This window comes from Xenopus laevis, chromosome 9_10L (genome assembly GCF_017654675.1).
Source record: "Xenopus laevis strain J_2021 chromosome 9_10L, Xenopus_laevis_v10.1, whole genome shotgun sequence".
Lineage (NCBI taxonomy): Eukaryota > Metazoa > Chordata > Amphibia > Anura > Pipidae > Xenopus > Xenopus laevis.
This window is the reverse complement of record NC_054387.1, coordinates 119,165,998-119,238,086: the sequence shown is the minus strand read 5'-3', so window position 1 is coordinate 119,238,086 and position 72,089 is coordinate 119,165,998. Positions and strand designations below refer to the sequence as shown.

At 41.2% G+C, this 72,089-nt stretch overlaps 1 protein-coding gene across 1 annotated transcript; it reads left to right on the top strand.

Annotated features, from left to right (window-relative positions):
- The first annotated feature begins 16,485 nt into the window (after nt 1–16,485).
- Nucleotides 16,486–63,765, top strand: LOC108701659 (phosphoribosyl pyrophosphate synthase-associated protein 2). Its single transcript, XM_018236587.2, has 11 exons — nt 16,486–16,704; nt 37,144–37,273; nt 42,804–42,856; nt 44,227–44,293; nt 46,984–47,156; nt 48,166–48,281; nt 50,332–50,387; nt 52,828–52,979; nt 60,002–60,072; nt 61,932–62,078; nt 63,171–63,765. Exons 2-11 carry the CDS (start codon nt 37,191–37,193, stop codon nt 63,327–63,329), a joined length of 1,077 nt encoding a protein of 358 aa, XP_018092076.1. The 5' UTR covers nt 16,486–16,704; nt 37,144–37,190; the 3' UTR covers nt 63,330–63,765.
- Nucleotides 63,766–72,089: the final 8,324 nt, after the last annotated feature.

Here is a 72,089-nt window from a genome sequence, read left to right as displayed (position 1 = left end):
AGTATAGGAGGAGGAGGGGGCCCGGGCAGTCACTGCATCGCATCCATGAGGCATCCATGTTGCTCCTTCACACGCTGTCAGTAGAATAGCCAGGAGGAGAAATCGAGCGCAGCAGGATGGATGGTCGCCCTGTCGCCTTTTCTGTAGAGGACAGGAAGTGGAGTTTCTGTAAGTTATTTCTTAATAAAGGCTTTGTGATTTTGAAGTATAATTTGTGTTGGTGTTTTTTTGTTTTGATGAAATTTTTTTTGATGTTACTGGTCCTTTAAGGGAGCTCTCTATCCTGGAAGTAAGAACCAGGATGTGGGGAACTAGCTTGTGCAGCTTTTAAGTAGCCGAGGAAGAGAAAAAAAACAGCAAGGAATTACTTTCCTTTATCTGGATTTAATATACATAAACGTGGAAGAGGCATGATACAAAGCAAGTTTCTTACTGTTTCAGACTGTCAGTAGACTGCGTTGGTATCAGAAGAATAAACTTTAATCTGTTGGCCACATTTGCTGTATAAAACTGGCAAATGAAAAAAAGCGTGGGGTGAATAAAACACAGACTAATACCTACTTAAAGATATACTGTCATGGGAAAACATGTTTTTTATTCAAAATGCATCAGTTAATAGTGCTGCTCTAGTCAACTTCTGCACTGAAATACATTTTTTCAAAAATCTAAACAGATTTTTTTATATTTAATTTTGAAATCTGACATGGGGCTAGACATATTGTCAATTTCCCAGCTGCCCCAGTCATGTGATGTGTGCTTTGATAAGCTTCAGAGTGATATAACCCCCTCCCTTCCCCCCCAGTAGCCTAACAACAGAACAATTGGAAGGTAACCAGATAACAGCACTCAGCACATAGTAGTAAAAATCAATGTCCCAATGCGACTCCTTCAGTTACATTGAGTTGGAGAAACAACAGCCTGCCAGAAAGCAGTTTCATACTGCAGCACTGGCTCTTTCTGAAAGCACATGACCAGGCAAAATGACCTGAGATGCACCTACACACCAATATTACAACTAAAAAAATACACTTATTGGTTGAGGAATGACATTTTAGATTGTAGCCTGAATTATATGCAGTGTAAACAGTGTAATTTAGAAATAAAAACGACATCATAAAAATAATGACAGAATCCATTACCCTGGGTGTCACTACTGGGCAGAGCCGGGCCAACCCAGCCAGTTGCCCTAGGCAACCTGGCTGGCCACGGCGCCGGCTGAGTGCGTGCTGTGGTGCGCATGCGCGTTATGGCGCACATGCGCCAAACTACGTGCGCATGCGCAAAAGCGCGATTAAGAAAAAATATCCACGGCAGTCGGGGAGAGACAGGGCCAGACAATGGGGTGGGCGACAGAGCAGGTACGTGACTGGCGCCCCCCCAGTTTTGCGCCCTAGGCACGTGCCTACTCTGCCTACCCCTAGTTCCGGCCCTGCTAGTGGGGGTCAGTTATCAACACTGGGCAGCTACCCACGACGACCAATCAGATTGTTGCATTCATTGTTCTACCTGCAGCTGCCTGAAAAAAAGCCAAGCACTGATTGGTTGATATGGGTTACTGCCCATGGGAAAATTTGCCCAGTGTTGATAAATGTCTTTCCTTTGGAAATTATAATATTATTCCCTGAGGAATGAAAGATCAGAGAGTCCAATTCAGTGGACACCAAGGGTGCCAGGGCTTGTGATGGGGTTGCAATGGTCGTGGGTGTGTTTTTGGTTAAATGGGGTGTCTGGGATGATTGGGAGGGAGGTGTGGTCAGTTGTATTAGTAATATAGTCCCCTGGCAATCAGGCCCGGATTTGTGGAGAGGCCACCAAGGCCCGGGCCTAGGGTGGCAGGATTTTAGGGGTGGCATGCTGCCCAACCACACCCACATTGGTTCAGAAACACTTGGGAGGCACACAGTGTCGGACTGGCCCGGCGGGATACCGGGAAAATACCCGGTGGGCCCCGACCCTAGTGGGCCCCCGCCGGGCCAGACCCCCTCTCCCAAACAGTTTTTTTTAAAAAAAATAAACAATATTTCGGCGGATCGCAGCGCCGTTTGCGCATGCGCGCCTTTTACGCATGCGCGTCTAGCGACATTTACGCATGCGTGCCTAGCTCCGTTTTCGCATGCGCGATGCGCCGCCTGGGCAATTATGCCGAGCGGCGATTCGCCTAGGTAGCGGGGGTCAGAGGGGGGCCCTGGACACCAGTCCCGGTGGGCCCCGGGCACCCCAGTCCGACCCTGGAGGCACAGGAGATAAGAAAAAAAAAATTCCTGTACATCAATCCTCATTGCTTTGGTCCCGATGATGAAAATTTGATTGAATAAAAGGGAAGGGACTGAGTGAGAATGACAGGGGGGCCTAGGAGCGACTGCTATGTAAATCCGGCCCTGCTGGCAATGTTGCAATTAGAGATTTTAAATTTAATTAACAACGAGTGGACAATTAGAAAGACATGTTTGCTTATACGACTGCCTATTAGCTTAAAGGATAAGTAAACCTTTAAAATAAGTGAATGTAGAGTTGAGGTGCTATTCTAAGCACTTTTGCAATGTACATTCATTATTTATTTTTTAATTTAAAATATTAAGTGATACATGTACTGTTAATATGAATGAATTTTGTCTCAACAGTGACACCTGCTGGTCATTTTCCCACCAGTCTGACCACCAAGTAGCTCTGAGGTTCTTCTGCTTAGGAAAGATTTGAAAAAGGTTTCACATTTTTAGAAAATGACCAGCAGGCGGCGCTGTTGTAACAAAGTTCATTCATATTAACTGTATATGTATCACTTAATATCCTGGAATTAAGAAAAGACAAATAATGAATGTACATTTGAAAAGTGCTTAGAATAGCTCCCTTATTCATTTTACATTCACATATTTTAAAGGTTTACCTATCCTATAACGGCAGCATTGCTTCCTTCACAGCGCTGGGGTGCTGGCAGTTATATTCCAGCAAGGGAACAATATGCATGGAGTTTGTGTGTCCTTCCTATGTCACACTCCAATAACATACTGACTCTAGTGTGTGCAAATGCAGGGCCGCCATCAGGGGGGGACAGGGGGGACAAGTGTCCCGGGCATGAAGGGGGGCCCGGCAGTGCTGCACTTTTGAAAGAGTCGGGCCTCCCTTACGAGTGCCGACGATTTGCTGCCATTTCTGAATCCCGAACAGCCGAATATGTGGAAGGGCCGAACAGCCGAACTTGACGTCCTGAAGTGGTGAAAAGACCCAAAGTGACGAAAACAGCTGAAATTGATGTGATGAAGTGGCAAAAAGGCCCGAAGCCACAAAAATAGCCGAAGTCCCGAAGCGGCAAAAAGACCTGAAGTCACTAAAACAGCCGAAATTGAAGTCCTGAAAAGTACTGAAGCAGCAAAAAGACCCGAAGTCCCGAAAATAGCCAAAGTCGAAGTCCCAAAGCAGCGAAAAGACCCAAAGTCATGAAAACACCCGAAATTGAAGTCCTGAAGTGGCGAAAAGACCCAAAGTCACGAAAACAGCTGAAATTGAAGTCCTGCAACGGCAAAAAGACCCGAAGTCACGAAAATAGCCAAAATTGAGGTCCTCAAGTGGTGAAAAGACCCAAAGTCATGAAAGGAGGCGAAGTTCAAGTCCTGAAGCCGTGAGTTCAATTCTACTGAACACCAATTTGTGTTTTTTTTTTTTTTATCCCCTGGCCACCAATGTATTATTTTAATATTCTATAGGCCCCTGCCACCAATCTTTTTTTTAAAAATATCTTTTGGGGCTCCATTTGTTTTTAACTTGCAAGGGGGGCCCTGGCACCAATGTTTTTTTTTTTAAAAAAAAAATTTGGGGCCCCAATCTTTTTTACTTTGTAAGGGGGGCCCTGGCACCAATGCTTTTTTTTTTTTTAACTTATACGGGGGCCCTGACCATCAATAGCTTTTTATAAATTGTTTTTATGGGGGGGTTACTTTTTTAGCTCTGATGTCTTTAACTGTGATATGGAGTGGGTGGGATCTGGGGCGCGGCTTGGGCGCCAGGGTGGGTGGGGCCCAAGGGGCCCCAAAAATGTTGTATGGGGCCCCATGATTTCTAATGCTGGCCCTGTGCAAATGTAAGAGGGACCATAGATTGTAAGCTCCACTGGGGCAGGGCCTGATGTCAATGATTGGCCAGGTCATGAGTGAAAGTGACTTTGGTTAAAAAGTCGGTCCTACATAAGAAATCTGAGAGAGCAGAGTATGTTGACAGTGTCTGTCTAATATGCCACCACATTCCCATCTTGATACCAGTAACACATCCAGCCGCTCTCCAGCTCTGCCTGAGCAATTGGAACAGCAGATGTGGAACATTCCAACAAAGCTTCAAAGCAAATCCGCTCCCCACTGTAACTGTTTCACTGCCGTGTGGAAAGGGGGTGCAATATGGTACCCACAAACTGGAATAAAGTGGAATTAAACATGGAAAGGCTGGTGTTGTACAAGACTCTTGACTTCATACAAAGAGCTTAGAATCTCTGCAGTGAATGGTTAAGGACACATTTCATCTCTGCAGGTACAGGTACAGGTGATTAAGAAGTGATGAATGACCCCTCCCTGAAAACAAACAGGTGCACATATTCCAGCTGGGGCCGTGGCTACTCATGATGCTTCCTATAATCATTTATAGCAGTAGTCAAAATGTTTCAGTTCAAGTCTCACTTGAAGGTCAAGCCTTTGGCCAGGGCCACCCCTGAAGGTCCAGCCTTCAGTTAGGGTTCCTCTTAGCTCATGAAATTGATGGAAATATAGGAGTTCCAGGAATATCTAGGACAGGGAATACACATTCCTCCCATATCTCATTCTTACTGAGCTTTAAGTTGGCCTTTCATGTGTATCTAGGACAACAAACGACCATTCTTCCCAAGTCTAACCCTAACTTTCCTTTAGGCAGAGCTTCTCTGATACTGTTCCCCAAGAGTAACACCCCTGCATTTTGGGAACCCCTGCTTTATAGCAAATAAAATTGCCCATGGAAATAGTTTTTATTTCTTCTCCTATGATCTCGTCAAAACTCCTTTGGGACATATTTACTAATAGTGAATAGTGATGGGCGAATGTATTCGTCAGGCATGGATTTGTGGAGAATTTCCACTTTTCGCCGCTAGCGAATAAATTCACAAAAATTTGTTGGTGAAAAATCTGCCATGACAAAAAAAAATTGTCGCACGTCAGAATTGTCGCAGGCATAAAATTGTCAAGCGTCAAAATTATTCGGACGCCCATTTACTGTAATGCTTTTGGACAAAATATTAAATATTAAAATTGTCGCCTGTCAAAATTATTTTGATGCCCATTGACTTCAAGGTGTTTCGTGAATTTTTCACTGTTTCGCAAATTTTAAAAAACACCCATTGACTTCGATGTGTTTCGTGAATTTTTCGCAGTTTCGCTAATTTTGCGGTAACAGATTACTGATTCGCCCATCACTAATAGTGAACCTCAGTCTTATATCTTATATCATCAGTATACAGAACCTTGCAGAATTGGTGAATTCAAGTATCAGGAATGTAAAAAGAAATGGTCGGCTCCCTCAAAAGATGTTATTGTGGTTCACTTACAACATGTTATAGAATAATATAATTCTAAACAACTTTTCAATTGTCCTTTTTTTTTTTTTTTTTTAAAGTTTTTGAATTATTTGCCTTCTTCTTCTGACTCTTTCCAGCTTTCAAATGGGGGTCACTGACCCAATCTAAGAACAAATGTTAGTATATTTATAATGGGTTGAGTGCAGAGGACTCTTGTATTTGTCTATATGTATTTTGTGGTCACAGCCTCATTGCACCCCCGCTTAATGGTTTTAAAAATTAGTGGTGAGCACAACTTTCCCTTGTTTCTTATAGTTTATTCAGGAGCAGTGACCAGCTCCATGTTGTAGCTCCCAACCTTCCCAACTATAGTCAGGTGATCCCACTGGTGGCCAATAAAAGGGCAGCCAAGTTTGGGAGTTTTACTTTGAAAGCAGCAAGTAAGTTGCAGGTAAAACCAAGTCCCTTTGTAAAATGTATAATGAAGCAATAGAATTCTTAATGAATCAAATGAAAGTTGAGTGTAGTACTGGCCAGACCCCAGTAAACAAGGAGATTTAAATGTGTCCATTTATTTTTTCTGCCATTAGTCTATATAACCTCTATATCATTTGGGATCTGTCTCATGGCAATGAGAGTGAGCCCTGGATGCTAGGTTCTCCTGTGAGAGCTATTCTGAGCCATTGTGAACCATCATTTGTTATAATAATATTGTGGGTCCTTCCAATACTGAATGGCAATGAATGCATTTTTTTATAGAAAAACCTTCCATGTACAAAAATCTACTGTACGCCCCTTTTCATTTGGTGCCAAGTTGTTCCTTCACAGGAGCATGGTGGGACAGGTCCCAGTGACCTCCAGTTATTCCTCCCAATTGAATTTGACGGCGTAACCCAAAACCACCTCTTCCTTCCTCCACAGTTTCCATGGCACACTGTGTTATTGTCCGCTCTCCCACGCTGTGCTGCACTTCACCAGAAAAACAGCTCACGAGCTTTAACCAATACCGTCTTTCATTTGCTCTGCATCTTGTGAGTCACAGATGTGAAGCCCGTGGCTGCCCAGTTGAACTGCATTTCTCAGTTCTCTCTACTTGTTGTTTTTGTTTGAACTGCCTGAATTTTAATATTCAGAACCTGGATGTTCCAGGGGTTCGAGAGGATGATTCCTGAATCATGCTGGGCTGGTTATTACTTGGGCAGAAGGCACTGGTGTTTCACTGGTAGGGTGGTACATTCCTGATGAAGACCTCGTTTTTAAATGCTACAGTAGTGATCCCCAACCAGTGGCTCAGGAGTAACATGCTCACCAACCCCTTGGATGTTGCTCCCAGTGGCCTCAAAGCATTTATGAATTCCAGGCTTGGAGGCAAGTTTTGGTTGTATAAAAACCAGATGTACTGCCAAACAGAGTCTCCTGTAGGCTGTCAGTCAACATAGGGGCTACCAAATAGCCAATCACAGCCATTATTTGGCACCCCTTTAGATGCTTTTGTCATCCTTGTGTTGCTACCCAATTCTTTTTTACATCTGAATGTGGCTCATGGTTAGGGTTGCCACCTTTTAATAAAATTTCCACCGGCCGGTGGTGGGGGCAGGAACAAAAGGGTGGGCCGTGATGTAAAAAGGGGTAGAGCCAAATCATGCGATGGCCAGAAGGTGGCAAAAAGGTACTTTTGAGCCGTACCAAGGACTTTTTTAGGGGAATTACAAATTTACCGGCAGCTACATTGCCAGTAAATTTGTAATACCAGCCAACGTACTTGGCAGGTGTTTTACTGGCTAGGCCGGTAAAATACCGGCCGGCTGGCAACCCTATCATGGGTAAAAAAGGTTGGAGACCCCTGGGAAGGCAGAGGTTTATAGCTGTGATAGGCAGGAGGCTATGTAATGGAATCTTAGTGTATGAGCGGGGGGGGGGGGGCATTCCTGATGCATGCTGGGATGGGACAGGTGCACAGCTGTGACAGGCAGGAGGCACTGTACCTGACCTCAGGTATTTGAGTGGGTAGGTGGTACATTCCTGATGCATGCTGGGATGGGAGAGATGCATGGCTGTAAAAAGACAGGGGGAACAATTTGTCCTGTACCTCACTGCCAATTCAGGAATTTAAGGGGGTGCCAGGTACATGTCATTTCAAAGGTGACAACACTCAGGAATGGAGGTACTGTATTGTCATCCTTTGCAAGCAGGGGGCATCCCCCCCATAAATATATCACTGTTAGCATTCAGCAATACTGTATGCAAGAGGCTTGGACATGGGGAGGCATATAGGTTTGTCCCTTACCCTACTAATTCCCAGCCTTCAGGTTATGAATAGTTAAGGAGCACTGGCAGATGCAGACCATAATGGAGCTCCCAGAACAACCCTATGGAGGCTGGTAAGGTCAGTGCTGCCTTATGCCCACTAGGTGTAGAGGAATTAATTAATGCCATGCTGGGACAATTTTTTTTATATAATGCTTCATCCTCCAGAACAGTAGAACTTTAATCATCCTATCTGTACATAAACATACATAGGAGATATAATAGTATCCACCCAAATCACTATTCTGCACCCAAACAGCACATGTCCAAGGAGCAGGGCAAGTAAAATTTATTAGGGGCTTTAAAAGGGTTGGTTTACCTTTAAATTAACTTTTAGTATGTTACAGAACGGCTAATTCTAAGCAACTTTTCAATTATCCTTTTTTATAGTGTTTGAATTATTTGCTGTCTTCTGACTCTTTCCAGCTCTCAAATGGGGGGTCACTGATAGGATTGGCTGCCATGGATTTGTGGCGAAATTCTGCATTTCACCATCGGAGAATTTTTTCGCGAAACTATGGCAAAAATTTGCCGCCGGAAAAATTTGCCACAACAAGAAAGTCTCAGAGAAAACAACAGCCATAACAAAAAATGCCCATTGACGTTAATGCATTTGGACAATAATAAAGAAAAAACAAATTTTGGAGCGAGAAAAATTGTTGCACATAAAAAAAATGTTGCCGTCCATTGACTTCAATGTGTTTAGTGAAGTTTTTGCTGTTTCTCAAATTTTTGTGCAGTTTGACAAATTTTTGGCAAAGCAAAAACGGGACAGATTCGCTCATCACTAGTCACTGACCCCATCCAAGAACAAAATGCTCTGTAAGGCTACAAATGTATTGTTATTGCTACTTATTATTACTCCTCCTTCTATTCAAGCCCTTTCCTATTCCAGTCTCTTATTGTAATGAATGCATGGTTGTTAGGGTAAATTGGACCCTAGCAACTGGATTGATGAATTTGCAAACTGGAGAGCTGCTGAATAAAAATCGAAATAACTCAAAAACCGCAAATAATAAAAAAAAATGAAGACGAATTGCAAATTGTCTCAGACTCTATTTAATGTTGATGTAAAGGTGCACAAGCCCTTTAATTAGACACAACGTTCAGTTATACTAATACTGCCTTTATCATACACACACCTAGGATTTCTTTCTATTTATTAGAAATATAGCGCAATTAGCAGGGCTCCTCTTCTTCCCACATGATTATTTTAGGAACGCTTGTTTAATTGTTTTCTCTTGGCTTCCACCTCCCTGGGAACTGTGTTTGCTCCCACAGTCAGTTCCCTGAGGTCCCTTCCCCAGCAGCACCTGCGGTTGTTGACAGATAGTAGAGTGAGTGGAGGTGTCCCATTAAAATGCTATTAAGAGCTTGGTCACAGCCTCCTAGATTAAACAGGCTCCTGATTGGTGGAAACACACCCAGCACATGATAATCAGTAGATGTAGTATATAGGCCCCCTATTTCCAGCTTGTGTAACCTCCATGGGCCCCTATATGGCACCCTGTCTCTGCATGGCTTGTGGAACGATTTCTTTCAAGAGTTAAAATTTAGGAAAAGAGATGTAAAAAGAAAAAAAGGACCAAAAGTTTTCCATCATGTGATTTGGAAACGCCTCCCTTCTGTGTATTTAGCACAGCGTGGGCTTGTGTCCTGTGGCTACGCCAACATATCAGGCAGTTGTTGGTTCATAGCGCACCCTAGTGGTAACCAAGGGACACAGCAGATAGTTATTATAAATAGAACGTATTACAACCAGTAGAAAGTATAGGCGGAGGGTCACACGGTTCATTATAGCACACTCATTTTTTATTAAAGGAGAACTATCATTTTTATTTAAAGGGGAAGTAAAGTCTAAAATAGAATAAGGCTAGAAATGCCGTATGTTGTATACTAAACATAAACATGAACTTACTACACCAAAAGCCTAATCAAACAAATGATTTATGCTTTCAAAGTTGGCCACAGGGGGTCACCATCTTGTAACTTTGCTAAACATCTTTCCAATAGTAAGAACGCTCAAAAGCTGCAATCTACAGACCCAGTCTCAAGGGTCAAAGTCTCTTTTAGAATATAGCCCCAGTCCACAAGGGCCCAAATATCAAGTTTCAAAAATATACTCCAAAGAGTACAATCTATCAGAAAATATCAAAACAGCACAAGTCAAATATCTGCCAGAAGCGGATACAGCAAGACTGATTAATAATCAGAATATACAGACTGTACTGGGTCCTGTGTTGTCATGTAATCTAATGTGGATTTTATACTTTTGTATTGTTTAATACAAACTTTCTCCAACTCTGCAGAACCAGTGCGATGCTATCACACTCCGCATTGAAACACATTTTTGAAGATTTCTCACAGTCCTGTGTGCCGTTGGAATTCCTTTGCTGTACTCTGTTGTGGGGCTGCCGAACCTCTGCCAGTGAGCACCAGGCATATTGCTGTTATCTGTTGGGTGTGCGGGATCCTGCTTTGTTCCTAGCTTAGTGCATAGTTAGGTCACAGGTCGGACCAGGTTAAGAACAACAGGGTCAGAGGTCAGATGCAAGGAGCATGCACTGAGACCGAAACAGATAATGCAGTAATGGCTCAGTACACCAATTGCCCCTATAGATTGATAAAGAGCATTTCTCAGCTGAAGCAAGACACTTCAGGGCTTTCCAGATGACACATCTAATATCCTTATAATTTACAGTAGGGGGTACATTATCCCTTATAATATATGAGTAATACTCAGAGTTCCCTGTATAACTCAGCCTGCAGCCTTGTGCCTTTATATGGTCACAAAACTCCTCAGTGACTTCTCATATCCTTATCATTTACACTAGGGGGTACATTGTACCTTATAATACATGAGTGATACTCAGAGTTCCCTGTATAACTCAGCCTGCAGTCTTGTGTCTTTATATGGTCACAGAACCCCTCTGTGACTTTTAATACCCTTATCATTTACAGTAGGGGGTACATTATCCTTTATAATACATGAGTGATACTCAGAGTTCCCTGTATAACTCAGCCTGCAGCCTTGTGCCTTTATATGGTCACAGAACCCCTCAGTGACTTCTAATATCCTTATCATTTACAGTAGGGGGTAAATTATCCCTTATAATACATGAGTGATACTCAGAGTTCCCTGTATAACTCAGCCTGCAGCCTTGTGCCTTTATATGGTCACAGAACCCCTCAGTGACTGTTACTTGAGAAATCTATTGAACCATAGGTGTAATATTATGCAATGAATTATAACACTTTTCCATTGGTAATTCCATGAATGGAAAAAATACGTCAAGGTTCTAGGAGAGAACTTTATGATATATCATATTGCAAGTGCAGTTTTTAGCCAGCAAATTAGAGAATCGCTTTTTCTTTGCTGCAGTAACTTCCTGGTAAGGAGGCATCAGTTTACAGTGAACGAGGTCCCATCTGTTCTTTACTGCAGACAGGTCATAGAATGCAAAGAAGAATTCTCTCCCTTTCTGTGCCTATCAATGACTGTCCTATGCAAACAGGATTCATTTCACACACTGGCTGCTACTCACATTCCCAGCTGGGCTCTGGCATGTAGCAGCACTTCTCCTGAGCCAGCAGCTGAGATCTATCAAGAAGTCAAATAAGTTACATTCAGCACCAGGTTCATTTGTAGTTTTACCTCATTACTAAGCAGATCTCAAGTGGTGACAGGTCAAGGAGTAAGGGTAGAACTACACAGGCGATTTTACCTGCGATACCTTCTGTTCCAACACGGTGAGACTAATCTCAGGAGTCACGTCAGATGAGCCGAATCTAATGTAAGTGATACAAATGTCGCACGTAGAAGCTGATTGCATCCAACACGACTGTCAGATGAAGATGCAACATGCAGCATTCACATCCGACACTCATGTTGTGTGGATGCAATCAGCTTCTACGTGCGACATTTGTATCACTTACATTATATTCAGTGCATCTGAGGTGACACCTGCGATTAGTCTCACTGTGTCGGAACGGAAGGTATCGCAGGTATAAATCGCCTGTGTAGTTCTACCCTAGGAGATGCTTTTCCTGGCCTGCAGTGATAAACACATCTGTCCCATTTCACTTCGAGGCAATTTTTTATGGCATAATCCATACCTGGTGAAAAATTTCACTGGTGGCCTCTTATTTACTATAGGCACCATCTCTCCCTACTATACCTGCTATCCCTCAGTCACTGTCCCTTCCCAGAGACTATTATCCCACTGTTACTATAGGCACCATCTCTCCCTACCAGGGCCGCCATTAGAAATCACGGGGCCCCGTACAACAAAATTTTTGGGGCCCCGCCCACACTGACGACCAAGCTCCACCCCATATCCCGCCCACTCCACATCGCAGTTAAAAGACCACACAGACATCAGCGCTAAAAAAGTAACCCCCCCCACACAAGTTGTAAAAAGCTATTGATGGTCAGGACCCCCTTATAAAAATTGGGGCCCCAGAAAAAAAAAATTAAAAATTTTAAAAAAAACCAAAAAAAAAACATTGGTGGCAGGGGCCCCCCCCTTATAAGTTAAAAAAAACTTGGGGCCCCAGCAAAAAAAAATGTAAAAAAAACCTAAAAGAAAACCAAACATTGGTGTCAGGGGCCCCCTTATAAGTTAAAAACAAATTGGGGCCCCAAAAAAAAATTTGAAAAAAAAAAAACATTGGCGGCAGGGGCCCCCTTATAAGTTAAAAACAAATTGGGATCCCAAAAAAAAATGTAAAAAAAATTTTTTTGAAAAAAAAAACTGGTGGCAGGGGCCCCCTTATAAGTTAAAAACAAATTGAGGCCCCAAAAGAAATTTGAAAAAAAAATAATTTTTTTTTGAAAAAAAAAACATTGGCGGCAGGGGCCCCCTTATAAGTTAAAAACAAATTAGGACCCCAAAAAAAATTTTTTTTGAAAAAAAAAAACTGGTGGCAGGGGCCCCCTTACAAGTTAAAAAAAATTGGGGCCGCCAAAAAAAAATTACATTTTTAAAAAAAAACAAAAAAAAGAAAGACTTCGGGTCTTTGCGCTGCTTCAGGACTTCGGCTGTTTTCGTGACTTCGAGTCTTTTCGGCGCTTCGTGACTTCGGGTCTTTTCGGCGCTTCGGGACTTCGGCTTTTTCCGTGACTTCGGGTCTTTTCGGCGCATCGGCTTCGGCTTTTCGCCACTTCCGCAAGAGGCAACGCAAGAGGCAAGACGTACGGCTCGGGCGCTCGTAAGGGGGGCCCGGATCTTAAAAAAATGCAGCGCTGCCGGGCCCCCCTTCATGCCCGGGCCCGGTACGCTTGTCCCCCCTGTCCCCCCCTGATGGCGGCCCTGCTCCCTACTATACCTGCTATCCCTCAGTCACTGTCCCTTCCCAGAGACTATTATCCCACTGTTACTATAGGCACCATCTCTCCCTACTATACCTGCTATCCTACAGTCACACTCCCTTCCCAGAGACTATTATCCACTGTTACTATAGGCACCATCTCTCCCTACTATACCTGCTATCCCACAGTCACACTCCCTTCCCAGAGACTATTATCCCACTGTTACTATAGGCACCATCTCTCCCTACTATACCTGCTATCCCTCAGTCACTGTCCCTTCCCAGAGGCTATTATCCCACTGTTACTATAGACACCATCTCTCCCTACTATACCTGCTATCCCTCAGTCACTGTCCCTTCCCAGAGGCTATTATCCCACTGTTACTATAGACACCATCTCTCCCTACTATACCTGCTATCCCACAGTCACACTCCCTTCCCAGGGACTATTATCCACTGTTACTATAGGCAACATCTCTCCCTACTATACCTGCTATCCCACAGTCACACTCCATTCCCAGAGACTATTATCCCACTGTTACTATAGACACCATCTCTCCCTACTATACCTGCTATCCCACAGTCACACTCCCTTCCCAGAGACTATTATCCCACTGTTACTATAGGCACCACCTCTCCCTACTATACCTGCTATCCCACAGTTACACTCCCTTCCCAGAGACTATTATCCCACTGTTACTATAGGCACCATCTCTCCCTACTATACCTGCTATCCCACAGTCACACTCCCTTCCCAGAGACTATTATCCACTGCTACTATAGGCACCATCTCTCCTACTATACCTGCTATCCCACAGTCACACTCCCTTCCCAGAGACTATTATCCACTGTTACTATAGGCACCATCTCTCCCTACTATACCTGCTATCCCACCGTCACACTCCCTTCCCAGAGACTATTATCCACTGTTACTATAGGCACCATCTCTCCCTACTATACCTGCTATCCCACAGTCACACTCCATTCCCAGAGACTATTATTCCACTGTTACTATAGACACCATCTCTCCCTACTATACCTGCTATCCCACAGTCACACTCCCTTCCCAGAGACTATTATCCCACTGTTACTATAGGCAACATCTCTCCCTACTATACCTGCTATCCCACAGTCACACTCCCTTCCCAGAGACTATTATCCACTGCTACTATAGGCACCATCTCTCCTACTATACCTGCTATCCCACAGTCACACTCCCTTCCCAGAGACTATTATCCACTGTTACTATAGGCACCATCTCTCCCTACTATACCTGCTATCCCACAGTTACACTCCCTTCCCAGAGACTATTATCCCACTGTTACTATAGGCAACATCTCTCCCTACTATACCTGCTATCCCACAGTCACACTCCCTTCCCAGAGACTATTATCCACTGCTACTATAGGCACCATCTCTCCTACTATACCTGCTATCCCACAGTCACACTCCCTTCCCAGAGACTATTATCCACTGTTACTATAGGCACCATCTCTCCCTACTATACCTGCTATCCCACAGTCACACTCCCTTCCCAGAGGCTATTATCCACTGTTACTATAGGCACCATCTCTCCCTACTATACCTGCTATCCCACCGTCACACTCCCTTCCCAGAGACTATTATCGCCACCACTACAGGCAAAACCGTGGCCTTCAACACATGCAAATGATCCTTGTTAAAGGAGACATATAGTATAAATGGAAAAACCCTAATTTTGTAGTCAATTATGAGTAATATATGGTGCTAAAAATTAATATTATCTTTAACAATAACTCCTTTATTGGAGTTCCCTATAGATGTTCTCTGGTCCCTGTCCCTAATGAGGGGTGGGTGTGTCCTAACGGTCCCTGCCAGAAGCACAGTAGGAGGGGACAGCCAATCAGAGCCCTGCAGTCACACAAGCACAGACAGGCTTTAGTTCCCTATCAGGTCCTGCTAGCTGCTGATTGGTTCCTGTCCTACAGTGCAGTGAGCTGAGAGCTGCAGGCTCCCCTGCACAGCCTGGGAATTCAGGGGGAAGGAAGTGGAAGTGAAGGGAGGGATTATTAGGGTTTTTGCAGAAATATTTAATAAAGCAGCCTGAAACACTACTTTTTAAAGCACAATTATTCTATATTCAAATGAGTATAACTGGTACAGTTGTATTTTGTACACCGAATGTCTCCTTTAAATTGCTAAGTGTGTAGGGTTGCCACCTTTTCTGGTAAAAAACTCTGGCCGTTCTATATATTAATCTTTTTTCCCTATAAGTGAGCCATAAGGCTTGAGGTGGCCATACACTGGCTGATCTTCGTGTCATTCAGCTGATCAGCCCTTTATAACATAAGCTTATAAAGAACAATTTCCATTCATATATCACAGGCCAATGATGTCTATGATCTCTTACAAATATTGATTTGTATGTTTTTGATTGAAAAAGGTTTTCATCCCACTAGTACTAAGAGCCCTAAGGTGGCCATACACGGGCCGACAAAAGGTGCCGACAGACTGAGTCGGCAGTTTATTGGCCCGTGTATGGGGCCCCCCGACGGGCTTCCGATATCGGCCAGATCTCGATCGGATGGGACTAAAAAGCCAGTCGGATCGCGGCCGCATCTGTTCGTTGATGTGGTCCCGTGATCCGACCGCTCGTAAAGCCACCGTAGGATCCGATCGCTGGGCCCTAGGGCCCACGATCGGATTAGCCCGATATTTCCCACCTCAAGGTGGGCATATCGGGGTGAGATTGCGACATCGCCAAACGAGCGGATCTCTCCGTGTATAGCCACCTCTACACAAGAGTTTTACTAATTAAGTTGTAGTGCTAATTAAGAGCCACCTCTACACAAGAGTTTTGCTAATTAAGTTGTAGTGCTAATTAAGTACCAACCCTTTGTCCCAATGGGGGAGACAGTAGTGGGTGATTGAGGTGACAGACCCCAGGGGCCCAGTGCAAACAGCAGCCAATCATATTCTTGCTTTTAAACATCAAGCGAGAGCTTCCTGCTGTTACTTAGGTTGCTATTGGTTACTAGAACAGGCACAACCCTATTTGCACTTATTAACACTTTCTATTACAATTCAAGTTTTCTTAGGGGAATATGGGATTTTAGCGAAGTGGATTATTTCCACCTGACTTTCCTTCTTTGGTGAACTGAAATATAATAAAGGAAACAGTGTCATGCTAATTGCTGATTTTTATTTGTAGCTTTTTATATTGCTCGTCACTTTGTGCCTGTCACAGTCAGGGCGCGGCTGGTCACTCCTCTTTGTCTCAGACGGGCCGCCCCAGCCCTGCCTCCCCTCTCTCTATCCACCAAATCAATGTACATCGATGCGCTCGACGCTCGCTCCTTCTTCCCTTCCCTGTCATTGACAGGCCCGGGGAGTCTCATGAAGCCGTGAGCCGTGGAGTCAGGCGGGGAGCAAGTCTGGGTTCCCATCGATGCCATCGGCGCTCGCCAGGCACTTGCTGCGCCGCCATTTTCAGTGCCCGAGAGAGGGAGCGAGTGAGCCCTAGAGAAAGAAGAAGCAGGAGGTTGCCTGGAGCAGCTGGACTGGCTGGCGGGGAGCGGGTGAGTGAGGGGATGGAGGGCTGCCTGTTACGCATGGAGCTTATGTGAGAGGTGTGGGACTTCTTTCCTTCAGGCATGGGATTCCTCTGTCTGACACACTGGCACATGCCCACCTTATTAGACCCAGTGTCTTTCTGCCTTCTTCTCACACATACTTGCACCCTCACATGCTTCCTTCTGCAATATCTACATTCTATATATTATCTATCTATCTATGTCTATCTATCTTATCTCTCTCTCTTTTTATATCTATCTATCTATCTATCTATCTATCTATCTATCTTATCTATCTTATCTATCTATCTATCTTATCTATCTTATCTATCTTATCTATCTTATCTATCTTATCTATCTTATCTATCTTATCTATCTTATCTATCTTATCTATCTTATCTATCTTATCTATCTTATCTATCTTATCTATCTTATCTATCTTATCTATCTTATCTATCTATCTATCTACACACATACACACACATATACGTACATGGATCCCCAAGCTTCCTGAGGTTGTCATGTATTACTGTATTACCAATACTGATATATAGAAGTTGTCCTTGAATTAGCCCCCTTACTATCATCTATCTATCTATTATCTATATATGTATCTTATCTATCTATTATCTATATATGTATCTCTATCTCTTCACCCATAACTCAATATCTCTCTCTCAATATATATATATATATATATATATATATATATATATATATATATATATATATATATATATATATATATATATATATATATATATGATTAAAGTACCCCTTATTGTAAAATATAAGGATACCATAAGTTACTGTGGAGTTCCATGACAAAAATGACATCACTACTCACCGTTTATAACTGATGACCTCACTAGTCACCGTTTATAAGGATATCATTTACAAGATATTCATGGCTTTTGTGTATTATATACACACACACACACACACACACACACACACACACACACAGATCCCCAAGCTTCCAAAGGTCGTCATGTATTACCAATACTAATATATAGAGGTTATCCTTTAATTAGGCCCCCTACACTCTATCTATCATCTATATATATATATGTACCTCTCTCTCTCTCTCTCTCTCTCTCTCTCTCTCTCTCTCTCTCTCTCTCTCTCTCTCTCTCTCTCTCTCTCTCTCTCTCTCTCTCTCTCTCTCTATATGTCGTCATGTATTACCCATCTAATATATAGAAATTGTCTTTTAATTAGGCCCCCTACACTGTTGAGGCCCCTCTCTGTCTGTCTGTCTATCCCTTTGTGTCCAGTGTCAGGGCTGGGTCCAGTTCTTACTGGATTACTGCTTGTTGTATAGAGGGTGTCCAGTCTGTGTCCCTCTAGTTACAGCTATTCTTTCATATAGGGCAGACAGGGTATATGCAGTGATGCCCCAGTGTCTCAGGATACAATATTTTCACTATATGCATGAAGGCTTTGCTAAGCTTGTGCTGATGTTAACTCCATGCAATCCTTCAGCAGCTGAAGCTACAGTTAAGTCCTGGAAGAGCTTCCCTGCTTTATCCAAAGCCTTCCTGCATAGAAAGATGCCCCTTCTCCTCTGTATAAGCCTCGGCCTTCAGTTCATATTCCATGTGCTCCAGTGCCTGCTTGTCTTTTCTTACACACGTTCACATTATGAATAGATTTTTATGCTGTTAGGACATTGTAAATGATATTTTGCTCCCATGACTTCTGAGAATCTAGAGGTCTCTGGTTGCCACTGAACTACAGTTCCCAGCATTCCTTCACAAGTGGAAGGTTTTGGGGTGGGGGTGCTTGGAGTTTTGAATCCCGTCCCTGAGACTCGTATCTTTTGAAAGACGTCTTTTTAGGAAAAATGGAAAAGCTGTAGCAAAGAGGTGAGGCGTTAATGTTTTATAGATGGTAGAAATAGCTGTGTTGTGATCTGGTGTCCGGTTGCATGAGTGCTTTTTGGGCACTTCTATGTTAACATGTTTTACGGCAGCAGCAGGGTAATGGGTTGCAGGCCTCTCTGGCTCGTAACAATGTTAATATGGAGGTACAAATATCCAAAATGCTGAGTTCCATGCTCCTGCACTAGTGGTTATATGATAAAATCATTCCTGGCACAACATACCCCTCGGCTTCTGCTTAAAAAGACTTGTGGCTGTGTATTTCAGCATTGCTAGCCTGTATCTGTGCTGGTTACACGTGGAAGTGCAGCTCCTTTTGTTGTGAGCGTGGCTTATAAACTGACAGAGTGTTGGGAATGCGGGGTCTGCTCTCTGATATATCACTTTATTTCAGCCGTTCACTTGACTCCTGGACATTGTGTGGCTTGTTGTGGCTCTTGAGTGTCCCACTAATGTATTTATTTGCCAATATAAGAACAAGTCCTGCCTTTGCTCCTTTTGGTTAATTTTTAAAGGAGAACTAAACCCTTAAAATGAATAAGGCTAAAAATGCCATATTTTATATAGTGAACTTATTGCTCCAGCCTCAAGTTTCAGCTTGTCAATAGCAGCAATGATCCAGGACTTCAAACTTGTCACAGGGGGTCACCATCTTGCGACATGTACATGCTCAGTGGGCTCTGAACAGCTGTTGAGAAGCTAAGCTTAGGGCTCGTCGCAAATTATCAAGCAGAATATGAGGTTGGCCTGTAGTGATGTGCGGTCTGGGTAAAACCTGACCCGATCCCGACTTCCGGTCTCTTTTTATAGACCATTGCCAACCCGCCCCGCCGATGATGTCACAAAAGGGGTGAGCAGGTGTGCGACTATAAAAGCGGAAGTAGGAAGCCGGCAGTGTAAGGTGGCGGGAGGGTAAAGCAGGAAGAAGAGCTTGACCCGGACCCGCCTGCCACCCGCAAATGGGGGTGTGAGGTCAGCCCGAACCCGACCGATTTGCTGGTATCAGACCGGCCGGCACATCACTATTGGCCTGTAATAAAGCTGATGCTACACGTCTGATAATTAAATTCTGATACTAGTTGTACTGGTTTCTGTGCTGCCATGTAGTAATTATCTGTATTAATTACTAATCAGCATTATACTGTGACATTTCTATTCTATGTGTACTGTATATTGTGAGTGGGTCCCTAAGCTCAGTAAGTGACAGCAGCACAGAGCATGTGCAGTGAATCAGCAGAAAAGAAGATGGGGAGCTACTGGGGCATCTTTGGAGACACAGATCTTTACTGCTAAAGGGCTGTGGTTGCCTTGGGCTGGTCGAGAAGCACAAAACATAATGTACAACATTTCTATCCTACTGCTTTAGTTCTCCTTTAAACTTGATTTAACCTGCTGGCACAGGAACTGTCAGATTTTCCATTATCAGGCCATGAGATCTTGCGCTGTCACCAGGTTTTTCCCTGCTATATTTGGAATATGTCTGTGCAGAATTTGGCATGTGGGTACATTGACCTCCGCGTGCTTTATGCATTATTGCTTGCATGCATGCTATGTTCTATACAGCATACCCAAACACAGCCGTTCTCACTATCAACATTACTCATTTTAACCCTTGAGTATAGTAATACGTTGTGTGGTTTTAGAAGCATTATTTTATACTCACTTTTCCATCTATCAGCAGAGTTTATTTACCATTTGTAATGGAAGGCTGTAACTCTCTCTGACCTAACTGTGATTTTAAAGGAGAAATAAACCATAAAAATTAATATGGTTAAAAATGCCATATTGTATACGCAGCCTAAAGTTCCAGCTTCTCAAAAGCAGCAATAATCCAGGACTTCAAACTTGTCACAGGGGGTCACCATCTTGGAAAGTGTCTGTCACACTCACATGCTCAGTGGGCTCTGAGCAGCTGTTGAGAAGCTAAGCTTAGGGGTCGTAGCAAACTAACTAGCAGAAAATGGTTGCACTGCTAAAGGGCTGTGGTTGCCTTGGGCTGCTACAGAAACATAATGTACAATATGTCTAGCCTACTTCTTTAGTTGAGCTTTAGTTCTCCTTTAAAAGGGAGAATCCATGGACCACATGAATAAAGCCCAATGAGCTGTTGACTTGGGAGAGCATAGTTTTGGGCTTGTGCACTGGGAAGGAGGCAGAAGTCAAATATGCAGCTGTAAGCAGGACTATGGAGTCAGTGCATAAATCCAACCCCTCAGTTTATGGTACGTTCCGTTTTTTAAAGGAACAGTAACACCAAAAACTGAAAGTGTATCAAAGTAATTGAAATATGATGTAATGTTGCTCTGCACTGATTAAACTGTTTGCTTCAGACTCCAACTCCACAGCCCCGACAATGAGGGGCAGATTTATCAAAGGTCAAAGTGAATTTTCGAATGGGAAATCTTCGAATTTCGAAGTAATTTTTGGGTACTTCGACCATTGAATAGGCCAAATTCGAAGTACTGTCTCTTTAAAAAACTTCGCCACCTTAAACTTGATGAATTGCTATGTTAGCCTATGGGTCCTCCTAGAACCTAAAGCCAACATTTGGCTAAGTTTTTAGAAGTCAAAGTTTTGTTTTTGTTTTTTGAAAATCGTTCAATTCGAACGATTTTAATTCAATCAAACACAGCTACATTTAAACAAAAAAATTTTATCCTGTTTTTTATCCTGTTTGTGTTTAAAGTGCCCCAACTCACAGTCAGAAGATCCACTTGTTTGTCCATGTCACCAAATCAGGTGAGTGTTTGACAAGGACCATATAAATGCCCCATGAAGATCAGCGTTTAGCAGGGTGGTCAAGTGCCCTGCACCCTAGTTTTCCCTGATGTCATATAAAATTTCTTACAGAAGCCTGTAGGACTGGGTGCTTCGGCAAGAAAACACGGTGAGCGGTGGGTCTGCAGGTCAGCGTTATATCTAAATGCCACCATGTGCTATATTTGGAGATAATATCCTTGTAAATGGTATCCTTATAAACTGTGCTTAGAAATGACATCACTAAGTACCGATTATAACTGATGACATCACATGACTTGACACATGAAACTTGTGTGTTATAAAAATAATGTACCTCCTACTGTAAAATATAAGAATATTAGAAGGTTCCTCTGAGTTCCATGACCTTTATAGAAGGTGACTTATAATAGCCTTATATTTTTCAACACATTACCGTACCCAGCTATTTTTTCTTCCAACCTTGCTAGAAAAAAAAATTCTGGGGAGAAGACCATGGGCCTCTTGGGAGAAGAATGCACCCCGATACAGTCTTCTAAATCTATTATTTATAAGGTTATCCTATCATTTTTACACCATACAGACACCAATACATTGCTGAACTGAACAAAGATGGCCCAATTATCTGCATAAATTGCCCTGAAAAATTTCTTTGAACATAAACTAAAGAGCAGAAACACATTGCTTAAAGGGGCTCTTCACATTTGAGTTAATTTTTAGTATAAGTAGAGAGTGATATTCTGAGAGAATTTGCAATTGGTTTTCATTTTTTATTATTTGTAGTTTTTGAGTGATTTAGCTTTTTATTCAGCAGCAATGTCAGCAGTCTAGTTGCTGGGGTCCTAATTACCCTAGCAACCATGCACTGATTTGAATAAGAGACTGGAAGGAGAGGCCCTGAATAGAAAGATGAGTAATAAAAACTAGCAATAACAATAAATGTGTAGACCAATTGAAAAGTTGCTTAGATTTGTCCATTCTATAACATACTATAAGTTAACTTAAAGGAACAGTTCAGTGTAAAAATAAATACTGGATAAATAAATAAATGTTTCTAATATAGTTAGTTAGCCAAAAATGTAATGTATAAAGGCTGGAGTGAGCAGGTGTCTATTATAATAGCCACAGTCCAACTTCCTGCTTTGCAGCTCTCTAACTCTGAGTTAGTTAGCGACTTGAAGGAGGGCCAAATGGGACATAACTGTTCAGTGAGTTTGCAATTGATCCTCAGCATTCAGCTCAGATTTAAAAGCAAGAAGGTATGAACCATGTGCCCCCACCCCCCTTAAGTCACTGATTGGTTAATGCCTGGTAACCAATCAGTGGAAACCAAGAGAGCTGAAAAGCAGGAAGTAGTGTTCTGGCTATTATGTTAGACATCCAGTCACTTCAGCCTTTATACATTACATTTTCGGCTAACTAACTATATTTTTTATTTTGCACAGCCTGTCTATTTACCCAGTTTTTATTTTTACACTGAACTGTTCCTTTAAAGGTGAACCACCTCTTTAAGTATTTTTCTTTGACATGGGGTTTCCTGTTTCTTTGTAGCTGTTTTGAATATCATTTAAAATAAAAATAACCGACTTGAATAGTGCAGTTCCTTTTGTGGTGTCCTAGAAAAGAATGCAGGGGGTTTAACAAAGCCTTTTTATGATGCCAGAAAACTGAGACATTTATACTGGTTGCACATAATTTCCTCTTATTTCTTCTGTGGATATGACTTTTGATTTCCATGCAGACGACGTATTAACCTCACCAGAATAGCGACGATAACACAGAACGTTGCACTGAAAGGAGACAATTATTAGGGATGCACCGAATCCACTTTTTTGGATTCGGCCCGAACCCCCTGAATCCTTGGCGAAATATTCGGCCGAATACCGAGCCAAATCCAAACCCTAATTTGCATATGCAAATCAGTGAGGGGGAGGGAAAAACATTTTCTACTTCCTTGTTTTCTTCCCCGCCCCTAATTTGCATATGTAAATTAGGATTCGGATTCGTTCGGCCAGGCGGAAGGATTCGGTCCGAATCCTGCTGGAAAAGTCCGAATCCCGAACTGAATCCTGGATTCGGTGCATCCCTTACAATTATTCTGTATAACTGCATCAAGGAAATGATGAGGAATGAACTTCCCAACTCCAGCCTTCTACCTATAGGAATGATAAACATGCTATGTAATTATTCACAGCACTATACATGTATGGGACCTGTTGTCCGGAAAGCTTGAGACCTGGGGTTCTCCAGATAATGGATCTTTCCATAGTTTGGATCTTCATGCCTTAAAGGACCAGTAACATCAAAAAAAAAAAAAAAATCCCATGAAAAACAAAAAAAAACAAAAAACCAAGATTAAATAAATGTTAAAATTGCACAGCCTTTATTAAGAAATATCTTACCGAAATTCTGCTTGCGCTCAGAAAAGGCGACACAGTGATCCATTGTGCGGCACTCGATTTCTATCTCCTATAAGGAAGGCAGGGAGGAGAAATCGAGCGCCACACGATGGATCGCTGTGTCGCCTTTTCTGAAGAGGAGCACAAGCAGAGTTTCGTTAAGTTATTTCCTAATAAAGGCTGTGCGATTTTAAAGTTTAATTTGTCTTGGTGTTTTTTTTATTTTCGTGGTATACTAACGAATTTTTTAAAACATTTTTTTTGATGTTACTGGTCCTTTTAAGTCTACTAGAAAATCATTTAAACATTAAATAAACCTAATAGGCTGGTTTTGCCTCCGATAAGGATTCTTTATATCTTAGTTGGGATCAAGTACAAACTACTGTTTTATTATTACAGAGAAAAAGGAAATCATTTTTTAAAATTTGGATAAAATGGAATCTATGAGGGATGGTCTTTCCATAATTCTGAGCTTTCTGTATAACGGGTTTCCGGATAACTGATCCTATACCCATACACCATTTCTTTTGTCGTCCATCTGCCGTTTACAGATTAACATTTGACTTAAGTGCCTAAATCTCAATGAGATTAAGTGTCTTGAGCAAGGTCACAAGAAGTCGACATGAGAATCAAACCCTGGTCTTCGTAGTTCATAATTAACGATGGGCGAATAGATTCGGCAGGCTTGAATTTCCACGTTTCGCCGCCGGCGAATAAATAAACTGCAGCGAAAATTCGCCGGCGTCAAAAAATTATTCGGAAAAGTCGCTCACGTCAAAACCGTTGTGCGGCAACATTATTCGGTCGCCCATTGACTTTAACGACATTGACGCGAGCATCAGAATTGGCGCAGACGGCAAAATTTGTGTTTGGCTAATTTTTCGGGTATATCGAAACAGGACAAATTCGCCCATCACTATTCCTATTTCAGCAGTGATTAACCCCCCTGAACCAAGCCCATTAATCTTTATTTTTTGCTGCCCCTGACGACTTTTGTACTGCGATCTGCTAGGAAATTGTATGTTTTCCCCATGATTGCCTGGGTTTCCTCTGGGTATTCGGTTTTCCTTGCCCACTCCAGAATCTTACAGGCAGGTCCATTGACTGACCCTAGTCGATGTGAATGGAATAGGGATCATTAGATTGTAAGATCCACTGGGGCAGGCAAGGGAAAGTTGTGCTCACCACTAATTTACAAACCTTTAAGTGGGGGTGCAATGAGACTGTGACTACAAATTTCATACAGACACATACAAGAGGTACCGTACAATTAGACATATGTTAAGGTGGTTGTTCACCTTTACATTAACTTTTAGTAGGATGTAGAGAGTGATATTCTGAAACAAATTTGCAATTGTTTTTCATTTTTAATTAGGTGTGGTTTTTGAGTTATTTAGCTTTTTTTTATTCAGCAGCTCTCCAGTTTTCAATATAAGCAATCTGGTTGCTAGGGTCTGAATTACCCTAGCAACCATGCATTGATTTGAATAAGAGACTGGGGTATGAATAGGAGAGGGGCTGAATAGACAGATGAGCACTATAAAGCAGCTATAACAATAAATGTGTAGCCTTACAGAGCATTTGATTTTTTAGATGGAGTCAGTGACCCCAATTTGAAAGCTGGAAAGAGTCATAAGAAAAAGACAAATAATTAAAAAAAAAATCATAAAATATACATAATAAAGACCAAATGAAAAGTTGCTTTATCAGAAAGGTATATATAAATACACCAGTAAACGCAGCATTTCTTTCCTTCTATTGTGTACACATGGGCTTCTGTATCAGACTTCCTGTTTTCAGCTTAAACCTCCAGGGCTAGGGCTTGAGCATGCTCAGTTTGCTGCTCTCTCCCTCTCTCCCTGCTGTAGTCTGAGCACAGAGCTATGAGTGAGCAGGGAGAGACTCGGGCAGGAAGTGATGTCACACCATGATAACATGGCAGCTGCTATTCTAAACAAACCGCTTCTCGAGTTGTTTACTCCGATATGGAAAAGCTTTCTAAAGAAAGAAAATGCATTCTACCTTGCACTGTTGTGGCTAATCTATTGGCAATAAACTGCCTTGGTAGCTTTCTTTCTCCTTTAAAGGCGAACCACCCCTTTAAGGACATTGAGACATTTTGTGCCTTAAGCTTCTTTCCCTTTAAAGAAAGCAGTGATTGTTTGTCCATATATTGCAATATATTTAAGCTGGCTACAAGGGCAGGGCATGAGATAAATGAAGAATAGTTGCTGTAAAGTGTCGATGCTATGGATAAAGGATGGCCTTATTCTTCAAGGTAGTGAATAGAGGGGAGCGATAAGCTTGCTTCATTGATGTCAGGAGCCTTTACATCACTGATTTATATAGTGTTTTGTGTTACATATCAATTAATCAAGTCGGCAAACTTCTGATATGTTATTAACCCACTACAGTTAAAATATTGGACAGTATGGGCCCTGTCTGGCTCAATTGCTTTATGTGTTGGTGATGCCATTACTATGCACTGTTCTTGAGGATCTCTTGCAAGGTTAGCTGTAGAATATTAACTTGGCAGCCTTCATATCTCATTGACCTTAAGCTGGAACAATTAAGCATAATGGAAATTGTTACAAAAAAAAAATGGTTTCCAAAATTGGTAGTATATGATCTTGTATGGCTTTAAAGGACAGCTAAACTCATAAATATGAATATGGTTAAAAACTCCATGTTTTATATACTGAACTACTATACTGATTAATTACTAATCAGCTTTATATAGTGACATTTCTATTCTATGTGTACTGTATATTGTGAGTTGGTCCCTAAACTCAGCAGCACAGGGCATGTGTAGTGAATCAGCAGAAAAGAAGATGGGGAGCTACTTGGGCATCTTTGGAGACACAGATTTTTACTGCTAAAGGGCTGTGGTTGCCTTGGGCTGGTAAAGAAGCACAAAACATAATGTACAACATGTCTAGCTGCTTCTTTAGTTAGGCTTTAGTTCTCCTTTATAAACCAGGAAAGGCCAGACCAGAGTATAGGAAAGAAAGGGAGTCATGGAAGCTATGGAGGAGAAAGAGGAAATATTCATGAATAAATGGGTGAATTATATGTGCTGAGAGACAAATCTTGTCCTGTAAATTAACCCTTTAATGGAGTAACCCTTAATGCTCTGTGCTTACTTATGCACTGAGACTGACTCAATCGCAGAAGCCATTGTCCCATAATGTGCCTACATTACTAATATACATTCATCGAGTTTATTTATAAATTGAAAGCAATATCTGTTCACTTAGTCCTTGAAACAGCAGCGGAGGCTCGTTCTTCTCCAGGTCTGTTCAGAGTCAGAACCAGCAGTGCATAGAAGATAGAGAGCCATACAGATACTGCTTATCGACACAAATTACATTTACAAATAACTGTAAATGTGTAATACATTTATTTTCTTTATGGGAAAATTAAATCTGTTTTTGGATATAGATGCCCTTTAAATAAATCTTCACCTGCTTTTGCTTTGGCTGTGCCTGCAACCCGTGCTTTATTTGTCATACTGGCACTGGGTTTCTTCTGGTTTACCCAGGGTTAAGTAGGCGTTGCCCTTGTTACTGCTTGTAGAATGTCACTTCCTAACCATTTGAGTGCTGGCTGATTTCTGCCGACACAGAGCTAGGAGATCATTCTAAAAAAGCAGCAAGTCCTGCCTGGGAAATCGTTTGTATTATGCAAAGTTATATGGGTATTTGGTTGTTTAAAGGGGTTGTTCACCTTTAAATAAGCTTTTAGTATGACAAAGAGAGTGATATTCTGAGAGCATTTTGCAATTGGTCATCATTTTCTATCATTTGTGGTTTTTGAGCTATTAAGCTTTTTATTCAGCAGCTCTCCAGTTGGCAGTTTCAGCAATCTGGTTGCTAAGGTCCAAGTTCCCCTAGAAAACCTACATTGATTTGAATAAGGCACTGGAATATGAATAGGAAAGGGCCTAAATACATACATAGTAAAAGACACGCTTCCATCAAGTTCAACCTTTTGATTCTTATTTTAACCTGCCTAACTGCAAGTTGATCCAAAGGAAGAAAAAAACTCCACTTAAAGCATCTCCAATTTGCCTCAGAGGGGAAAAAATTCCTTCCTGACTCCAAGATGCAATGGGACCAGTCCCTGGATCAACTTGTACTATGAGCTATCTCCCATAACCCTGTATTCTCTCACTTGCTAAAAAGCCATCCAACCCCTTCTTAAAGTGGACCTGTCACCCAGACATAAAAAGCTGTATAATAAAAGTCTGTTTCAAATTAAACATGAAATCCAATTTCTATTTTTTATTAAAGCATTCATAGCTGTTGTAAGCTCATTTAAAAATCTCAGCCATCAATCAAATTTGGTCTGCTCCTCCTCTTTGCCATGGGCTTAGAGGCGGGGCAGACAATTACTTTCACTTTCCTTTCAGCACTTCCTAGATGTCACTGCTCTCCACACATTCCCCCTCTCTTCACCATTTAATTGTGTAGCCAGGGCATGGGGATGGACATCGGGTCCCCCATTCTGGTGCACAAACAAGATTCTGAGATGATACAAGGCTTGTCTTAATAACAGTGTCCACAAAATGGCTCCTGCCCGTCTGCTATAATTATGAATTCTCAGACTGATTCAAATAATTTATATAGTGTAATCAAAGTTCATTTTGCTTGACTAATGTGAAAAAATAGGATTTTGAATATTTTTTTTGGGTGAGGGGTCCCCTTTAAAGCTAATGTATCAGCCTGTACAACTGATTTAGGGAGAGAATTCCACATCTTCAAAGCTCTTCTGAATATTTAGGTGGGGCCTGCTTTCTTTTGTAATAAAAAGTAGCAATAACAATACATTTGTAGGCTTACAGAGCATTTGTTTTAGATGACCCCCCATTTGAAAGCTCGGAAGAGTCAGAAGAAGAAGGCAAATAATTCAAAAAACACAGAAAATAAAAAAATGAAGACCAATTGAAAAGTTGCTGAGAATTTGCCATTCTATAACATAGTACAATTTAACTTAATGGTGAAGCACCCCTTTAATAAGGTATTTGGTAGCCTTATGACCATGAAACATTTTACATCTTTCACTGCTTGCCTGACTGCAGAAGCAATGTATGAAAAGTTAAGGCATTTCCCACAAAGATTTGCATGCGTCCATCCTATTCCTTCTTCTCAGAACTTTTAAGCAGAAGCAGAATCTTGGCTGGAGTAGAACTGACTACCAAAGTTTCAGTGGTATGAGTAGTCAGGACAAACAGCAAAGTGAATAGCACTGGACTTTTCAGTAACAATTACATTAGCAAAGAACTTTACAATTCTTGATCATTTATAATGACTATATCCTGGAGAGCTGAGTAGAATTGTATTACCTCTGAAACAAAAACATTTTGGGTCGAGTTCCCCTTTATATGAAAGATTTCCCCTTTCTCTGTTTTGCCACTTAAACTTATGCAGTTATTGTTGGTTAGCTCGTGATTAGCAGCCATATTTTTTTTTATTATTGTAAAAAGCCTAGAAGTGCATGATTTTTTATCCTCCTCCCCGCAGAAGTTTTAGTGCCAAATAACAAGTATGAAAAGGCTTTGTTGGCCTTTTATGACTCTGTTTTTACCAAATCAATTGCTTTGTTGTGTATTACACAGTGATCTGTATGTACTGCTTTTCTCACCCGAAGCTTCAGATACTTAAAGATACCAAAATAATGTGTTTGCTTAAAGGGAAAGTCAACCCCAAGATAAAAATTTGCCCAATTAGAGAAAACCTAACTCTAAGCAACCTTCCAACCTTCGATTTGGAGTTATTTATGACTCATTCTTACCTGCAATGTTCCCTCAGTTTGTTCAGGTTGGTCGGATACATCTCGATTTTTCCTTTGCCTTCTGCTTCATTGGTTCAAGAGACATAGGGGCTTATTTATTTACCCCACAGCAGTGCAGTTTTGAGTGCAGTCACCATGTTTTTCACCCTTTTTTTTGAAGACTCATTTATATAGATCATGATATATAGCATCTAGTAGAATTAACAGGGTGGTTCACCTTTAAATAAACTTTAAAGGGGAACTATCGTGAAAATTAAAATTTAATACAAGCTTCCTCATACTGAAGTAAGTAGAATCAATTAAAAATTCTGTACCGTTTCTGAAATAATCAAGTTTATATTCACTATTCCCCTCAGCATCTGCTTCTTTTCATTCTGTCTTCATGCAGAAGTTGGGTGTCAGATATTCATTGACAGTTAGATCCAATATATCTTATAGGGGGCACCCTTTCCTAGCAGATGTATTAGAGCTCATTCAAATAACTGATTCAAGGACAAACAAAAGCTATTAAAATAACTGCCTTTTGAACAAATTCTGCATGTAGAGAGACATGATGTCTGGTGATTTTAATAGAATGAGCTCTAATACATCTTCTAGGCAAAAGGATCCCCCCTATAATATATATTGGATCATTCATCTGACACCCAACTCCTGAATGAAGACAGAATGAAGAGAAACAGATGCTGAGATAGCAATTGTGAAGATAAACTTGATTACCGTATATACTCGAGCCGTCCCGAGTATAAGCCGAGGTACCTCATTTTACCTCCAAAAACTGGGAAAGCTTATTGACTCGAGTATAAGCCGAGGGCGAGAAATGCAGCAGCTTCTGGTAAGTTTCAATAAAAAAATTGAGGGTTTCTGCTCCCATTGGAGGTGCCGGTGTCTCGTTTTTGGATGCCGGCCACCATTCTTGGACGCCGGTGAATATTCTTGGACGCCGGCGACTATTCTTGGACGCCGGCGACTATTCTTGGACGCCGGCGACTATTCTTGGACGCCGGCGACTATTCTTGGACGCCGGCGACTATTCTTGGACGCCGGCGACTATTCTTGGACGCCGGCGACTATTCTTGGACGCCGGCGACTATTCTTGGACGCCGGCGACTATTTTTGGACGCCGGCGCCTATTCTTGGACGCCGGCGCCTATTCTTGGACGCCGGCGACCGTTTTTGAGCTTGACCCAAGTATAAGCCGAGGTAGAGTTTTTCAGCATATTTTGTGGGCTTATACTCGAGTATATATGGTATTTCAGAAACAGTACAGAATTTTTAATTTATAGGTATGTAGAAAGTTTCTTATTTCAGTATGCTCAAGCTAATATTACATTTTTATTTTCACGATCGCTCCCCTTTAAGTATGATTTAGAGTGTGATAGTCTGAGACAATTTGCAATTGGTTTTCATTTTTTAAGATTGTTGGCCTGCAACTGGGAGTTTGCTAAATGACCCCTATAATTTGCAGTGTAGAACGTCGCAGAAAAATACTGCTTTCCGTAGCAATCACACTTACAATTAACTTCTCTGAAAATGTGTAATAAATGTATGTCAGAAAGCTATATTTTCTTTCTTTAGGCAAGCATTTCATAGGTTTCTATCCCTTTTAATGTAAAACACTTCCAAGAAAACACCTAGAACCTTTTCAGCAAAGACACCCAGCGAAGTGTTTGTTGAACAATTCTATGAAACGCCTTTACTGTCGGCAGAGCCAGAAGCAAATTGCAACGTGATCGTTGGTATAATTATCGCTGAATCAAGGTGACCATTGTTTAATGTAAATGTTTGGCCTTTTGTTTTGATTTGGAATGGGGTTTTTTTTTTTTCTCGCCTTTCTTTCTGTAATTATGGTGTTCAGTCGTTTTCTGCCCAAGCCGGCAATGTAAAGCTGTGTACAGTGGAAACCTGATAGATTGGCTTTGTTTTCAGAGTCTCTTCCATCCGTTGTTTTAATTCAAATATTTCTACATTTCATTTTTCTATAAGACTAGAGGTAATAGCTCCTGGGATCTGTTTTTTCTGGAATCCCATTATCCAGAAAGCTCCGAATTACTTGAAGCCTGTTTCCCATAGACTCCATTGTAATCAAATAATTAAATATTTTAAAAATTCAGATTTTTAAAACTGATTTATTTTACCTCTGTAATAATAAAACAGTAGCTTGTACTTGATCCCAACTAAGATATAATTAATCCCAATTGGATGCAAAACAATCCTATTGGTTTGTTTTAACTAATGTTAAAATGATTTTCAAGTAGACTTTAAGGTATGGAGATCAAAATTAGAGAAAGATCCCTTATCTTGAAAACCCCAGATCATTCACGTTTTGGAGAACGGGTCCCATACTAGGGATGTACCGAATCCAGGATTTGGTTTGGGATTCGGCTTTTTCAGCAGGATTCAGATTCAGCCGAATCCTTGTGCCTGGCCGAACCGAATCCTAATTTGCATAGGCAAATTAGGGACAGGGAGGGAAATCTCGTGACTTTTTGTCACAAAACAAGGAAGTAAAAACTGTTTGCCCCTAACCACCCCTAATTTGCATATGCAGCGGTATTCGGCCGAATCTTTCGCGAAGGATTCGGGGGTTCGGCCGAATTCAAAATAGTTGATTCAGTGCATCCCTATCCCATACATGTACTGTAAAATGGAGGTTATTGCGGAATAAAGTAATTTGCCCATGGGGTAAATTAGTGATGTGCAGGTCAGGGTTTTCCTGACCCGCAACCGACCCTAACCCCCCCTGCTCCAGCTCGCACTTCCGTTGTCCTTTTATAGACCCGTGCCAACCCGCCCCGCCGATGAAGTCACAAAAGGGATGGGGCGAGACTATAAAACCGGAACCCGGAAGTTGGAAGCCTGCATTTGAAGGTGGCGCAGTGCGAGATCGACCCAAACATTACTAGGGTAAATGTTTTAAACAATTTGTTTATCATCTGGTCAAGCTGTAGGGCACCAAGTGCCGATGGTCTGAAAGTCTCACACTCACACATTAAAGAAATTGAAGTGTGTATTGTGAGAATTAAGTTGATAGCATAAAAACCGTTATCCTCTCCACTGCCACAAGGACCTGACAATGGTCTGTACCAACATAGTACAGGTATGGGACCTGTTATCCAGATTGCTCAGGACCTGGGGTTTTCCAGATAAGGTATAAAGATTCAAATTATGGAAAGATCCCTTAAGTCTACTAGAAAATCATGTAAACGTGAAATAAACCCAATAGGCTGGTTTTGCTTCCAATAAGGATTAATTATATCTTTGTTTGCATCAAGTACAAACTACTGTTTAATTATTACAGAGAAAAAGAAAATCGGTTTCAAACATTTGGATTATGTGGATAAAATGGAGTCTATGGGAGATGGCCTTACCGTAATTCGGAGCTTTCTGGATAACAGATCCCATACCTGTTTTGTGATTTTTCAAATATGGTCCTATAAAGCTGACTCGGCGTTTTCTGACTAAGTTGTCCGTTTATTTGCCTGTGTATGGGGCCTTTCTGACAGCCAGCCTAAACATCATCAGGCCACAAATTGGCTAGATGTAAAAAAGGTTATAAAATTTTATCAGATAAAGACCATGTGAACAAATTGATGAGACCCTATCCCGTTAGGTATCGCTGGCCCTCCCATTATTTGATTATTTTTTTGAATGGACCATCCAGACTTGTGTTGGTAGCCAAATCTGATAATAATTAAAGGGGAACTCTGGCATCCAAACCAAAATTTGATATAGGCCCACTTAACACAGAAACCCCTAATATACCCATCACCGTTACCTGTTTCTTCAAAAAGTATGAATAAATGCCATTTTCTATGCTGAAATCCAGCTGTGTAACAGTTCTTCTCTTTCTGCATCATTTGAAATCCTGGCAGGGAAGGAGGGACTAAACACTGATGTTACAAATTGTAACAACTTCTCCACAGCTTACAGACAACATGCAGGAACTACATAACCCACAATGCATTGCACTCTGATGTTCCTTTCCTTATTGAAATCACGTGTGCAGGGAATTGTGGGTTTTGGAGGATGCAGGCTGAGGACAGATGGCTGTTGATACAAAGTAACAGTAGTCAGTCAGCTCAGTAAAGTAGTCAGACAGATGAGCAGGGGGCTAGGCTTAGGGAACTGTTGCATCTTTTTTAATTGATGTATATTGCAAAGCTGCTTGAAATTCTGTTTACTTTCCAAAAAGCACAAGTTATGTTTGTGTAGAGTTCCCCTTTAACTTGTTTGCCCACTTCACCAATTGACCATTTCTTACTGTGTATGACAAATGGGACGAATGGGGCAAAATCACTCCAAATCGGTTACCCCCAAATAATATGCAGCAAAAGGGAACTCTACAAAACATTACAGTGTGGGGACTGGATTTAAGTTTCAGTTCTTTCAAACAAAGAATAACATTTTTGTGTAACAGTCAAAGGTCTAAATACTTCCGCAAGGCACTGTATGTACTTAAGTGGGGTGCCCTATGTGTTAAGGGGGTTATTCACCTTCCAACACTTTTTTCAATTCAGTTGGTTTCAGATAGTTCACCAGAAATAAAGAATTTTTCCCAATCATTTTCTGTGTGTGCCCGTTTTTCTAATATTGAGTCTAATTTTTATCTTTCTAAATCAGCTCCGGGAGGAGGTCGCCAACCCTGTAACGGTTTTAAACTGATACATTTACTCGATACATTTCTTATCTTTGTCTCTGGTGAGCAGACTCCCGGAGTTTCATTAAAGGCAGATATTGATATAATAGTTGCAAATACTCCAGAGAAGTTGCTGAGAAATTCATCATCTAAATGTAGCAAATTGTAACTATTCTAAATCGATACATTTAGTTGATACATTTCTTGTTTTTTTGTTTCTGCTGAGCAGAATCCCTTAGTTTCATTACAGGCAGCTGTTAGAATTGATACAATAGTTGCTAATACTCCAGAGATGCTGCTGTGAAATTTATCATCAAAATGTAGCAAATTCGAAACCTTTTAGAGCAGGAGTGTCCATACTTTACTAATGAGGGGTCTACTGTGGGTGAAGTTGTCCCATTATGATCTACATCCATGAAAACATTGTTAGCATTCGGTTCCATGGAAAATATGACTTAAATATTGTATTGATTTATGAGCAAATTTGCATTGCTAGGATTTACTAACAACTATTTATTATGTAACTTTAATAAATAAACTGTAATAAATATCTTAATGAAAATAATTAAACAGGAGGGGAATTTAGTTAAAGGAGAAGGAAAGCTGGCAAAGCAGTTTATTGCCAATAGATTAGCCACAATAGTGCAAGCTATGACACTATTTATTCTGTAGAATGCTTTACCATACTTGAATAAACAGCACTAGAAGCTCTCTGTTTGTTTAAGATAGCAGCTGCCATATTTTCTTGGTGTGACATCACTTCCTGCCTGAGTTTCCCTGCTCACTCATAGCTCTGGGCTCAGATCTTAGCAGGGAGGGGGAGAGTAGCAAACTGAGCATGCTCAAGCCCTAGCCCTGGAGGTTTAAGCTGAAAACAGGAAGTCTGATACAGAAGCCCATGAGTACACAATAGAAGGAGAGAAATGTGGTGTTTCTTTTGACAGAGGACTCAGAGCAGCATTACTTTGTTTACTGGTATATTTATATAGACTTTTCTGATAAAGCTTACTTAACTTTAGCCTTTCCTTCTCCTTTAAGCTGTTTGTTGAAAGTTTCTTGAGATCTACTCATCACCAGCTAAAGGTCTACTAATTGATCCTGATCTACCTTTTGGGTACCCCTGGTTTAGAGTCTGCACCAGAATTACTGAGCTGCCAGACTCAAACACCAGAGACGGACATTCAACTCTATATTTACATTTTGGAAAAACAATAAAAAATGGAATTAATTGGAAGTAATTGAAAAAAGTCTTTATTTCTGGAGAATGATTTTAAAACAACTCAACTGAAAATGTCTTTGGAAGGTGAACCCCTTTAACTAAAGTCTGCTCCAGTTGTATATCCTTTCTTCCTTCGATGTTTATTGCAGAATTAATATAAATATTGCCCTGGAATTTTTCACAATGTAGAAGAGCACAGCTGCATTCTGGCCCGTTGTAAATCTCTGATAAGAGCAGACTTTGTATATATAGACGTAGTGGGGGATTCCAGCCCTCGGATCACAAATACCACTGCTCATGTCCTTATTCCATGTAAGGAGGGACATCAATGATTCTGCACTCTGCACTGCCCTGGAATAGGGCCATTGTATTATACCTCCCCAACACTGATCTGTTTTATTTTGTAATCTCCTGCATGGTAAAATGACATATGGGTGGGTGCGTATTCTGATTCCTATCGTTTAGTCGAAGCAGGATTTGCTCAATTACTGTTTTATTAAAGGGGTATAAGACCCCTGGGTTTCCATGGCAGCGAGTAGTATTTAGTGACCACTCCAATGTATGTTAATCTCTTGCTGAAAAGGGATCAAAGCCAACAGTTGGACCACCATTGTGAATCATGAGAATGTGGAAGATGTAAAGTGCAGCCTCTCCTACAGTATTATGTTTGCTTATAATAGGAAGACTTTGATTCCCCACAGATTAATTACTGTATGTGTGTATGTATGTATATATATATATATATATATATATATATATAAAAATTGGAATAAAGCAAAGGCTGGTTTTGCTTCCAATAAGGATTAATTATATCTTAGTTGGGATCAAGTAAAAGCTACTGTTTTATTATTACAGAGAAAAATGAAATCTGTTTTAAACATTTGGATTATTTGATTATAATGGAGTCTATGGGAGACAACCTTTCCTTAATCCAGAGCTTTCTGGATGATTGGTCCCATACCTGTCGTTACATTTTTAGCGTTAATAAACTGATACTAAATGACTTGCTGTTTCTTCATTTTTAATAATCCTCCAAAGGGAATGCCAGGAAATGCTCCCGTTTTTGGGCATTATTTTATGTTTTAAGTCATGTCTGTGCCATGCTTTGAAGGTGCATTGATTAAGGTGGTCAGCTTTCCGCAACAATCTTCATGGACCATATCTGGCAGACCCAAATATTTGGGCCGTATGTCAATGATTTGATCGAATGGGGGACTGGTTGGGGTGATGACGTTGAGCCAATGAAAATTACATTTTTATTTACCTGGAAAATGCAAAAAAATTGGGAACTGTTATCCAGAATGCTCGGGACCTTGGGTTTTCCGGGTAATGGATCTTTCTGTAATTTGTTCCATACTTGTATTCCCTAACTTTAAATGCTTATAAAGTGTGCAGCATATTGCCATTTAAAGGGGAAATATCCCCTATCAGGAATACAATATGTTCTCCTAAACAGAACTCTCCTGAATCCTTGTTTCCTTATTTGGAGCACGGAAGCTCTATAGCTACAGGTTCCATGACAGTGTACTGTCAACCTCCATAACCCTGAGTTTTGTGCCATTATGCTGCAAATGAGACAATGGGAATTCTTAGAGCCATTTTTTGGAATTCTGTGCCCTTTGCTTCTGGACTGCGATAGCTGAGGCCAGTGATATATTAATATGGTTGACATACCTAGAAATATATGCTCACATATTCAGCAACCAAATTTGGTCAGCGCAGGTAATAAATTCAAGTTTAAATGTAATGTATTTTCTTTGTTTTTTTTATTCTCACTAGGACTGGCCATCCTGAATTAACGGGGGACACAGCCAGACCATCCCAAGATGAATGTGACAAAGGGGGGACTAGTTCTCTTTTCTGCCAATTCCAATGCATCGTGTGTGGAGCTAGCCAAGAGGATTGGAGAGTAAGTATAGAATCTGGCATGCATGTGTGAGCATGAGAAATGTTGATCCCCGAATCCCACACTGTACAGCCTTGGATTCTCTTGTTCCTTACCCCTGAGCTTTGTCATATTTGTCTACTGCATCAAACCTGTGGGACTTTTCTTTCCCATTTGGAATTACGTGTGGATATTTGATTTAGTGTCATTTAAGCCATACTCTGCTTAAATAAATCTGCTCAGATGCCAAAATGGAATCTCCTATACAAAGGGACTTTGATTAGTCGCCCCATGAAGAGGCGATTAATCGTCGGCGACTAAATCTCCCCTAATCTGAGCCTGTGTCTCTGCCCTAAGTGAACTTTTAGTATGATGCAAAGAGGGATATTCTGAGACAATTTGGCACTGGTTTTAATTTTTTGCTATTTGTTTTCAAGTTATTTAGCTTTTTATTCAGCAGCTCTCCAGTTTGCAATTTCAACAATCTGGTGGTTTTGGACTAAATTCCCCTAGCAACCATGCACTGCTTTGAATAAGAGACTGGAATATGAATAGGAGAGGGTCTGAATAGAAAGATGAAAAATAAAAAGTAGCAATAAAAATACATTTGGAACCTTACAGAGCATTTGTTTTTTTAGATGGGGTCAGTGACCCTCCTTTGAAAGCTGGAAAGAGCCAGAAAGAAATAATTCAAAAACCTAAAAAAAAAAAAAGTTGCTTAGAATTAGCCATTCTATAACATACTAAAAGTTTTATTAAAGGTGAACCCACCCTTTAACTGCACAGTTGCTAGAAGAATGTACCTGCCTGTAAGTGAACCCTTACCTACTAAGAAAAGGCATTTTTTGGTTGTTGTTTTATTTTGTTGTATTCCCCCAAGGGGAAGCTTAACTGACACACATTCCGAGGCCTCGGACACCTCAGGGCCATTTTGGAGACTTCTTTGTGCCTAAAAGTGAGTCACCTGAGTGGCACTAAAATAGATCACTGTCTTCCCCTTTAAGCAGTTGTATGATGTTTCCATGGAAGAGAAAACACCATTCTTTTGTTTCCTCTTTTGTTTCCTCCACTTTGTTCCTGTTCCAATTTGCCCCCCAGTTACATTTGCTTGTCGGTCAGTTTGATGTGACAGTTAGTCTGACAGGCAGGTGAACCCGCGCTTGCAAGTGATTGCCATAGCAGTGAATGGGGGGGGGGGGGTGGAATTTTTTTTTTTTTTTATCCCATTGTACAGAGACTTAAAGCTCCCCATACACTGGCCGATATAAGCTGCAGTGTATGGGGCCCTCCGATGTGCTTCCCCTGATCTATATCTTGCCGAAAATTGGCCAGACGTCTGTTGGCCAGGTTTAAAGGAGACATATAATGTAAAAAACATGAATATGCCAGTGCATTTGACTCTTTTAGATAAACAAGGAATGTACTTTAAAAAGTGGTGTTTGGTTACTTCATTGTAAATTTCTGCAAAATCCCTACTAGTCCCGCCCATCTATACCACTTCCTGCATTCTCTGTGCACAGTAGCCGGCGACACTCGCCTGACTGCACTGTAGGACAGGAACCAATGAGAAGCTAGCAGGACCTGATAGGGAACTGAAGCCTGTCTTTGCTTGTGTGACTGCAAGGCTGTGATGATGTCCCCCTCCTACTGTGCTTCTAGCAGGGACCGTTAGGACACGCCCACCCCTTATTTAAAAACAGACGGGCACCAGTGAACATCTATAGGGTGAATGATAGAGCGGGTCGGGTACCCACGGGTTACCCGCAAAAACCTGTAGTACCCTGCGGGTAGAAGTTCCGGGTGCGGATATAGATGCGGGTCGGCAGTTCTGCTGGTTTGCCGGTCGGGCCACGGGTCTTATTAGCCATTTTTACTCCTTTTTTTCTGATCACGTCTACTTCCAATGATGTCACTTCCGGTTTACAATGACAGCACTTCCTGATTCTTGATGGTCAGCGGCTCCGGGTCGCAGACAAGGTACTTGCGGGTCGGGTCAGGTAGCGAGTCCAAGCGGGTAAGAATGCGGGTCCGGGTTGCGGATTGCAGGTTGCGGGTACAGGTTCCAAAAAATGGACCCGTGCAGGACTCTACTATCGGGAGGTTTTATAGTGGCAATTTTTAAAGATAATTATAGTTTTTAGCCCAAAGTAAAACAAACACCATATATTCTACATAATTACTAGTGAAGTGCCGGCCGGCCCAATACCCACGGGTTTACCCGCGGTTCTAGCCAACCCTTCACTTATCTTCGCGCCACCGTCAAATGCCAGCTTCCAACTTCCGGGTTTGTCTTTTATAGACGCTGCGCCTGCTCGCCCCTTTTTTGACGTCATTGGTGGGTCTGTAAAAGCAGCCCTGTGGGCGGGCGGGGGCCAAGGTAGGGCAGGCTAGGGTCGGGTCCTGACCCACACAGCACTAATAATTATCTACAAAATTAGGGATTATTTTGTTTATCCTTTAAAAATGCTGTTGGATCAAGGAAGGCACCTGTTTGTTGATGCGGTCCTTCGTCCGACCTCCCGTATTCTCGTCGCTGTGATCCGATTGTTGGGCCCACAATCGGATCAGCCCAATATCACTAACCTCGAGGTGGGCATATAGGGGAGAGATTTACTCTTACCTCACCAAGACTAGCGGATCTCTGCATATATGGCCACCTTTATAGCTCTGAGACTCTCCCTGTAGTGTGTGCAGCAGGGGAAAACCCTGTAAAACTCCGTTCCGTGATAAAGGGCCCCTGGCCAGATCCCTTAGTGGTATTTGGGGCAGCCAGACAGACGCTCACTTTTCTTCCATCCCCCATTGGCTGGAACCGTGAATCAGATTCCAGTTACTAATTCCTCCTCATACTCGTTAAAATTCCAGTTTTTATGTGTTTTCATTCTTCTTACTTTTTCTTTGGCTTTTTCTTCTGGATTCTATAACCAGTTCATTTTATATTGACTCCATAGCTTAAAAACAAAATCTCCATAAGCTGAACACGTTAAGATTTATGCACTTCTGAATGTAAAACGTCCCTTTTCCTGTAAGTGGTTTTCTTTTTATACGTAGTCAGAATCGTCCCTTTTTTTAGGAACATTTTTAAAGGCTAAGTTCAGCTGTTAATAATACATGAGACACGGACCAAAGATGCAAACGGCCATCAGTCGATAGGGGAGTCGTAAAAGAAACCCAGTAAAGCCTTCGCTGGGATCATAGGGTGCTATTTTTAAAGAGGCAATAAAGTGTAAGAGTTTTGCATTCATAAAGTAATTTAATGCTGCTGGGTGCAAGATTAACATCCACGTGTTCAGCACATGGAAATGTGGCTTTCCCTTCAGCAGGCTAATGGCCAATAAAAATGCTGAATTTTGCTGCAATGCGAGTATTAATTAAATACAATCTAAGAGTCCAAACTAATAGCATCCAATATGCTCAGAGAATGCTCAGACCTAGCGTTTTCTGAATAAGGGATCTTTCAAAAATTTGGATCTCCATACCTCAAACCTACTAAAAAAAATAGTTTAAACGTTAGTTAAACCCAATAGTCTGGTTTTGCCTCCAATAAGGATTAATTATATTTTAGTTGGTATCAAGTACAAACTACTGTTTTCTTACTACAAAGGAAAAGGGATTATTTTGAAAAATTTTAATTACTTGATTAAAATGGGGTCTATGAGAGATGGTCTTTCTGTAATTTTAATGGAGAACAGGTCCTATACCTGTACTTCATTTAAGGGCTTGTTCACCTTTAAATTAACTTTTAGTATGATGTAGAGAGAGATATTCTGAGACAATTTGCAATTGGTTTTCATTCTTTCGATTTGTGGTTTTTGAATTATTTCGCTTTTTATTCAGCAACTCTCTAGTTTGTAATTGCAGCACTCTGGTTGCTAGGGTCAACATTACCCTAGCAACCATGCGTTTATTTGAATAAAATATATTAATCTAAAAAGGAGAGGTCAGTGTGAATAAAAGGTGAGTAATAAAAAGTAGCAATGACAATACATTTGTAGCCTTACAGAGCATTTGTTTTTAGATTTGAAAGCTGGAAAGAGTCAGAAGAAGAAGGCAAGCGATTTAAAAACGATAAAAAATAAATTGAGGACAAATTGAAAAGCTATTTAGAACTAAGGATGCACCGAATCCAGGATTCGGTTTGGGATTCGGCCGAATCCTTCTGCCCGGCCGAACCGAATCCTAATTTGCATATGCAAATTGTGGACGGGGAGGGAAATTGCATGACTTTCATCACAAAACAAGGAAGTAAAAATGTTTTTCCCCTTCCCATCCCTAATTTGCATATGCAGCCAAATCTTTTGCGAAGGATGCGGGGTTTCGGCCAAGTCCAAAATAGTGGATTCGGTGCATCCCTACTTAAAACTGGCCATTCTATAACACACTAAAAGTTAACGTAAAGTTATGGAAAGATTCCTTATCCAGAAAAAAAAACCCCCAGGTCCCGGGCATTCTGGATAACAGGTCCCATACGTGTATAATAATGCCCAGGATAATGATTTCCTAGTACAAAGCTCAAGTTTCCCTTTAAGCAATGAGAACTTTGGAACAGAGATAGCAGGGCACTAGTAATGACCGGCTCTTGAGTGCAGCCCCTGGTTGGCAGCACGTATCACATTGTTGTGTCTGTGTAGGGCTAAAGTCCTAAACATTTGTTATACTTTGAATCTACCTGAGAGGGTATTGCTCACACCTCCAACTCAGAAGCTTAGCAGTGCCAAAGGTTAACTGCCATCCCCATACTTCTATCCAAAGAATAGCTCCTTGTCTGCATTCCTATATCTGCCCTTACACTAGCTTTATTTATGGGAGGGAGAAGGGAATATTTTGAGGGGCATTAAAAAAAGAAAAAATATTTTGTAAAGTGAATAGTGGCTGGAGTCATGGCCACCCTTAATACAGTGATATGTTGCAGTGAAATGTACCAGGGACAGATTTGTGACTCCCGAAAGTTAATGTGTATGTGGGAACTTCATCCAAGTTGAGATAAATAACCTTCTGCATTGCCACATGTACGGCTGACAGTCAGGGGAGACAGGTTTACAAAGGGATCAACTGGCAACTTCACAGAAGTGCGGCCATGCTGTATTTAATGGAACAGTTCAGTGTAAAAATAAAAACTTCCTAAATAGGCTGTGCAAAAAAAAAAAATGTCTCTAATATAGTTAGACAAAAATGTAATGTATAAAGGCTGTAGTGACTGGATGTGTAACATAATAACCAGAACATTACTTCCTGCTTTGCAGTTCTCTCACTCTGAATTAGTCAGTGGGGGTCATTTATAAACTTTAAAGATTTATAATTTTTTTCCCATGACAGTATCCCTTTAATAGTTTAGTCCCCTAAATGATTCATAAATCATATGCATAATTCCCAACTGGTTCAGATCAGTTTTCAGGTTGTTTGAGCCTATATACTGAAGCAAACCTCAGCCACTGGCAAATTGGCACTTTAATGCATGTCTTCTCTGCATTACTCTTTTTATCGCTCTTAAATGCCTGTATTCTCTTACCTGCTCATCTCTTACTGTTGTCTCTTTTTCTTGTTTCTCTAACAGACGATTGGGGGTTGAACTTGGTAAGGTGCTGGTCTATCAGGAGCCAAATCGTGGTAAGTTTTGAGCCAGAACTTGAACATTTCAAGCATGCCCATATGTCTACAGTGAAAATGTGCTGATTTGCCTGGGTTGTCATTGTTTTCCTGCTACAGGAGATGGAGTAAAAGGGAAGGGAGAAGGTACGGAGATAGTGAAGCAGAGATGTGGGAAAAAAGGAGAATGGTTGAGCAGAATGTAGCGGGTATTGGGACAGTGGAGCAGAGGATTGGGAAAAGAGTAGTGGAGCTGAGAGAGGGGAGGGCAGTTGGATAGTGGAGCTGAGAGAGGCGAGGGAAGTTGGATAGTGGACTTGAGAGAGTGGAGGACAGTTGGATAGTGGAGCTGTGAGAGCGGAAGACAGTTGGATAGTGGAGCTGAGAGTGGGGAGGGAAGTTGGATAGTGGAGCTGAGAGAGGGGTGGGCAGCTGGATAAGTGGAGCTGAGAGAGTAGAGGGCAGTTGGATAGTGGAGCTGAGAGAGGGGAGGGCAGTTGGATAGTGGAGCTGAGAGAGGGGAGGGCAGTTGGATAGTGGAGCTGAGAGAGGGGTGGGCAGTTGGATAGTGGAGCTGAGAGAGTGGAGGGCAGTTGGATAGTGGAGCTGAGAGAGGGGAGGGCTATTGGATAGTGGAGCTGAGAGAGGGGAGGGCAGTTGGATAGTGGAGCTGAGAGGAAAGTGCATGGGGTTGAATTAATCCAGCAAATAAAGTAATAAGCTGGTAGAGCTGGAAGGAGAGGCAGTTGTTCAGTAGATGGAGAGTGGAGGCCAAGCAATGAATGTGGCAGTGCTTAAGGCATTCAGAGAGGCCGTGGAGTATAAATGAGACGTGGAGCAGAAAGGAGAGACTATATGTAAATGGTCTTGTGCAGAAAATCCAGTATGTGTACTGTACCTAGCCATAGTTTATACTTCTGTGTTTATCACAGCTGTTTCTGGTTACTCTGGACTTTGAGACACTTGGAGGTTTTTTTTAACGCTATTAAATTAGTATATTCTTGAAATTCGATTTGGGGGTTATTTAATTAAAAAAACGAATATCTAAAACTCGCACAAATTTTACCGACTCGAAAACTTGAATTGAATTCGACTAAACTTGATTTGAGTTTTTTCTCTGAAAAAACCCCTCAAATATCAGAAAAGGTACTAACATGTCCAAATTGGTCCCTGGACCTCTCCCATTGACTTATACATGAACTCAGCAACTGCTGCACTCAGGGCCACAGTGTGATAAATCTCGAAATTCGAATTAAAATTCAAATCGAGTTTGGATAATTCACAATTCGAATTTGAGAGTTTTGACCATAAAAAAAAGTTCGACCTTTAATAAATCTGCCCCATAATCGTTGCTATTTTCATGATGCATATTTTTTTTCCCCTTCTCTCAGAAACACGGGTTCAGATTCAGGAGTCAGTACGCGGAAAGGACGTGTTCATCATCCAGACAGTTTCCAAGTGAGTAATCGTCTCCTGTGAAGTCCCGGATCACTCCTTCCTATTTGGTGTAAACAAACTTGTGCCCATGCCTGTTCCCTGTTCTTATCCTGTTGCACTAATTCACACTTGTGTGACGGCCTTTACAGTTTAATGGAGGCACAGAAGGGGGAGAAAGGCAATTTCAGATGCTAAGCTCTAGGAAGGTGCATCGTATTTTCACTAACAGATCACAGTGTTGCTCCTTTGATGCTGTGTAGCTTCACCTTTAATAATAGATGTACTGAACCTGTTGTGAAAACAAAGTTCTGTATATTTGCCTAGCCTGTTTTTAGCAAAATATTTATTATTTTAGCAAGTGAGCCCAATGCCTCCGGGCCGTGTTAGAAATATGTCTATGCAAAGGACTTGTTTAAGCAACGTGTGCTGTACACAACTATTTCAAAGCTTTAAAGAACATGATATGTATATTTACTCTTAATTAATTCATTCATCTGCACATAGAGGCTCCATGGCATAACATAGGAGTCCTTTATTAATATCATAGTTAAAGGGGAATAACCCCTAGTAGTGCTAGAGGATAATACTCATTCTTAAAGGGGAACTATCGCGAAAATAAAAATGGAATATAAGCTTCCTCTTACTAAAATAAGAAGCTTTCTCAAAACAATCAATTAAAATTCTGTATTTTTTCTAAAATAATCAAGTTTATCTTCACTATCCCTCTCTCAGCATCTGTTTCTCTTCATTCTTTCTTCATGCAGGAGTTGGGTGTCAGATATTCATTGACAGTTAGATCCAATATATCCAATATAGATGTAATCGAGCTCACTCTATTAAAATCACCAGACATCATGTCTCTCTACATGCAGAATTTGTGCAAAAGGCAGTTATTCTGTTTGTACTGGAATCGGTTATTTGAGTGAGCGCTAATATATCTGCTAGGAAAGGAGGCCCCCTATAAGATATATTGGATCTAACTGTCAATGAATATCTGACACCCAACTGCTGCATGAAGACAATAAAGAGAAACAGATGCTGAGAGAGGGAACATAAACTTGACTATTTCAGAAACGGTACAGAATTTTTAATCAATTGTATACAGAAAGTTTCTTATTTCAGTATGATGAAGCTTACAGTATATTAAATTGTAATTTTCGTGATAGTTCCCCTTTAAGAAAATTATACAGGCGTATGACCCTGCTTAATCGTTGATATATTCTGCTCATAATGTTCAACTTTTGGGATATAGATCTGCTTGTTGCTGGACACATCCATCACTAGGGAAAAACCTTTAGTGATCACGTGATTTAAAGGCTGCCTGTACAACTAAATCTAGTGATTTCTAAGTTCCTGCTCTAGTTGAGCTTCAGTTCTTTAGTCAGTTCCGGAGTGGTTTCAGGGAGTTTATTGGGGCAGAGTTTTTTTAGGTTCTGTGGTTACTACAAGTCACAAGGTTTTAGTCCTTATTGTCGAAGAACAAACCAGGAAATGTTCCCCAGTTCATCCATGCAGAAATTTGCTTAAATGATTGTTGTAAGTATAAAAGCACCCAGGATGATTTTCAGTTGATTTGGCACCCTCAGAGTTTTTATTATCTGTGGTGTTGGATGCCATGAAAATTAACATCTTTGGAGGCACAGATCTTCCCTGCTAAAGGGCTGTGATTATGTAGGTTTTTAGCATTTTATAGCTTAGTTCTTTGTTAAATTTTAGTTCTCTTTTAAATTACAGCTCTCTTTATTCATGACTGACTGTGAAATCATTAAAGGACATGTAAACCCCCTTCACAAAAATGTAATTAGTGAACAGCCTCTTTCAAATCTTTAGATAACTGCCACTCTGGTTGTTAAAAGGTTAACAGGAAGGCTGCAGCATCCCCTTAATCACTTAGAATTCCTACTCCTCCTCTAACCCACTCTACCCCCTCCCTCTGGAATTTACTTTGGCTGTTGATTTATGAGTATGCTCAGTTCTTCTCCACTCAGATTACTAAACACACCCTCCAGTCTAACAGCCAATGAAGGGATAGCATTTCTGGTTCTCATAGAAACTCTAGCTGTCTGATCGTATTGAGTTCAACTTAACCATTACAGTGCTCAAACCCAACTTTTTATCAAAGTATGTTGTGCCTGTGTAAACCTGCATTCTGCATTGAACGTTACAGCATACATGTCCTGTTTGCACATGTCAATGTTACGGATGATGTGTCAGAGGGAAAATGGCCGCCAGGTGAAAGCTGCTAATTGTTTTAGGAAAATGTGATGGCTCTGGCAAATGGAGGGGCTATATGCAGTACAAATGATGTGGCTTGGCTGGGGAAGATATGCCCAACTTATACACATGGTAGCAAAATGTAGGCTTTACATGTCCTTTAAGGGTCCATTGCCAAAGATGTTTTTTGATAGAACCTGTCACTTTATTTGGATGCATGCAACATTGTAACCAGAGGGCTGGTGCAGTTTGCCATTAAATCCACACATTTGTCTATAATGTTCTCCTGCTGGAGGAGAATTGTTATAAGCCATGGCAGAGCTGTGTGGCAAGCAGACAAATAACATGACAGGCCATGGGCAAAAAAGACAAGCAACCTTGAGAATGGACCTGTAGTTTTAGTTATCTTCTGAATATCATTGTGGGCTATAGAAGCAATTGTGCTCCTAGGATTTTTACTTGAGAAAGCCAGACCTCATTCTCTCCAATGTTTCCAGGGATGTGAATACCACAATCATGGAGCTGCTAATCATGGTGTACGCGTGTCGGACGTCGTGTGCTAAGACTATCAGTGGAGTCATCCCTTACTTCCCCTACAGCAAGCAGTGCAAGATGAGGAAAAGAGGCTCCATTGTGTCCAAGTTATTAGCCTCCATGATGTGCAAAGCTGGTAAGGTTGACCAAGGAACCTGTTACCAGCCAAGCGCTAGTTTTTGGGAGTAGCATATCCTAGAACCACTTAAATTAATGGTATACCCCTGGCAGAGGAAGGATATTCAGTGTACACACACCATCTTCCATTTCTTTAGTTGGAATATAAATGTAAGATAAACCCTAAACAGTATGTTTTCCCTTTAACTGTGTATTCATTGGAGGTATCTCTTTACATATACTCAGCTTTTGGGGTGAAGGAAGGCTTTGTGCTGGTCACTTCACTTAATAGCACCTTGGAAAACCCTTACAATCAGCTCCTTAGTTCTCCTTTTATTGTATATATTTGGGTTCCATTATTTTAAAGTTACCTTAGTGCCAATGTAATTAATGGCAGGGCTTTTTGGCTCCTTTTAGCCCATTTCGCCCTAAGCAGGTTCAGTTTTCGATTTTGCTACTCTCCAAGTCCTACCTCCTGAGAAGCCATGTTCCGAAATCTTGCACTGATGAGATCTAACAAGATCGAAACAGGCTGTCTACAAGTTTGGATATACTGTACAGTTCGGTCCATAAAAATTTGGATAGACAACTTTTTTTTCTAATTTTGGTTCTGTACATGACCACAATGAATTTTAAATGAACTGCAGTTGAACTGCAGACTTTCAGCTTTAATTCAGTGAGTTGAACAAAAAGATTGCATAAAAATGTGAGGAACTAAAGTCTTTTTTAAAATGACTTCATTTAAGTAAATACCTTCTGATTTCAGAAGGCTTCACTTTGCATGCCAATGTAATTGTAATTCTTTTACATATTTGAATATCCTGGGACTGAGATTACTGCAGTATGGAATGGGGCTTCTTTATCAGAAAGAAGCCCATATAAGCCTCTGCATATTTGCAGTTCCTTAAAATTCTGTAGGTAAGTTACCAAGAGCTTCTCCTCGGAGGTTTAACCTGGCAAGAGCATGTGGCTTGGCATGGGAGCCATATTATCTCTCTTAACTTCTGATTTGTTTTCTTGTTCCAAAGGATTAACTCACTTTATCACCATGGACTTGCATCAAAAAGAAATTCAGGGGTTCTTCAACATTCCCGTGGATAACCTCAGAGCATCTCCATTCCTTTTACAGTATATTCAGGAAGAGGTGAGTCTTAAGAGGGTTGACGTGGTGGGTGGCGTTGATTTCAAAGGGCAATTCTCAGCAGCCCACTCCTATTCCAACCCTAGGTCTATATCATTTTTGCATTGTTCTAAAATTGGTTCTGTGTTGTGTTTATGTTTAAGAGTGAGTCCCGAATGCCAGCTTCTCCTGATGGGCTTTAGGAGACCCAGTCTGCCATTGGTACTAGTGAGACATGGTTCAGGAATTTTCTCTCAAACCTCATCTTTGCACTCTCCAGTTTGGGGGGGGGTTTCAAAGGTTTTAAAACTCTGGATCAAACAAAGTATGGGTGGATACAATTAGGGAGGGTCCTTGCTAGAAGTTTGGTGCTTGACCTGCCTCTGGAGATAGTATGTTGTTCCAAACCCACATGCTCATTGTTAAAGGTTCAAAGCACAATCCCACTTCCAGGGTCCTGCAAATAAACATTAGAAATTTGGGTTATCAGTGCTTCATGGCTGAAAATCTTCTGCTTCATTTCAAGGCTAAAATTTACACTTTACTCACATTCCTTCTGCATTATATCTCTTTGGGAAGGTCACCCCATCATAATCTAATCCCAAAGTTTATTTAACAAATAGATTTTTTTCTGCAGTTTTTTGTTGATTTATTGTAGGTGTTTAGTCTGGGCGCCATTGGTTATCTTGTTCTGTCCCGGTAGCCTTGAAGGGTCCAGTCAACATATTTTGTTCTCATGTTCATAGAACAACGAGACAACCCTTGCAGTCTCTGTTTCCTGGTGCCAAGTGCAGAATCCGTCTTTCTCTTAGCGTTGCTTTGTCTTTGCTTAAATTCCATAGTAGCCTTAAAGAAGAAGGCAAGCCACAGAGGACGTTTATTGCCAATAGATTAGCCACAATAGTGCAAGCTATAACACTATATTTATTCTGCTCTAGAAACTCTCTATGTTTGTATAACACTATATTTATTCTGCTCTAGAAACTCTCTGTTTGTTTAGGACACAGCCTCCATATTAGCTTGGGGTGACATCACTTCCTGCCTGAGTTTCCCATAGCTCTGGGCTCAGATTACAGCAGTGAGGGGAGGAGGGAGGGGAAGAAGAAGAGAGGAGCAAACTGAGCATGCTCAAGCCCTAGCCCTGGAGGTTTATGCTGAAAACAGGAAGTCTGATACAGAAGTCCATGTGTACTCAATAGAAGGAAAGAAATGCTGTTTCTTTTGACTCAGAGCAGCAGGGTTTACAAGTGTATTTATATAGAAATTTCTGACAAAGCTTACTTAATTTTTGCCTTTCCTTCTCCTTTAAGGGGAAACTGGCACTCATCAATAATAGGCAAGTAAGAGGGCAGCTGAACTCCGCCTCCCTGTAACAGCCAAGATAGGTTGAACACAAAGTTTTATTGATTGGGTTTCTGAATACAAGGAAGCACATAAGAAGTATCCCACCTTTATGTTCTGTTATTCAGAGCACTATCATCCCTTGGCAGAGCACCAGGGCATGCATTCTTATGCCATTGTCTGACAGTGCTGTGCTGGCTGCCTAAAACACAAAGGAGAAGCAGCCTGTCAGATGATCGTTCTGCATTGTAATTACAGAACAGATATAGGAAGCCGTGCATTTTAAATGTTTTAGCTGGCAGCCTGCAGCTGTATCGCCTTTCTCACTAAAGAGCAGGATTGCAGTTAACCTGTTAATTTTGCAAGGTCGACTGGTTGCAAGGCTACGCCTAAAACAACGTTTCTTTGGTGCCCTCTGTTAAATGAGTATTTAACTGTACTGTGCTTCAAAATAAATCCATCCTCCTCCTGGGGACCGTTCTCTTATTAGATTATATTAGATGCCTGCATTCACCCGAGCAGAGAGCCATATGTCCACTGTAATATTTTGGCACTCTCTTTCTGTGTACCTTGTGTTTTTTGGCAACTAATGTTGATTATATCCTGTTAACAGTTACAATGCCAAGAGGTTTTAATTGTAATGACTTTTGTAGTAGAAAACCATTGCTATGCCATTCTGCCGCTGTAGAGCAGTTAACACGGAAATATTAACATTTTATTTGATTCGCTGCAGATTCCTGACTACAGAAATGCGGTGATAGTTGCCAAATCTCCATCGTCGGCAAAAAGGTAAGCAGCACATTCAGTCTTGAAGGGACTGGTACAGTTCAACCACTAGGAAGCAGCTGAACAGTTAAAGGGGAACTATCGCAAAAATGAAATAAGAAACTTTCAAAATACATTCAATTAAAAATTCTTTACTGTTTCTGAAATAATCAAGTTCGTCTTCACTACTTCTCTTAGCATCTGTTTCTCCTCATTCTATCCTTGTCCAGGATGTGGGTTTCAGATATTCATTGACAGTTAAGGTGCCCATACATGGGCATACTTTTATCGTATCGTTAAATGATAGTCTGGCGATTATTTTACCATATGCCACCCATGGAGAATGATTATATGAACAGATATAATCGTATTGTGTGGTGAAAGAAACGAAAGATTATACATCAACGAACAATGCGATATAAACTTGTGACGGAAGCAGGATATACAGCATACAGGAAGTGATGGATGGTTTGTGGCCGAAAGTTCCTTCGTGTATGGTGAACCAGTGAACAACAAACGATTGTGGAATGGCTTTGTTTATGCATTCAAAGCAAAGATTAGAGTTGCAATTGCATTTTTAACACTCAGACACAGACTGTATACCCTGCACTTTCACACTTGCAGCAGTGTTTTCGCCTCATCAGACAGTAGGAGTGGTGCCAGCATTGTGTCACTGTCTGGAGTATATAGTCAGTTTCTCCTTTCCTGCTCCAACAGATATATGGATAATAAACTTCTTTCACATATGAGGTGATACGGTGATATTCCTGCAGTCAGCACCAATTTATTTCTTCGCATACCTGTAGTTCGTATGGTTATAAATGAAGCTTTCAGCAAAGAATGTTCGGGTCCTTCCGTATATGTTTGTTGGCTTGTGCTACAATCCTGATCTGTGCAAAGAACGAGCGTTCTACGACAAATGTCTGTAATTCACACACACACTACCCGATTTTATCCCTGAACGACCAAAATTTTTAAACGAGCCAATCATTCGCCTAACGATTTTTCGTACACCATCAACTATCTGATAAGTTATAGATATAATCGGTCATTTGAAAGTAAAAAATCTGCCCGTATATGGCCACCTTTAAGCTGGTCATAGACTCAAAGATCCGCTCGTTTGGCGACATCGCCAAACGATCAGATTTTTCCCCGATATGCCACTAACAGCATGGCTATATCGGGGGTAATTCGAACATTCAGCCGTATGGTCCAACAATCGAATTATGATACGCCAAGGGGCTCCGACAGGGCGGTCGGGTAAAAATCAAACCTTCACGATCGATATCGTGGCCAGATATCGATCGGGAAGACCCATCGGAAGCCCCCATACACGGCATATAAGCTGTCAAATTGGTCTAAACTACCGATATCGGCAGCTTTATCTGCCCATTTATGGCCACCTTTAGATTCAATATATCTTATAGGGGGGCTCCTTTTGCCATGTAGATGTATTAGAGCTCACTTTATGAAAATCACCAGAAATCATGTCTCTCTACATGCAGAATTTGTGAAAAAGGCAATTATTTTGTTTTTTACTGGAATCAGTTATTTGATTAATACATCTGCTAGGAAAGGAGCCCCCCATAAGATATATTTAATCTAACTGTCAATGGATATCTGACACCCAACTGCTGAATGAAGAGAAACAGATGCTGAGAGAGGAATAGTGAAGATAATAAACTTGATTGTTTCAGAAACGATGCAGAATATTTAATTGATTCTATATACAAAGTTTCAGTATGCTGAAGCTTATACTAAATTTCCATTTTCGCGATAGTTCCCCTTTAAGACAGCACTCAAGGATGACGGGTTGTGATTTGTTTTGTGTGTTTGCCTTGGGGTGGTATTTGCCATTTTTCAGCCTTAGTAACTGACACCGGGTAATTGTCCAACTGTTTGTTTTTCACCCGGATGTACAGGATAGGGCCCCTGTTAAATTATTCACGTCGTTACTGCAACAACCTGCTAATTACAGGTTAAACTCTCTTGAACCTGCCATGTTCTTGCTGTGCTAATATTTGTGCCAGACAAGTATTCTGTGTTTCAGCTATGCAGAGCATATCCGTTTTATGCTTAACAAGCCCTGAGAGATATTTCTTTCAGGAGAAAGAAAGAGGCTGATCTGATATTCTTCTTCTTAGGAAAGATTTGAGAAAGGTTTATAATTGTTTTCCTAAGCAGAAGAACATTTCTTTCTCCTGGCAACTTCCTTGACTACTTGGTGGTCAGACTGGTTAAAAAATGACCAGTAGGTGGCGCTGTTGTAACAAATGCATTCATATTAACAGTATCCTTTAATATCTTGGTATTAAAAAATAAATAAATAAATAATGAATGTACATTGCAAAAGTGCTTAGAATAGCACCCTCATTAATTTTACATTCACTTTTTTTTAAGGTTTACTTATCCTTTAAGATTTGCTTTCAGTGAAACCATACTTTCTCCATTCTCTTTATTGCAGAGCACAGTCATTTGCCGAACGGTTACGGCTGGGATTAGTGGTGATCCACGGGGAAGCTCAGGATGCAGAATCCGATATGGTGGACGGGCGGCATTCACCTCCAGCAGTCAAAAATATTGCCGCTGCCATACATCCCTCGTTGGAAATACCCTGTAAGTGACCTGCCTCTTATTATAAGTGTCATGGGAATAGGTTATGATGCCTGTGTTATGATATCATCTATGCCTTTATTATCAAGCTCATCATTAGGGATGAACCAAATCCTAAACTTGAGAAAATTATGATCTTGGACATTGTTATACAGGTATGGGACCTGTTATCTAGAATGCTCGTGACTTGGGGATTTCCTGACAATGGATCTTTCCATAATTTGGATCTTCATACCTTAAATCTACTAGAAAATCATGTAAACATTAAATAAACCCAATAGGCTAGTTTTGCTTCCAATAAGGATTAATTGTATCTTAGTTGGGATCAAGTACAAGTAGGGATGCACCGAATCAACTATTTTGGATTCGGCCGAACCCACCGAATCCTGCGCGAAAGATTTGGCCGAACCAAATCATAATTTGCATATGCAAATTAGGGGTGGAAATGGGAAAACATTTTTTACTTCCTTGTTTTGTGACAAAAAGTCACGTGATTTCCATCCCCGTCCCTAATTTGCATTAGGCCGAATCCTGGCTGAATCCCGAGCCGAATCATGGATTCGGTGCACAACTAAGTACAAGCTACTGTTTTATTATTGCAGAGAAAAAGAAAATACATTTTAAAAATTTGGATGTGTAAAATGAAGTGTATCGGAGATATCCTTTCCGTAATTCGGAGCTTTCCAGATAATGAGTGTCTGGATAACTAATCCCATAACTGTACAATTATATAGTTATTAGCTAATGGTTGCTATATACAGTAATACAGAGATGGGATCTGTTATCCCGAAACCGTTATCCAGCATGCTGCAAATTACTGAAAGGCTGTCTCCCATTTACTCCATTTTATTCAAATAATCCAAATTATTAAAAATTATTTCCTTTTGCTCTATAATAATAAAACAGTAGCTTGTACTTGTTCCAAACTAAAATATAATTAATCCTTATTGGAAGCAAAACCAGCCTATTGGGAAATGATTTTCTAGTAGACTTAAGGTACGAAGACCCAAATTAGAGAAAGATCCGTTGTCCAAAAAGCCCCAGGTCCCGAGCATTCTGGAGAACAGGCCCTATACCTGTATAGTTATTGAGGTTGTGCTCCAATGTTTCACCATGTGAGGGAAAGAGTAATTCTAACACCTGTATCTGCCAGCTCTCTCTCCTTTTGTTTACTTATTAGATGGTAGGTCACTGTTTTTTATAGGGATGCACCAAATCCGCTATTTTTGATTCGGCCGAACCACCGAATACTTTGTGATAGATTCATCCGAATACCGAACCGGAATCCTAATTTGCATATGCAAATTAGGGGTGGGAAGGGGAAAACATTTTTACATCCTTGTTTTGTGACAAAAAGTCATGTGATTTCCCTCACCACCCCTAATTTGCATTTGCAAATTTGGTTCGGTCAGGCCGAATCAGAATCCTGCAGAATCCTGGCCGAATCCCGAACTGAATCCTGGTACATCCCTAGTTTTTTTACTCTATCTTGTAAAGCCAGCTATGTTATCTAAAGGAACTGCTGATTTATATTTCTTGGTCCCACTGTAAGACTTACAAGTTTTATTTTATGTCTTGGCAGCCTGCGGAAAAACTAGGGATGCACCGAATCCAGGATTCGGTTCGGGATTCAGCCAGGATTCTGCCTTTTTCAGCAGGATTCGGACTCGGCCGAATCCTTATGCCTGGCCGAACCGAATCCTAATTTGCATATGCAAATTAGTGACAGGGAGGGAAATTGCATAACTGTTTGTCACAAAATAAGGAAGTAAAAAATGTTTTCCCCTTCCCATCCGGTTCAGTATTCGCCCGAATCTTTCAAGAAGGATTCGGGGGTTCGGCCGAATCCAAAAAAGTGGATTCGGTGCATCCCTAGGAAAGACATTGCCAAACTGTTTCGTACAGCAAGATCTTTTAGTGAAAAATTTTGTCCCAGTAAGCCTCGTTTGCAGGAATGGTGCAAGGAACAATTTAGCTGCTTTAGTGGACGTAGTTTTCCCCTCCGAAAAGATGAACTGAAACCAACTGTTTCACCCATTCTGCTTAGAAGAAAGGAGGTTCCTCCTAAATATTGGGAAGGGTTTTTTTTACAGTGAGAGCTGTGAAGATGTGGAATTGTCTCCCTGAATCAGTGGTACAGGCTGATACATTAGATAGCTTTAAGAAGGGGTTGGATGGTGTTTAGCAAGTGAGGGAATACAGGGTTATGGAAGATAGAACATAGTACAAGTTGATCCAGGGATTGGTCCGATTGCCATTTTGGCGTCAGGAAGGAATTTTTCCCCTTTGAGGCCAATTGGAGAGACTTCAAATTTTTTGGCTTCCTCTGGATCAACTGGCAGTTTGGCAGGTTATATACTGTACAGACTTAAAAGGTTGAACTTGATGGACGTGTGTCTTTTTTCAACCTAACTTACTATGTTTTTAATGGAAAACTATACCCCTGAACAATGTAGGTCTCTTTAAATATATATTGAATAAAACAACTCGTATGTAAAAACCTGCTTCATGTAAATAAACCATTTTAATATACTTTTTTAGTAGTATGTGCTAGGGATGCACCGAATCCACTATTTTGGATTCGGCCGAACCCCCGAATCCTTCGCGAAAGATTTGGCCGAATACCGAATCCGAACCCTAATTTGCATATGCAAATTAGGGGTGGAAAGGGGAAAACATTTTTTACTTACTTGTTTTGTTACAAAAACTCACGCGATTTCCCTCCCTGCCCCTAATTTGCATATGCAAATTCGGATTCGGTTCGGCCAGGCAGAAGGATTCGGCCGAATCCGAATCCTGCTGAAAAAGGCCGAATCCTGGCCGAATCCCGAACCGAATCCTGGATTCGGTGCATCCCTAGTATGTGCCATTGGGTAATCCTAAATAGAAAACTGCCATTTTAAATAATAAGTGCCGCCCCCTTGGATTGTAGGATTCACGGTGCACACAAACAAACCATAAATGTTAGGTCACATGAGCCAATTTAAAGAAAATTAAAAGCCAATTTTGCTTCCACACTTTTTATTGTTACAGTTAGGGCATCGATAAATATCCTCTTTTTCGGGGCGACTAATCTCCCTTCCCACCGGCTAGAATGAAAATCGCCGGCGGGATGGCACTCGGATCGTTTCGTTTTCCAAAGTCGCCTGAAGTTGTCTCACGAGGAAAGTTTGGGGAGATTAGTTGCCATGATGGTGGTTCAAGGCAAGGGATGTAAAAGGGCAGTATTTACTTAAATATAAATTCCAGTTTGGTAAGATCCTTTAATATGCCACTTAATTTGACATAAACCTGATTTGATATAAAATCTGTTACTTACCGTATATACTCGAGTATAAGCTGAGTTTTTCAGCATCCAAAATGTGCTGGAAAAGTCTACCTCGGCTTATACTCAGGTCAGCGGGGAGTAGCTGAGATTGCAGTCACTTTTAATCATTCCTTTACCAACAGTTCACTTGGGGAGAGACTGCAATATCCCACAATGCCCTCTGTTGGTTATATGAAAGAATAACAGTGACTGCAATATCACACAGCGCCCTCTGTTGGTTATATGAAATAACAGTGTGCCCTCTGTTGGTTATATGAAAGAATAACAGTGACTGCAATATCACACAGCGCCCTCTGTTGGTTATATGAAAGAATAACAGTGACTGCAATATCACACAGCGCCCTCTGTTGGTTATATGAAAGAATAACAGTGTGCCCTCTGTTGGTTATATTAAAGAATAACAGTGACTGCAATATCACACAGCGCCCTCTGTTGGTTATACGAAAGATTAACAGTGATGGCAATATCACACAGCACCCTCTGCACATGGTAGTGGGACAGTGGGACAATACACACAGTAATCCGTTTGGCAATTCTCTGTCACCATCAACTTTGCAAAGAAGTCCGGTTGATCGCTGGGGGGGTCGCTTTTGCAGAATGTGCGCTGCTGGGAGACAGGGCTGTAGTTGTGTCTAGGCTTACACTAGAGTCAATAAGTTTTCCCAGTTTTCGTAGGTAAAATTAGGTACCTCGGCTTATACTCGGGTCAGCTTATACTCGAGTATATACGGTATGTATTAATTTTGAGGGTATAGTTTTCCTTTAAGGAACTCTTTGCAAATGGATATGCTTCCTTATTCTTCCCAGGACTTTCAATAGCAGCATTATCTGGCAGTCGGTAAAGCAATGTGTAACAGCTTACCGAGATCTTAGCACAGATGCTTTGTGGGTGATCCCCCTCTTTTTCATGTGCTCTTACAAGTAGTAATGCTGGGCTGCTTATTGCTGCTTTATTGCTGATGGGCCCTTGTATGGTACAGCCCAATGACGTCTGTGGTAGGGATGTGCGGGCCGGCCAGATACCCATGGGTGGCGGACGGTTTTGGGCCGACTTTGCACTCCTCCTCGCGGGTGGCCACCTTTAAATGCTGGCTTTCAGACTTCCGGTTTCTGGCTTTATAGCAGCATGCCTGCTCGCCCTGCCCCTTTTGTGACGTCATCGGGGAGGGTTGGTGCGGGTCCATAAAAGGAAACCCGGAAGTCGGATGCGGGCGCGATTTGTGGGTGGTTTTACCGGACCCGCACATCACTAGTCTGTGGGGATTGCTGCCTCCTCACTCAGCTTTTCATCATAATATTCGGTGGGGTACGCTGCTCTTTAAAGGGGCAGTTCACCTTTAAAGTAACTTTTAGTATGTATAGAATGCCCAATTCTGAGCAACTTTGTAATTGGTCTTCATTGTTTATTTTTTATAGTTGTTTTTTTTTTTTAGTTATTTTCCTTTTTCTTTGGATTCTTCTCAGCTTTCAAACGGGAAGTCACTGACCCCACCTAAAATTAAATGCTCTGTAAAGCTACACATTTATTGATATTGCTACTTTTTATGACTGCTTTCTATTCAGGTCCTCCCCTATTCATATTCCAGTCTGTTATTCAAATCAATGCATGGTTGCTAGGGTAATTTGGACCCTAGCAATCAGATTACTGAAATTGCAAACTGGAGAGCTGCTGCATATAAAGCTCAGTGAAGCCCACTGAGCATGTGAGTGTCACAGACACTTTCCAAGATGGTGACCCCCTGTGACAAGTTTGAAGTCCTGGATCATTGCTGCTATTGACAAGCTGAAACAGTGAATGAATAGCATTGTGTATATTCCTGTTTCATGTCTGTTTGGGAACACCACGAGCTGCCAGTTACAGTTTTGTGACATGCTTTGTCTTTATTATTTCTCCATGTGACTAAGCCCTGTGTGTGTTAAATCTGTTTGTTCTTTGTGCTGTACAACCACTTCCGACCCAAACACTAAAAAACAGTGGCGGGGAGACTTCCTCCTTAGTACGTTCAGGAAGCTCAGCAGTTCATCTAAACAGAAGCACTTTTTATATCAGGCTGTTTGCAGGTCAGGAGGGAAGGGCATGATGAAAAAAACAAACTGTCAGTAATTCCTCTTGCACTGAGAATGGGAGTCATGGTTTAGGGTCAGGGCACACAGGCAGATTCGGGGAGATTAGTCACCTGGCGACAAATCTCCTCTTCTTCGGGGCGACTAATCTCCCCGAACTGCCTTCCCACCGGCTAAAATGTTAATGGCACTCGGAGCGATTCGTTTTCCGAATTTGCGCAAAGTTTCCTTATCAGGCGACTTCGGAAAACAAATCATGCTGAGTGCCATCCCGCCGGTGATTAGTCGCCCCGAAGAAGAGGAGATTGGTCACCAGGTGACTAATCTGCCTGTGTGCCCTGACCTAGAGTCCTGCGCGGGTCAATTTTTTGGAACCCCGACCCATACCTGCAATCCGCAACCCGCATTCTTACCCGCTACCCGACCAGACCCGTTAGTACTTGACCCGCGACCCGCTGACCATGAAGAATCAGTGCTGTCATTGTAAACTCGAAGTGACATCATCGGAAGTAGGCGTGATCAGAAAAAAAATGTGTAAAACAGGAAGTGCTGTCGTAAACCTTAAGTGACATCATTGGAAGTAGATGTGAACAGAAAAAAGGAGTAAAAATCGCTATTGAGAAGACCCGCGACCCAACACGCAGAACCGCCGACCAACGTCTATACCCGCACCGGCAACTTCTACCCGCAGGATACCGCAGGTTTTTGCGGGTAACCCGTAGATACCCGACCTGCTGCAGGACTCTACCCTGACCCTAAATCCCTCCATTAAATAGGGAGAAATATGTCATTGTTCCGAGTGATCAGTTATCTAGGTGTGATTTTCTAGAGAGAAAATGATTCATCAGATGGTCTTGTCTACCTGTATGTTAAGGGTGGTGGCAGACGAGACTGCTGGGGGGAGATTAGTTGCCCAGCAACAAATCGCCTCTTCTTTGGGCGACTAATCTTCCCTAAATGCCTTCCCGCCGACTAGAATGTAAATCACTGGCAGGATGGCACTCGGATCGCTTCGGCTTTCCGAAGTTTCCTTGTGAGACAACTTCGGGCGACTTCGGAAAATGAAGCTCTCCCTCTCCCAGAGCTGCTTAGAAGGTAAAAAATGACACTTTACACTTCAATTTCATAAAAACAGTCACACATAGAAATAGAAAGTAATTGGAAAAAGTCTTTATTTCTGGTGATCTATCTGAAACCAACTGAACTGAAAAAAAGTGTTCGAAGGTGAACCACCCCTTTAAGACAGAGCTCCCTCTGTTCTCATCTTAATGCAATTGACCTGGTTGTGCATTTCCATCAAGAGTGAAAATGGTGGTCACACCAGGAGACACACTTACCCTTGTGTTGCTTTCTCCACTCTTTAGACACTTTCATTGTGTGTGTGTCTGGTACCAGTGTGAAAGGGTGTCTTGTTTCTAGGGATGCACCGAATCCAGGATTCGGTTCGGGATTCGGCCTTTTTCAGCAGGATTCGGATTTGGCCGAATCCTTCTGCCCAGCCAAACCAAATACGAATCCTTATTTGCATTTGCAAATTAGGGCGGAGAGGGAATTTGCGTGACTTTTTGTCAGAAAACAAGTAAAAAAACCACATTTAATAGTTCTGATCTGGCATATTCTCTTTGTCTTTCAGTAATGTTTCCTAAGGAAAAGCCTCCAATCACTGTTGTCGGGGATGTAGGTGGAAGGATAGCCATTATTGTGGTAAGTACTTACATTACTGTTTGGCTTTGTGCTGTCCATTAAGGCTAATACTGGCAGTGACCTAAGAAATAGGGGGGAATGTTGGCCATTCTTTTTCTAAACTGTACACATTAAAGGAAACAAGCCGCATACAGCAGCTTTAATTAAAGGGGTAGTTAAATTAGGGATGCACCCAATCCAGGATTCGGCCTTTTTAAGCAGGATTCGGATTTGGCCAAATCCTTCTGCCCGGCCGAGTCCTAATTTGCATATGCAAATTAGGGACAGGGAGGGAAATCGCGTGATTTTTTGTCAACAAAACAAGGATGCTTTCCCCTTCCCACCCCTAATTTACATATACATTTACATATACATTTCGGTATTCGGCCAAAACTTTCTTAAAGTATTCGGGTGTTATGCTAAATCCAAAACATTGTCACCCAAACATATGGTTGTCAGCTGGTTTGTATTTCACCAGACTAGCCAGTAAAATACCAACCAAAGCCATGCAATGTACTATGAGCTGCACTAAATCGCTGGTTCACCTTTGAGTTAATTTTTAGTATGTTACAGAATGGCTAATTCTAAGCAACTTTTCAATTGGCCTTTATTTTTTCTTTCTTGTAGTTTTTGAATTATTTCTCTTCTTCTTCTGACTCTGCAGCTTTCAAAAGGGATCGCTGACCCCATCTAAAAACAAACGCTTTGTAAGGCTACAAATGTATTGCTACAAATAATAAAAAAAATTAAAACCAATTGCAAACAGTCTTATATCACTCTCTACATAATCCCATGGAGATCTACAATCTGCATTGGGAAAGGCTCAAACCGCAGACTCAGCTGCCTTTAAACAAATGGTATTGGTTTTTGTGTTAAAGGGGTTGTGCACCTTTGAGTTAACTTTTAGTATGACGTAGAGAGTTATATTCCGAGACAATTCGCAATTGGTTTTCATTTTTTATTATTTGTGGTTTTTGAGTTATTTTGCTTTTTATTCAGCAGCTCTTCAGTTTTAGCAATCTGGTTGCTAGTAGTGATGCACCGAATCCAGGATTCGGTTTGGGGTTCAGCATTTTTCAACAGTATTCGGATTCGCCGAATCCTTGTGCCTGGCCAAACCGAATCCTAATTTGCATATGTAAATTAGAGGCGGGCAGGGAAATCACAAGACTTTTCATCACAAAAGATTTTTTTCAACTTTTTACTTTCCTGTCCCTAATTTGCATATTCAAATTCGGATTCGGTTCAGTATTCGGCCAGATCTTTCACCAAGGATTCAGGGATTCGGCGGAATCCCAAATAGTGGTTTCTGTGCATCCCTAGTTGCTGTGGTAAAAATTATCCTAGCAACCATGCATTGATTTGAGTAAGAGACTAGAATATGAATAGGAGAGGGCCTGGATAGAAAAATACTTTAATAAAAAGTAGCAATAACAATGCCATTTTGATCCTTATAAAGCATTTGTTTTTAGATGGGGTCAATGACCCCATCTGAAAGCTGGAAAGACTTAGAAGAAGACAGCAAAAACTAAAGAAAAATAAGAAATAAATAATGAAGACCAATTGAAAAGTTGCTTAGAATAGGCCGTTCTATAACATACTGAAAGGTGGACCTCTCCTTTAATGTAAATTGGCATGACGTCATTGAGGGTGCAGTAAAGTGCCACTATTCATCTACTTTTCTTCATAGACTATACAAAGTGATACCAAAAATCAATGGATGTGTATTCGAAACATGCAGATTACATACGAATACAGGTTGATACAAGAGGAAGAGAGGGTCCAGTTTATTAGAGTTTACACGCTAAAGGAATTCATAGCTTGCTTCATATCAAACGCCAATGCTGTGCTAGCAACCTCCTTCCTCTGTTCTTTGTCAGGATGACATCATCGATGATGTAGACAGTTTCGTTGCTGCAGCTGACACTTTGAAAGAAAGAGGGGCGTACAAGATCTTTGTGATGGCCACGCATGGTCTGCTTTCCTCCGATGCCCCCAGGTTAATAGAAGAATCGACTATTGACGAGGTGAGACAAAGTACACAGCCATCTTTATTTTATGTCTTTGTCGAAATAATCTCAGGGTTAGAAAATACTGACCGTTTTCATCTTTAGCTTCCCCTCTAGTACCACTGACTGTCATTCCTTATATTCATACGTTTCTACCCTATGGTATCAGTGGACTTGCAAGACCTGTGGCATTATGCAATATTTTATCTCTACAGGAATGCTCGGGACCTGGGGTATTTCGGATAACGGATCTTTCTGTAATTTGGATCTTCATTCCTTAAAGGAAAACTATACCCCCCAAACACTGTAGATCGCTATAAAAAGATATTGCATAAAACAGCTCATATGTAAAACCCTGCTTCATGTAAATAAACCATTTTCATAATAATATACTTTTCTAGTAGTATGTGCCATTGGGTAAATCATAAATATAAAATCGCCATTTTAAAAAACGAAGGGCCGCCCCCTGGGATCGTAGGATTCACTGTGCACACAAACATACCAACAAACCATACATGTTAGGTCACATGAGCCAATTAACAGACATTTTGCTTCCACACTTCTTCCTGTTTCCTGTCCAGTTAGAGCTGCAGTGTTTCTGGTAAATTGACCTCTGAGGCAGCACACAGACCATCACAAAATGGTGGTTCAAGGCAAGAGATGTAAAAGGGCAATATTTACTTAAATATATATACCAGTTTGGTAAAATTCTTTAAGCAGCAGATAGTTTATATAAAATTAAGTGACATATTAAGTATTAATTTTGGGTTATAGTTTTCCTTTAAGTCTACTAGAAAATCATATAAACATTAAATAAACCCAATAGGCTGGTTTTTGTTTCCAATAAGGATTAATTATATCTTAGTTTCGATCAAATACAGGTATGGGATCAGTTATCCAGAAACCCATTTTCCAGAAAATTCCGAATTATGGAAAGGCCGTCTCCCATTTTAAAATTTTGGATTATTTGGATAAAATGGAGTCAAGGGGAGACAGCCATTATGTCATTTGGAGCTTTCTGGATCATGGGTTTCCAGATAACAAATATAATCCACCACCTATCGACGTGGTCTTGTATAACCTCCGCTAAATATTCTTCTTCCCCACCAGGTTGTGGTCACCAACACAATTCCACACGAAGTCCAGAAGCTCCAGTGTCCCAAAATCAAAACGGTCGACATCAGTATGATCCTGGCCGAAGCCATCCGGCGGATTCACAATGGGGAGTCCATGTCTTACCTTTTTAGAAATATAGGCGTCGACGACTAACAGTTCCTTCTGTATGGTTATATAAATATATATATTTTTAGGTATATACCAAGGGCCAAAACTGGAGTTGTACAGTGTATCTGTGCCGTGCAAAGCGCTTACCTTAATATTTCAACAAGGCCATTTTTTTTTCAGGCTGATCTCTCTTATCTGTAGATCCACCAATCAGTTTTTTGCTTTTTGTTTTTTTGTTGATAATTTTTTTTTTTTTGTGAACAAAATGTCACACTCACAAAGAGCACTAGGTCTAACAGTATTTAAAGCAGCGTTACTAGTTTATATATGTGCCCTGTAACAGTTGTGGGGGTTTTTTCCCCCTCGTTCTTCAGGGAATCCTTTGTTTTTAGGCAAAAAAACTCACTTTAAAGGAGAACTATCGCGAAAATGTAATTCTAAATACAATCAATTTAAAATTCTGTACCGTTTATGAAATAATCAAGTTTATCTTCACTATTCCTCTCTCAGCATCTGTTTCTCCTCATTCTGTGTTCATTCAGAAGTTGGGTGTCAGATGACTGATCCAATATCTTATAGGGGGGCTCCTTTTGATGTATCAGAGCTCACTCTATTAAAATCACATCATGTCTCTCTACATGCAGGATTTGTGCAAAAGGCTGTTATTTTGTTAGATTTTGTTTGTACTGGAATCGGTTATTTTAATGAGCTCTAATAAAGAGAGCCCCCATATGACCGTTAGATCCAATATATCTTATAGGGGGCTCCCTTTCCTATCAGATGTATTAGAGCTCACTCAAATAACTGATTCCAGTACAAACAAAATCTAACAAAAAAACTGCCTTTTGCACAAATTTTGCATGTAGAGAGACAGGATTTCTGGTGATTTTAATTAGGGATGCACCGAATCCAGGATTCGGTTCGGGATTCGTACAGGATTCAGCCTTTTTCAGCAGGATTTGGATTCGGCCGAATCCTTCTGCATGGCCGAATTTGAATGTGCAAATTAGCGGCGGGAGGGAAATCACGTGACTTTTTGTCACAAAACAAGGAAGTAAAAAATGTTTCCCCTTCCCACCCCTAATTTACATATGCAAATTAAAATTAATTTCGGTATTCGGCTGAATCTTTCAAGAAGGATTCGGAGGTTCGGCCGAATCCAAAATAGTGGATTCGGTGCATCACTAATATTAATTGGATATTGGATCTAACTGACAATGAATATCTGACACCAAACTGCTGCATGAAGAGAGAATCAAGAGAAACAGATGCTGAGAGAGGAATAGTGAACATAAACAGTTAGATCCAATATATCTTATGGGGGGGGGCTCCTTTCCTAGCAGATGTATTAATCAAATAACTGATTCCAGTACAAACAAAATCTAACAAAATAACTGCCTTTTGCACAAATTCTGCATGTAGAGAGACATGATGTCTAGTGATTCTAATAGAGTGAGCTCTAATACATCTTCTAGGCAAAAGGAGCCCCCCTATAAGATATATTGGATCATTCATCTGACACCCAACTCCTGAATGAAGACAGAATGAGGAGAAACAGAGGCTGAGAGAGGAATAGTGAAGATAAACTTGAATATTTCAGAAATGCTACAGAATATTTAATTGATTGTATATAGCAAGTTTCTTATTTCAGTATGAGGAAGCTAATATTAAATTTTCATTTTCGCGATAGTTCCCCTTTAGTAATAATTTTGCCCTTCACCTAGTTATAATAAAACTGCTTTGGGCTTGTTTGTTGCACTTACACGAGGTCAGGAAACCTTGGGCTTGGGTGGGAATTTGTTTTGTACTTGACAGGTGATGCCGGATGACTTATATGGTTTATTATGAAATCTACATGTCTGTGTTGTGCAGTGAGGGCCCTGCACCTTGTACACTTTTCACTTTAACAATTTCAATGGATGTCTCTGAAATGCTGTTCGACATCTTGAGAGTGAGTTTATAGACAGAAGTGACATTTTATGTCTTTATTGTAAGATTTCACATGAAATCACCAGGCGATAGGGTTTACCACCATATTGAGAGAGGGAAAAAAGAGGACTGCAGTATGGCAGAAGGTTGCAGTGGGCATTTGTTAAGCTTCAAGGGGAACTATCGCGGAAATTAAAATTTAATATACGCTTCATCATACCGAAATAAGAAACTTTGTAAATACAGGCAATTAAATATTCTGCATCGTTTATGAAATAATCAAGTTTATCTTCACTATTCCTCTCTTAGCATCTGACTCTCTTCATTCTGTCTTCATGTCAGATATTCATTGACCGTTAGATCCAAAATATTGTATAGAGGGCTCCTTTTGCCTAAAAGATGTATTAGAGCTCATTCTATTAAAATCACCAGACATCATGTCTCTCTACATGCAGGATTTGTGCAAAAGGAAGTTATTTTATTAGATTTTTTTTGTTAATTGAGTGCGCTCTAATTCATCTGCTAGGAAAGGAGCCCCCCTATAAGATATATTGGATCTAACTGTCAATGAATATCTGACACCCAACTGCTGCATGAAGACAGAATGAAGAGAAACAGATGCTGAGAGAGGGATAGTGACAATAAACCGTTAGATCCAATATATCTTATAGGAGTGGGGGGGGGGCTTCCTTTCCTAGCAGATGTATTAGAGCTCATTCAAATAACTGATACAAGTACAAACAAAATCTAACAAAATAACTGCCTTTTTCACAAATTCTGCATGTAGAGGGACATGAGCTCTAATACATCTTCTAGGCAAAAGGAGCCCCCCTATAAGATATATTGGATCTAACTGTCAATGAATATCTGACACCCAACTGCTGCATGAAGACAGAATGAAGAGAAACAGATGCAGAGAGAGGAATAGTGAAGATAAACTTGATTATTTCAGAAACGGTACAGAATATTTGATTATATTTAGAAAACTTCTTATTTCAGTGTGCTGAAGCTTATATTCAATTTTCATTTTCACCATCGTTCCCCTTTCAGAACAGGCACCCTTGGCCTCTAATGGACAGCAAGTCTTTCCCAGCTCTTCATGTTGTCACGCTTAGCTTTGTGTATTGTTTTATATTGTGCTTTTCAGTTTCCTAGTACTGCTGCTTCGTGCCCTAAACCTTTTCTGGCCCGTTGGTAGCCTGTAAAGCATTGCTGAGCAATGTGTAGTATGTGTGGATTGGTTAGCTGCGAGCAAGAGTCAGTCCTTTAGCGGCCAGGGGGCAGACATAAGAGTTCCACTTGCCCATCTGGCACCAAAAAGGGTTAAACTCAGGAAATGTTTGCGATGGTCCCTACCCAAAAACAAAAAAAACCTGCCCCTGCCCCCCCATAAATCTGAGTACAAGACCTGCTGCTTGTGCAGATGGAGCAAGGGGTGTAGAGTTTGAGGGGTGGGGGTGCTCTCCGTGTCGATGCTTCTTTTTGTAGGAAAGCGCACGGAGAGAAATGCACTTGTATTTATTTTCTGCAAAAGAAGAGGGGAAATGAAATAAAATATTTGTTTGTGTGAAAGTTTGTTTATTTTTATTCGGAATACAGTCGTGAGAGGACCAGACCCACATAGGTTTCTGCTCAGTCGGGTGCCCTTTCATATGGGGCAAATTCCCTAAGCGGCGAAAAATCGCCAGCGACGGCTTCGCAGCCATTGCAACACTTCGCCAGGCGTAAATTTGCTAGGATAGCGCTAATTCCTGAAGGCGGAAGTTGGGTCCAGGGCGCCGAATGCCGGTGAATTTTAGCTAGCGTTACTTCGCCAATCAAAGTGAAGTTGCGCTAGCGTTGCCAAATTTGCATACGGCGGGAAATGATAAAGTTACATGGACGTATATGTTGCAGCAAATACATTACACGACACAAGTCCAGGGAACCTTAAATAAAATAAAGTTGTTATATTGCCCTACACATGGCACAGTGTATAGTTTATGTGCAGCGCCGATCCGCGCCTTTATGCCGCCTGAGGCGGCCTTCCGTTGCCGCCCCGACCCCTCCTCACGGCGCTCACATTTTCTGCGCAGGAGGGGGTCGGGGCGCTGCACGACGCTATTGCGCTCTCTGCACTAGAAGAGCCGAATTTCCGGGTTGAAAACCGGAAATTCGGCTCTTAGTTACCAGGAGCGGCATTTTTGCCGCCCCTGGTAACCAGGGGGGCGCTGCCGCCTGAGGCGAGTGTCTCAACTCGCCTCATTGGTGGAGCGCCCCTGTTTATGTGCCATATGTTAGGAAATGTAGGGGGGAACCTGGTTACCCCAAAAAAACGGACCTTTGCAGGCTATCACTCTGAAAAAAGGAAAAGACGCCAGCGTTTTTTGCGCCTTAAAATATTTTGCACTAAAAATTGAGGGAGTCCTATGCACTCCATTGCACTGGCGAATGAGGTAACGTTCAGTAAAATCCACATCTTAGGGAATTTGCGGAGCTACGTCCGTTCGCCAGAGCCAAAACTTGGCTGGCGTTAGAGTGAGAACGACGCTAGTGTCTATCTCCTTCGCTAGCGAAATGACGCCTGCGCCCGTTAGGGAATCGACGAAGTTCTGAAATGACGTCACGCTGGCGAATTTTCTCTAGCGTTTGTCACTTGGCCCTTTAGGGAATCTGCCCCATAAACTTTGACAGATGTCAGGAATGTAATGCATGAGATATCTGCAGTTTTAAAGTGTGCCACAATCATATTCCGATTCAATCCTGCTGTGTTCAGTGGAGCTTCTGATAATCCATAAGGACGTGCACGATGCTACCCTTGTCTATGCAATCTAACTTGGTAAGACTCATCAGTGAGCCAACAAATGGGAAGGAGAATGCCTTCCTATGACCAGAAGTGGGTTTTTATGCTGGGCATATACAAAACCATCCACCCACTTGGCAAAGAGGCCTGATGTTGTCCAATGAGATTTTGAAACCTGCCTAAGAACTGCCAGGCCATCAGTTTGGACCCATGCTCAGCCAATAATCTACCAACTCGTCCTGGAGGGGCTAAATCCACAGCTAATATCAAATTTTTATGCTCTAGAGCAGTGATCTCCAACCAGTAGCTCCTGAGAAACATGTTGCTCTCCGACCCCTTGGAAGTTGCTCTCCGTGGCCTCGAAGCAGGTAATTATTATTGAATTCCTGACTTAAACGCAAGTTTTGGTTGTATAAAAACCACGTGTACTGCCAAACAGACCATCTTCTTGGCTTTAAGTCCACATAGGAGCTACCAATACCCAAGCACAACCCTTATTTGGAAGCCCCAGGAGCTTATGTTGCTCTGACATTATTTTACACTTGAATGTGGCTCACATGTAAAAAAAAGTTTGGGGACCCCAGCTCTAGTGTTATATTGTATACTGCTACCCACAATTCCTTGTGCAGATTTCACTACTCAGGCCTTTGGTTCTGAACCGGCATTTGGTTTGTCTAGCCCTTCTTTGTTTTAAAGGGTAAGTATACCTCCTTTGTATTGTTTGATTGGGAAACCACAGCACTCAAAATGCCTTTTATTACATCACCCAGTTTAACCTCTCTTTGGGAGAGACGGGGGCAAGTGGTGCCACGATGGCCCAGGGCACGTGAAATTATTTAATCAATTTTATTACTTTGCCCAGCCCTACAGGGCCCTTAGTGTGACTCTTTATACCCGGGGCAACAGTCTGTTAGGTTTTTTTTTTTGCCTGTAAATAGAGATATTATACATATTCTGTAGGCATAAGTGTCCCAATGTACTAAATTCGATATAGTGGCATAATTTGAGGATATTGTGACCCTTTAAATGAAAATCACTTTCTGTCCTTTTTTATAGTACAAGGAACATCAGGGGGTTGTCACTGTAAATGGGGTCACAAAAGGGCAGAGACAGCCGGTTATTACAGCTTTAGTGTGCGTAGAGTGTACATAAATATTCTTTTCAGCCATGCATGTGCTATTTATATAATGCATTTTGGGTTTTAAAGCAAGCTAGTGGCAGCCATGATGGGCACCCAAAGAATGTTAAGATACAAGGATATTAAATGACTCAAAGTCACAATGTGCTGACGCTGGGATTCAAACCACAGACTCCACATTGAGATCCAGTGGTGAAGCACATCTTCCAACAGATATTGTTCACTATTTGCCAGTGTAAAATCTTTAAGACCAAATGTAATGAGCAACTTGAAATTCCTGCCTCAGAGTTATTGCAGCGTAATTTTCTCTTTGAGTAAGGCATTATAATTATTGTGGCATCTCTATAACTCTCTTTGGGTGCTGCAGCTCTTTTTAAAGGAGACGTAAAGCCTAACCAAAGAAGTAGGCTAGAAATGTTGTACATGATGTTTTGTGCTTCTGTACCAGCCCAATGCAACCACAGCCCTTTAGCAATAAAGATCTGTGTCTCCAAAGATGCCCCAGTAGCTCCCCATCTTCTTTTCTGCTGATTCACTGCACATGCTCTGTGCTGCTGTCACTTACTTACCTTAGGGACTCACTCACAATATACAGTACACATAGAATAGAAATGTCACAATATAAGGCTGATTAGTAATTAATACAGATAATTCCTACATGGCAGCACAGAAACCAGTGCGATTAGCATCAGAATTTAATAATCAGTCCTGTAGCATCAGCTTATATTACAGGGGAAGCTCATTTTCTGCTGGATAATTAGTAACGACCCCTAAGCTTAGCTTCTCAACAGCTGCTCAGAGCCCACTGAGCATGTGAGTGTCACAGACACTTTCCAAGATGGTGACCCCCTGTGACAAGTTTGAAGTCCTGGATCATTGCTGCTATTGACAAGCTGAAACTTTAGCCTCGTGCAATAAGTTCAGTATAAAAAATATGCCATTTTTGGTCATATCAATTTTTAGGCTTTAGTTCCCTTTTAAGCTCTGACCAGTCTGTGCTCTATGGGCTTGCGAGGACTCCCAGCAGCCTGACAAACATGTCACAACACAGCTGTCAGGCAATGGGATGCTGAGTGTGCAGATCTGCCTTATGGTGGAAGGAGGAGGTTAAAGGAAAACTTTACCCCCAAATGAATACTTGAGCAACATTCTAAAATGACAATTTTCCATTTATGATTACTCAATGGCCCATACTACTAAAAAAGTATATTATTATGAAAATGGTTTATTTACATGAAACAGGGTTTTACATATAAGTTGTTTTATGCAATATATTTTTTATAAAGGCCTACATTGTTTGAGGGTCATAGTTTCCCTTTAAATCAATCACAGGAGTACATGTGTCCCCCACCACCACCAGTGGTTTTTCCTGACCTGTGCTCCATCTGGCCAATTTGGAGCATTTCTCTTTTGCATGTAGGAGTGTTCATTTAATATGACTGTGCTTCATTAGGAGTGAGTCACTTGCCACCCTTCTCTATCAGGTTTCTTTCTGGTATAGTCAGCAAAATTCTGCAGTTCCCTGGCGCCAATATTCTTTTATGTGATGAATCTATCAAAATGTGTATATATGTAAGGGCACCTCAATTACCAGTGGATCTTAAAAGTGGATACTTGGGCATCATTTGAGGTTATAAGACAGTAGGCTTCATTGTAAACGGCTGGACTTGCAGGAATGTTAGTTTCATGATAGAGTTGGATGCCTTTAAAGAAAGTGAGAAAATACGTTACCAGTATTAATGCTCTGTACAGTTTTAAGCCAATGACTAATCGCTAGGATTTTCCCTGTTTAGGCAAATAAGAGGCCCCTTCAGTTGCAGCCTCTCCATCAGCTAGAAGTTATATAGGACTTCTATGAGCAATTCATTGAGCAAGACTAACCAATGTACATTTGTTTTTCTTTGTCGGCTGTAAATATATATCGAACTGTGAAACCATGGAATCACTCATCACCATCAACCTTGTTAGGGAATTCCATAACTTGACTGCCGTCACAGCATGGAAACGCTATACTAATGATAAAACCACATCTTCTCCATGCTCACAGTGTGGCCTTTCATCAACTGTGCAGTCCTGTGCAGATAATTGGGGTAATCTAGTAACCAGATGCAAAGTTTGCTCCAGGTCATTTCGTTTAGACATGGCTAAACCATATGAGCTTATGGTTATTGTGAGTGCCAGCTCAGTGAAGGAGATCCTTAATGATATACTGCAGGAGTCCCCAACCTTTTTAAACCATGAGCCACATTCAAATGTAAAAAGAGTTGGGGAGCAACACAAGCATGAAAAAGTCCCTTTGGTGCCAAATAAGGGCTGTGATTGGCTATTTGGTAGCCCCTATGTGGACTGGCAGCCTACAAGAGGCTCTACTTGGCACTATACTTAGTTTTTATGCAATTTTAACGTTCAAGCTTGGAATTCAAAAATAAGCACCTGCTTTGAGGACCCTGAGAGCAACATCCAAGAGGTTGGAGAGCAACTGTATAGACATGAGCCTAAAGACAGAGTACCTTTATAGGGTTCATAGAACTCCACCGTGATTTTTTACATCCTTTTAAATTTGAGGTTACACCGCCCCTTTTAATCCATATTATTAAGTTATTTCAGGTAACATGAGCTGCTTTACTTTTTATAATCTACATTTGTGATATTTTTAGTTCTCCCAACCCTGAGAAAGATGATCTATTTAGGACACCAATGCTGAAATTGTGCATTGGTCAGGATCCTCACCAGGCCATGATACTTATGAGCTCCCAGCAACACCCTGGGTCTCGTATCTTTACTACTATGATTTCAAGTGGTATCATAGGACCATAATAGGTATTTCCAAATTATCTCCTTCCCTTGTGTTCTTGTAGGCAAGATTCCAGCTTGGCACCTAAACTGTCCTTCAGGCTCATAAAGGTTCCATCCATCTTCTCTGGAAGTCCTACTAGCTAAGCCTTGATTTGATTAG

Coding starts and splice junctions, on each gene's coding strand:
- LOC108701659 (XM_018236587.2), top strand. CDS start 37,191: ATGAATGTGACAAAGGGGGGACTAGTTCTCTTTTCTGCCAATTCCAAT. Junction 44,294..46,983: donor ATCATCCAGACAGTTTCCAA/GTGAGTAATCGT, acceptor CAATGTTTCCAG/GGATGTGAATACCACAATCA. Junction 48,282..50,331: donor TACAGTATATTCAGGAAGAG/GTGAGTCTTAAG, acceptor GATTCGCTGCAG/ATTCCTGACTACAGAAATGC.